This window comes from Coptis chinensis, chromosome 1, assembly GCF_015680905.1.
Source record: "Coptis chinensis isolate HL-2020 chromosome 1, ASM1568090v1, whole genome shotgun sequence".
In the NCBI taxonomy this organism is placed as follows: domain Eukaryota; kingdom Viridiplantae; phylum Streptophyta; class Magnoliopsida; order Ranunculales; family Ranunculaceae; genus Coptis; species Coptis chinensis.
The window spans coordinates 26,913,950-26,986,038 of record NC_141456.1 but is presented as its reverse complement, the minus strand read 5'-3'; the positions used below and the strand labels follow the sequence as shown (position 1 = coordinate 26,986,038).

Here is a 72,089-nt window from a genome sequence, read left to right as displayed (position 1 = left end):
GGCTCATTATGTAAGGGAGGCATGTGGATGTACATGTTCGGCGTTGGGTAGCGATTGTGGTAGCCAGGGAAACTAGGTAAGACATAGATCTGGCGTGATTTTAGGGACATGCAAAGAAAACCTTAATTAATATAATTATGGTAATATGTTTGTTAATGATGTATCTGTAGATAGATGATTATATATGGTTTTGCAGAAGGGTGGGTCAAATTAATTACTTGGGCAGAGACGACCCACTCTGTGATTGAGCAGGAAATGAGGTACGTATATAATACGTTTGTGTGGTTATTTGTTCAGTTGAACCTAAGGCGCCTCGATGGAGGAACTACCTGCCTTATTTATGATGCGTATAGTTTGTTGTGTGGTTAGTGAGAAGTTAAGGCGCCTCAGTAGAGGAACTACCTGCCTTAATTAGTATACTTAAGGTTGTTGTACTAGTTGTTGGAAGTTAAGGCGCCTCGGTGGAGGAACTAACTGCCTTATGGATGGTGTATATATATATGTATTATTATATGTTGTTTTTAGGGCTACTCACACCAGCATTGTTTATAATGCTGACCCGATTTGCATGTTTGCTTATCGGGTGTGTTCATTAAATGAACATAGTTGATAAGTCTTGACAGGTTTAGGGATGAAGAAGATTGGTTGCTGCTTGTGGTTTGCGTTAGCATTGCATCTCAGTCTGTGTTTTGTTTTCCCTTTAGGTGATATAGATTTTCAGTTGAGATAATATTATTTGCATTTTCATTTGTAAATTGTTTTATAATGAAGAGGCTTTGTTTAAGTTAAAATTTTTATTGGTTTTAATTATCCGTATATTCTAAAACTGTTTATGGGTTTTTGGGAGTAGAGAGTGCGTCACACCTCGGAGATCGAAGGGTCGGGGACAAATAATGTTTTTCCGAATTCTGTCGAAATTCGGGGCGTGACTCGCCGTCCTGTCCACCAACTCATCTACTCGCGGCATGGGATAACTGTCCTTTGGACACTCGAGGTTTACATCCGTAAAATCTACGCACATCCAAACCTTGTCATTATTCTTGGGCACTGCGACTATGTTAGACAACCAGTCTGTGAACTCCACTTCTCGGATGATTCCCGCCCCCCTTCAACCTCGCAATTTCTTTGCAGATTCCCTCGGCATATTTAGGTCTAATGTCGCGCATCCTTTGCCTCACAGGTTTAGCGTCTTCCCTCATGTGCAAATGGTGACAAGCGAACTCAGGGTCTAACCCAGTAACATCCTCAATCGTCCACACGAAAACATCTTTATTCTCTGACAAGAACTGTACCAACTTATCCTTCCATTCTTCTGGCAAACTGGATCCTATCGACATGAACTTCTCCTCTTCCCCTTTTCCAATATTTACCACTTCCACCTCATTGAGAGTATTCGGCCCCGCCGAGGACTCCGACTTCTCCTCTACCGAGGAACATTGTAATTGCTATGCCTACCTCTTTCTAGAGTTGGCAGTCTCCCCTTCCAGCCCACTGATCAACCTCTTCACTGTTCCCCAATGTCTGTTCTTGGTAGTTACCTGATCACCTTATACCTCATGCATACCGGTAGGGGTGAGAAATCGTATCACCTGGTAGTACATCGATGGGACCGCTTTCATCTCATGAATCCACCTCCTTCCTAAAATTGCGTTGTACTGCGAAGTTGAATCGACCACCATGAATCGAGTGAAAACTATCACCGGACCCATTATCACGGGCAATAAGAGCTCCCCCATGGGCTTGGTCATACTTCCATTGAATCCATACAAATTGGTTCGCAAAGGTCTCAGCTATTTGGGGTCGACCCCCATTTCTTCCAAAGCACCTCTGAATAGCAAATCCACTGCACTACCACAATCAATCAATACCTTTTTCACCATATAATTTCCCATTGCTACGGTAATGACCAGGGCATCCTCATGTGGTGAATCCACTGCACAGAGGTCCGTGCTACTAAATATGATTCTGTCTTTTTTTGTCGCAGACACCATATTTTGCCACGGTCTACTTGTTCTCTCATTGATTTGTTGGATACTCGCAGTCCGCCTTATCTTGTCTCTGTGAGCGTTGTGGCTCAGAACTTCCCCGATGTAGATCACATTAATGGTTCCCAATATCCTTCCTTGAGGTGGTACACACTCCTCATTTTGGGCGCCTCCCACAAACTCCCTCAACATCCCTTTCTCCACCATCCTCTGAATCAGCCATTTCAGTGCATAGCAGTCAGTAGCATCATGATTCCGTATCTGATGATACGCGCAGAAAGGTTTTTCTGGTAGCTCTATTGGTGTGATCCACGGTCCCTCGTACCCTAGGAAGTTCTTAATTTGGGGCAAGATCTCACTCACTGGTTTATTCAGCGGTGTATGTTCCGTCTCGCAGTATGGTTTCCTTTCCCTGTGTTCCCTTTGGGCGCCTCTGCCCGACCGCGATATCCCCTGCTTTCTTTTTCAGATGTCTCAGTCCTCCGGTGTTCCCTTTCCTTCTCCAATGACAACACTGCCTTCCCTGGTCTCCTAGACTCCTTGTGCATGGTATCTTCATACCTTATGTATTTCTCCACCCGCGGATATAGCTCGTGTAAGTTCGTGATCTCATTCTTTGCCACGGACTGGTGCACTCCTGTTCCCGGGCGCAAGCCCCTCTCAAATGCTATTACTGCCGTCCTCTCATCTAGATTTTCAACTTTCAGCGTCTCCGACTTGAGCTGACACAGAAATTCCCTAACAAACTCCGCGGATCTCTATCGCATATTGAATAAAGCCGCGATATCTACCACCCACCTCTTCTAATGTATGAAATGATCTATGAACGCCTGCTCTAACTCTTGGAAATTCTTTATGCTCCCCACTAGTAATCTGTAATACCAGTCCGACGCCCCTCCTTTCAGGCTAGCCGGGAACATCATACATCGCAGGCCGTCATACCGTGCCTCCTGCCATAAAGGCATCTATTATCGGAAATGATGGATATGGTCCGCTGGATCTCCCTTGTCATTGTATCTCTTGAACCTAGGCTGAGTGAACCGTTTTGGGACCTCCGAAGCACAACTGTCATCTGCCAGTGGGTTGCGGTTCAACCCAGCCACCACCTACTTAGCCACTCCTCCGTAGCCTTTTGCTTGCTGCCTGTTCGCCTCCCTGTCATTGTCTATCATTTCTTGGACTTGCTTTATTGTCAAGTCAGCTACTGGGTTTTCAACAAGATCTGGCTGAGCCTCCTCGTCTTCAGATCCATCGCCCTCAGATCCATCGTTCTCTTCTTCCCCAGTCTCTTCCTCCACCCTTTCGTTCTCTCTTCTCAGCTCGTCATTCTCTTCTCTTAGTCTCTCAATCTCTTCTGAGCCCAACTATCTTAACCCACTTCTCTTTACCTGGTCACTACAGTAAGCAATACCCAAAACCCAATTTCAAAAACTAACAAAAAGTCATCAAGATATTTCATGCTTCTTAAAAAAAAATCATAAATCTTCAAATAATAATGATTAGAGGCCAGTAGAATGAAACTAACCTTCCTGCCAAAGTAGCGAAATAGTTGCAGATCCTCGAATGAGTAATTTCCAATCTATGTAATTCTTGAATGGGTTAAATGAAATATCTTACCTTTTGAAATAGAGATATTATTAGGGCACATTGTTTTTTTTTCTTGGCTGTTACCTTTTAGGCGAAAGCGAATGAGGAGAGATTTGAGAGAGAGAAAGCGCCATAAAAAGAGAAGAGAAGAGAAGAGAAGACGACTAGTTTCCTGACAATAAAGTCGGTATTAATGGCCCTAAGTACCTCGCGAACAATTGAATAGTGGTGTGTAGTTGATTTCCGACTTGAATTTATACATACGTCCTTAAGGGTACTATATCATCTTAAGGGTATAAATGGTAGTAAATTTTGAAATGACAAAGTAGTCCTTTTTAAAGGCATTGAATAATTTGTTTGAATATTTTATCAAGGGTATTTAGTAGTAGAAAAAAGGCTGGTCCAATTTAAATGTCCATGTTAATTATGGTGTACTCTACTAATTGAGATTTATTTGAAATATTTAATGTAATACTATATATTTTATTTTAGTCTTACTATATTTATACCAGCAAATTCAATTTGCTGACCTTTGTTTACTTTATTTTGTAACGTGGGTGTGTTCTTAGAAACTTATATGGTAGGTAGTAGATAAATACGCTTGATTTGGATTCGCTCTTAGAATCTTACTGGTTTGAGTTTTCTAAAGTGTACGTTTTGTTTTGAGACACATGTAATATGGTTGGTTAGTTTCTTTTTAATTTAATAATGTGATTAAAGGATTGTTCCTTTTTTTGTTTTAATTTGATCTCATTTTTTATATCGTGTTTGGTAATAGGTTATTAACTTTTCGTTTCACCCCTAGTTTTTAGATAATTGAATAGGGTGGTGATTGAGATATTTATATCTTGAATAATTCCTTGTTTTAATTTATTTATAAATTTTAGGTGTGACAGTTTGGTATCATAACATAGATTAGTCTAGAATGAGAAGGTCTAGGTGATTCCTCGGATCGTGGTATATGTGTAGTAAGAGTGTTTCTTTGTAGTGTTAAGTTTTCTTGTTGTTTTCAAGTTTACTTTGTTCTCGTTTTGGATTTTGGTCTTATGCATTTCCGTATAAAGTGATGTTTCTCATTACATGGTTTTAATTTACGTATGTCTACATGTAAGATTATACGGTATTGTATATGTGTATTTCTTTTAAGGTGTGTATACTTGGGTATACACTTATATCACATTTCTGATCTTTGTTTATCATACTTTTTGTGCAAGTTGTAAATGATGTGTTTAATTAATCTTCTTGGCATGTTTTAGATTATTACATAAAGCTTAGTCGTTGAGATTATATCTGTTAATTTTAAACTCTATGAAGCATTATTGTTTGGCATAATGTTTGTTTGATTAATCTACATTCACTCCTAGAATCTCGGGACGAGATTCATTTTATAAGGCTGAGTCCAATGGTTGAGAACTCCCTATCCAGAGGATACAAAGTAGTAATTGTTCAACCAATGGTGTGAAACATTCTACTCCAATTGATTGGAGTAGTTTGATACCTTCCAAATTTGGTGGGGACACAAACAATACTACTCCACTTCAAATGGCGCCAAATGACATATCATTTGTGTTTTTCCAAACCACTCTAACTGATAGATCTCACGTAGAATGCACTCTGCATTCCTCAAAAACACTCTCTATATATACATAGTGAAATCTGGATGAGGAGTAAAAACCACCACTCCCCACTCTACTTTTAAGGGGCTATGGGGCCTTTGGACTAGGCCTAACAACCCCAATTTTTAAGCAACGTAAATAATATTATTCAAATTGAAACTAATTATTTTGAATTCTAGCATGTTACAAAAAAAAAATCTATAGTAGAACATTGATATTCTTATTGTTGTTGATTTTATGAAGTATATTATTTAAATTTGTTGTTATAACTTTTGTAGGTATTTGAGAATCATATTGGGCTTGAAAAAATTGTTAAAATGTACTCATTCATATAGGTATGGACCTTAGATGTTTTTAGACCCATTTGAAGCCCATAGGTTAAGCTAAACATACTTAAAATTTTGAAGTAAACAAACCCGCGAATTTTCTCTATAAAAATATTTTTATTTAAAAACAAAACCCTAGCCTCCAATAAAAAATAAGAATATTTTTTATTGAAAGAAAGAGAAGAGGAATAAGAAAAAGGATTGGAGAAGTTTTGATATTTTTTTACTAGCATTCAATCCAAAGAAAGTGGACTATTTTCTTTTACATATATTCACACATATTTTTGTTCTTATGATAATCAATGTTTTGTGGGTTGAGGAGGTCACAAAGTATGGTTATAGCATATGGTACGCTATGATTTTTGTGAGTAGAAATTGATATGGGTAATTGACGTTAGTTCTTGTGATATACTTGCCTGGTGGTGGATCCCTTTATGTTTGACTTTGTGGTTTATGTCATACGGCTTGTTTTCTTTATGGCTAAGGTCTAGGCATCTAGTTACTTATAATGAACTTAATGATGTTGGAATATGTTGATTTGTTTATAGATAAGAAATAACATATGATGTCCTTGCATGAACAATGTAGGAACTAGTTTTTAGGAAGTCTTGCCCATCTAATAATTATACCAGGTTAAATCATACATTAGTATAGTGCATGAGCATGTTGATAATTTTTGGCTCACTTAATAATTTTATAAGGTTAAGGATACAATGGGCTTGAGCCTCGCTTGCATATTAGTTTATAATTGATTCTATTGACTTTCTTTTGTGTAAAACTCATACCTGAGCAATGAACCATTCTATTAAATTAGATAATTACTCACGTGAGGGTGGTACATATATGGACAAAATCAATTTTAAAGTCTCATGCCATGTAAAGGTCTTTGTATTGCTTGTACTAAGCTATGTTGGTTGTGCATGCTAAGCAATATTTTTATACCCAATATTAGAATGGTATTAATTCGCTTATTTACATGCTTTCATTGGTGGTTGGAACTTAGTCAATTTAATTTGTGAGTTAGATTTTATGATTTATGTAGTAACATGATATACTATTACAATTTGTATTGTTCATATGAATCTTGATTGGTAGTATGAGCCATTAATAAACTGTATAGTGGTATTTGAAGAAGATGAATAGAGTACAATGAACTTTACTCTACAAAACTTCTCTGACGCAGTAATTTGTTTTTGCCTAGATGGAGACCTTTACCTATACGGATACTTGTCAAATTTAAACCATAGTGTCCTCACACATTGAAGTATGACATATTTGATATTCAGACAGATCCAACGGCTAGATATTTGTCGAGACTTTTATTAGCAAGATTGGTTTCTAGTTCAACTCTCTGTAGAAAACTGCAATGTGCAGTTGAACATTTATGCTCAGATGGAGATTGACTCCATACTGGATGGAGTTTAAATTTAATCGGTAGTTATATAACATATGATAGTATATCATATTAAAATTATAGACGAAACCAACGGTTGGATATCTGTCGAGGAACGCATAAACGTGATTGGTCGTAGTTTTTCTACACCAGAAACACTGCAATGCACAGTCGTTTTCTTCTGAATAGTTGGAGGTCGAGACTTTTATTAGCAAGATTGGTTTCTAGTTCAACTCTCTGTAGAAAACTGCAATGTGAAGTTGAATGTTTATGCTCAGATGGAGATTGACTCTATACTGGATGGAGTTTAAATTTAATCGATAGTTGTATAACATATGATAGTATGGCATATTAAAATTATAGACGAAACCAACGGTTGGATATCTGTCGAGGAACGCATAAATGTGATTGGTTGTAGTTTTTCTACACCAGAAACACTGCAGTGCACAGTCGTTTTCTTTTAATTAGTTGGAGGTCGATCCATTGTCGGATATATGTCAAATTTGATCTATATATTTATCACACACATTAGTTTAACATTTTAAAATTTCAGAGACATCCAACGATGGGTTATCTGTCGAGGCAGCATAGAAAATGAGCCTATTAATATTGGTTAAGTCGTGAATGGAAATGGTTAGGTGTTTAAATTGGTTATTGGCATGATGAAAGTGTATGTTATGTAGTGTTTTTAGTTTTAATATATTCTTATTGTTATTAAAATATTGGTGTGGAATGAAAGGATGTAATTTTTTTCTAATTATTGTAAATGTTCAAATGTATATAGATTTGGTTATGGCTAGTTATTGGATTTTACTGTTGTATCTCGGTGATTTAAAGTATTTGTTATAAACAGTATGTGGAACTTGATTGTGCTCTTTCAAAGTGTTGCTCCTCGATTGGGAGTGTATTTTAATTTATAAAGCATTTAATTAATGCGTTACTCATAATTGAAAATGTTTATACGAATAATTTATATAGTTGTTGTTGAGGCAAGTTAAATGTCGGCCTATTGTGTGTTGGAATGTTTCGTAAGTATTCTACTGCTTGAGAAGATGATTTTATGATGAAAGTATTATTATTATTATTATTATTATTATATATATATATTATGAGATGAGAACTAATAAATGAGAACTCTTGGGTGTTGCAATCTTGTGTAAAAGTGTTTGTGAAAATTTAATGTGTCGTCCACATATTTAGATCTCTCCACACCTCCTTGTTGAAAAGAAAAATAAAAGAAAGATTTATGACTAATGATGTTATGTGAAAAACCGTCCTAGAGAGGAACTAAAGTATTCGTCTTGCAGGCTAGTTGTATTCCTTGAGTGTACGGGAATATAGGTCTGGATTCCTAGAATGTACAGGAATGATCTGTTATTTTTTTTATGCCCAAAAAAGGCTTTGTTTATGCGTATGAAAAGCCTAGAGATGATTGTGTCTCACAAGTTACGAGTTTACAAAATGGAAATATGTTTCCTGGAGGCAATATCCCCTCTTGGGATATATGTCTTGTAATGGTACTCGGTATGAGAGAGGCACACGAGTATGTGTGATTTGGCAAACGTGTGAAGTGCAAATTGTAGAGTAGGAACTAAATGTTGGGTTGTGTCTATTAATAAATGAGTCAACGAGATAATTAATAAGCAAAGTGAAGTATGATTTTACGTATGACTGAGTTATTGCATATGAATATTTATGTATTATGATGTATATGATTTATTAGAAATGAATGTTTATGTGGTATGTGATTTGTGTGAGTATCTAGATACTCACGAGGGATGAATGTACTCCCTAGTTGTGACATTTTCTCGTTCTCGTAAGTTGATGAGTGGTTTTTAAGTAAAATATTGGCTTTATGTATGAGTGACTTGTTGGATATGATTAGTTGTGTATTATGATATGATGCATAGGATTTCTTACGAATGAATGTGAATGTGGTTAATGTGATATGATGGATATGGTGGTGTGACATGAATGTTAATATTAGCGATATATTATGCCAGATTATGTATACCCATGATGGTTGCAGTGAGAGTGAAATAGATGTATATATACTTTAAAGGATTACATACGTCTGGAAAATCTAACTTTGTTTTGCAGGATGGTAGGACTTATTAACTTTATATGCAGAGACGTTATCTTACCCTGACACGACATGATAGATTAAATGTAAGATATAATTTGTTTGTTTATTAGTTTGAAATTATGTATAGTGAGCTTGCTTAGAAGAAACTACACGCTACTTTGGAAAACAGAACTATCTTGTCTTCCAAGTTGAAATAGTTGGTGACATTATATTTATTTATTTGAAATATTTAATATAGTACTATATATTTTATTTTTAGTCTTACTCATACCATCAAATTGAATTTGCTGACCCATATTTGTTTTCTTTTGCAACGTGGGTGTGTTTTTGGAAACATAGATGTTAGAATGCAATGGATGAAGACGTTTGATTTGGATTCGCTTTTGGAGCCTTACTGGTTTAAGTTTTCTGAAGTGTACTGTATATTTTGTTTTGAAACATATGTAATAGGGTTGGTTAGTTTCATTTTAATTTAATAATGTGATTGAAGGATTGTTCCTTTTTGGTTTTAATTTGATCTTATTTTTTATATCATGTTTGGTAATAGGTTATTAGCTTTTCGTTTCACCCCTGGGTTTTTAGATGATTGGATAGGGTGGTGATTGAGATACTTATATCTTGAATAATTCCCTATTTTAAATGATTTAGAAATTCGGGGTGTGACGACACTATGTGAAATTAAATCAAATCTCTATCTATCTTTTATCTATTATAACAAAATAAAAAACGAAAACAAAGGGTGGTCAAGATTTCATAGGGATTTGAGTTACATGCGTGTGGGGATTTGTGTAGATCTCTTCTGAGCTTTAATCCATATTTAATTTCACAACGTTTCTATAAAGGTAAAGTAAAATTTAATACACGTTTTTACACATTTAAAGAGCGGTCGAAATTTCATAGGGATTTGAGTTAGATGCGCGCGGGGATTTGTGTAGATCTATTCTGAACTTTAATCTGGATTTAATTTTAAAACGTTTCCATAGAGGTAAAGTAAAATTTAATATCCATTTAATCCAGAATTAATTTTAAATCATTTCCATAGAGGTAAAGTAATTATACATTGGATGCTTTAAAACAAATTTAATACACATTTTATTCAGATTTAATTTTAAAACCGGTGGCATCCGAATTATGTCTCTTTCCAAAAATAAAAAAAACAAAAATAAAAATAAATAAACAAATAACTAATAACTTACCCAATTAAATAACTAAAACCCAAAATATTTAATACACATTTAATCCGGAATTAATTTTGACAAAAAATCTATTTAGACTCATTTAATAACTCCCTAGGGACTCCATATCTTATGTAGCATCCAAAATGCATGTCTCTTTCCAAAAATAAAAAAATAAAAATAAAAACAAATGAACAACTAATAACTTACCCAATTAAATAACTAAAATCCAAAATAGTAACAAATAAATAACAAAAAACATAATTATATTTCCACAAACAAATAAAAAAAAAAGGCCCAAAAATTCACCTTCCTCATTTTCAATCCTCTCTCTCTCACACAAAATTCCAATTTTTATCACTTTGATTTAGTTTATATTAATTTAGAATGGTTCTCTATCTATTGCCTTGAACAAATGGTTCATATGTACAGTTGTATATATAAATATAAAAACATATGATGATTTTTTTTCGCACTTGGGCACCCAATTCAATTTATTTATTTTTGTTAAGGTTTATTATTTCTTTATTTTTGTTATTTAATTTATTTGTTTGATTTGTTTATGGAAATATAGTTATTTAATTAGGTAAATTATTTATAATTAATTTGTTTCTATGTTTGCTTTTTGAATTTTGGAAAGGGAGAATAGGATTTGATGTCACAAACTTCACAACGTTAAGTTACAAAGAACTTCAGGACATTATAGTTATCCTTGGGTTGGACGAATTATCCGAAGAGGATCGTTTAACCGTAGCAAGAGCACGAAAAACTAAGCGTTTCTTATCACAACCTTTCTTCGTAGCAGAAGTTTTTACCGGTTCTCCCGAAAAATATGTTGGTCTAACATAAACAATTAGGGGGTTTCAACTGATTCTTTTCAAAGAATTAGACGGTCTTCCGGAACGGGCCTTTTATTTGGTAGGTAATATCGATGAAGTTACCGCGAAGGCTATGAACTTAGATGTGAAGAGCAAATTGAAGAAATGACTTTAAATCTATGTGTACCGACTCTTAGTCGAATTGTTTGGGATTCAGAAGTGAAAGAAATCATTTTATCAACTAATAGTGGTCAAATTAGTGTATTATCAAATCACTCACTGTTTTCTGTCATTCAAATTTCTAGATGTCATATTTTTCTTTACAGTCCATGGAATGTTACGAGATCACTTGGTATGGAACGAAGACTTGTAAACCTTATTTTTTCATGTTTTAATGAAGCCTAAATCAACACTTAACCATATAAAAGGATGACCCCAATCCAGTGCACTAAAACTGTTTTCTGCAGTGAGAAAACTATGAGGACCTAAGTTGTCGAAACCATAACTTTCTCCCCACACATCCAAATGAGTTGGGGTTTTCTGCGTTGAACAAAGGACTCACTGAACTTTCATTCAAAGTTGGATTCAATTAAAAATATAAACCGTTCAATTTTATATGTAATATCAAAGTAGGAGGCAGAAACATAAAATTTCCAGTTCATCAATTTAAATTCAACAACTACACCACACAATCAATCTGATCTTAAACATGTTCAAATAACATAAAAACAGAATTAAAAGACGATTACTCATCTTAGGAATGAAACCCAAAAGTAGTAGATAACGCTTTAATTAATACTTCCATTACTAGCTACCTATTTTGAAATCATATAACCAAGTCCTGAGTTTCCACGATTGATATTCACACACCAAAATTTAAATACTGAGTTACATACTGAGATTAGCAAGGACAACAACAATAAATTCAAGAAAGCAAGTCTCTACTGTTTTGTCCTAAAGCCAAGTCCATAAATTCAACAATATATTCTCTGGACCAACTCATGCTTCAACTAATGAAGAAGTGTCTAGTTAGCTTAATAAACTGCCACACCTATTTTACATACCTTGTCTGCCTCCTCTTCATCTCACATGCACATATACATTAGCCCACTTATGAGCTAGTTAGTCAATTAAAAAAACATATATTTTATGTGGTCCATGAAATTACATTGCCTAGAAATTCATACAAAATCAAGTAAATAATAAAATATATGTACATTGTAACCGAGACTAACTCACTTAATAGGCAAAATGTACAACATACTATACATTTTTTTAGAAATATATAGTACAACATATATATATATATATATATATATATATATTTTATATACGTTCTTTTAAAAGTAGCTACTTAAGTTAACTTTAAAATAAGTAAAACTTCACCTACAAAATGAGTTTAAACCTATTTTTTTGTGGATATGATATACTCAATATTAAGATCATCTCTACAAAATTTCAGCTTATTTGGAAATCTCTAACATTGGCAAAAAAACAATTACAAAAATTTAACATTTCTGGACCGTTAGATTTTTTTTTAAAGATAACAACAATTTTTATCTATGTTAGAGGTTTCCAAATGAGCTGAAATTTTAGGAAGATAATCATTATGGTGAGTGCTTCATAACCACAAAAAATTAGGTTTGAATTCATTTTGTAGGTAAAGTTTTATGTACGTACTTATTTTAAGTTAACTTAAGTAGCTACTTTATAGAGAATTACTATATATATATTGCACTGCAGTACATTGTACAATGATATTTCTTTCAGGTAACAACCATAGGCCAAATTGCGGTAAAAAAATGTTGACATGTCATTTTTGTTTGCTAATGTGGCGTCATATCACTGTTTGGTATGCCACAACAACTAAACACAACACATGAAAGGCATGTGACCCCATTTTTACTCTCCTTCCCCATTTTTCCCAAATTTCAGAAATGCCTCAAACTTTTGGCATCGCATTCAAGGCCGAAATAATTAAATTATTTACTGAAGAAGAAGAATATAATCATCACTTGAAAACAACAAGTTCCAAACACTTTCTCTTTCAGAAGAAGAAATTATCACTAACAACTAATGAGTTGTAGTAATTAAACCAATTCCACTCACCAAACCAAACAAATCCCAATTCCCCAAACCCAATTTCCTCTATTTTTACTACAATTTCATATTTCAAATCTTGTTATCTTCAATTACAAACTTCTCATTCTGAATTCATTCCTCTAAACATCAAATCCGCAAATCGCACTGCAGTTTCTCATCTTCAGAAACTTTCATAAATCAAGAAATTGTATAAAGAACTTTTAAATAATAATTAACACCACCAATTTGTTGACCAGATCTCATTCCAAAAAGTTTTTTTTTTTTTTTTTTTTATAACTTGAGAAATTGTTGAATTGGTTTTTGGTTTTGTAGATAAGAAGAAGTTGTGATTTTTGGTTTTGAGTGCTGGATTTGAATTTTGGTATTTAATTTTTAGTCTTTTAGGAAAAATAAAGAAAGAAAAACCAACATCACGTGCTTCTCATGTGCATTATTTGTGCCACCTAATGAAATGAACGGACATGTTGTGTATTCTGGTGGCCACATCAGCATTGACGGACCAGAATTGAGTCATAGTCTCAAAGTGCAATAAACCTAATTGTATAATGTACTGCAGTGCAAAAATAAAATAAAATCAAGTATCTAAATTGCAAAAAGATGTAAAATACGTTGTACATTATGCCCATTGAGTGGAGACTAATTTAACGTCATTACAAAATAATTTCCGACAAAATAAGTTTACACAAAATTTTCTATATTAACGCTAAAATAGCACATAGAATTACTAGAATACCCTTCCATGAAATTCCAAGTCATTACATTGGCGCCAACCCAACAACTCGATTAAATAATATCAAAACCCGCACAACACGTACGTTCACATAACTCATTAATACAAAAAAGTATATTACATTTTTAGTATCAACACTTGACCTCCAAATCAAACAAACCATGTAACTTAAGGGAACTCAATGCGACAAATCAATTTACACAGTTACTATACATAAATGTGGGGTATTACAATTTGAGAAATCATAGTTTTATCACTAAAGCTTTGAGAAAAATTATTGAATCAGGAATTCAACAATCTTGACAAACTTCACACAAAAGCGAACCTATGGAAGATCAAGGTCCGTGTTACGAGGATGTGGAAACCAACTAATATGAAAAATAATGGGGCCATCAGCATTGAATTTATACGACTCGATGCAAAAGTGATTAAAAGAAAAAGTGTTTGTAAATTGTAATTAACTTAAACAACACATCCATTATATGATTAAAAAAAAACAACAACAAAAAAGGAAATTACAAATAATTGTTTATATTTCCAATATGATAATCAGATACAGACGATTTTGTACAAGAAAGACTTTTGGTATTTCGATAGTATTGTCAAAAAAAACTTTATCATAAAATGAGGGACTTCAAACCTCATATTTCCATCGTGAGAGAAAAAAGTGATAATCGATGGTTTGTTCAATTCCCCTCCTTTTGGAGGACTTTCACAGAGGTGGTAATATTTTATTGATATCAAATCTAATGAAATACTCAACATCGAGCCTCCAAACATATATTAGTTGTCCCAAGAAATTCAATCTCTCCAAATTATTTTCTTCTTACAACAAAATTGGGTACTGGGGGCACCTACAAAACTCAGCTGGACTTTTGAGAGGGAATAACCTAGAGTTGTTCAATATAGTAGTCAGTTGGAAACTTCAACCTAGGGTACGGTGTAAAACAGGTCGGGCCGACCCTCAAACCATGAAGCCTGTATAACTTGAGGGTCAAGCTGGCCGGACCCTCTTATATAGTGAGGGGCGGGCCTATGAGGGCCAATGCTAAAATTGTGAAGCCCTAACCCTCACCTCAGCCCTCTTTTTAGATAATTAAGGTCGGGCCAGAGGGTCGGGTTTGATTAGTCTCTTAAACTCTTTATTTACAGTATACTCTTGCTAAATTGATACGTGATAAATTAATTATCACGTTTAAATAATAGGTTTTCTCAATCTTGACTTTGGCTAATGTACTTAATTAATAATTTGGCTCAAATTTGTAAGATAATAAAATTCAAAAACTTCGTTCTTAGGTTTTATGTGCCGATGTATTTCATGAATCAATAAGAAATGTATATGAGGCAAAAAATATGATGTGGTGTTGTAGATTGTAGAATATAACTTGTGTTTGATTAGTTGAAGTTGATTAAAAACTTCATTACCATATACCAATGATCATATCACATCACTCTGATTTATATATTATTCTTGCTTATACATGGAGAAGTGATCCGGGTTCATATCCCGACAATAGAACAATTTGTTATTTCGAACTAGATTTTTCATGTAACATTGTAGGAGTCTACACAAAGCACTAACTTATGTAAAACATACTTTTCATTTTTCTATTTATATAATTACATACTTTTTAACAAAATATAAATAAAATTACATAGAAAAGTTGTGATGGCCTTAATGCGGGCTTTGTGAGGGTCGGGTTGAGGACCGCCCTCATGCTTTCATATCTAGGCCCTTATCCTCCCCTCAAAACGTGAGAGCCTTAAATTTGAGGGCATTTTTAGCCCATGGGCCGGGCCGAGGGCTTGAGGGCCTTTTTTACACCCCTACTTCAACCTAGGTAAAAATGGTGCAACCTCTCCATACCTTTTCCTATCCAGAACATTCCGATGATCATACATATTGATCAACCTTTGTAAGATCTCAGCCGCAGCATGCGCATCCTTGAGATTTTTAATCTCAGTCATATTCTTGTAAGTTTGCTCATAAGCCATTTTGATCTTTGTTCTAGCCTCAAGAGGTGTCTCTCTCATCAACCAAGGTGTACTCCAGAAGTTCAACATAACAACAAGCATCATACGATTCCAATAAATTTAAAACCTTCTTCAATTGTTCATAAGGTATACAATGGTGATAATAATCCCGAATACAAAAGCAATCTATTCTTATCATTTTTCATTAGTGTTTAAATGGTCGGAGACTATCTCTAAATCCACCGCACTAAAAGCTTTGCCCTAACAAAATATCCATTGATTTATATATATTATCCAAAACTAACAACCACAACAAAAAACTAACAACTATAACAACCACAACAAAAAATTACTACGTACCTAATAACCTTAATACTTACTGCATTGGACCGTAAAATACCACCCTTCTTTGAACACCACTTTGGAAAAGTCAACCCTCTCCCTTCCTAAATCCACTCCATATCTAACTTCTTTAAAGAAAACGGAGGGAGTAACAGTGAATTCATCACGTCATTAATTTTTGTTTCCTTTATTGCCCTCACTGTATTGCTGAAATTACATATTTGTCCTCCATTATAAATGAAACAATAAAAGACAAGAAAATGGGACCCAATCATGAATGTTTTGAACACTATGTAATTTGGTTGCTTCTAACGTGGCGATATGATTGGCCTATGGGCTTAAGATTTTTTTGTTATACCTATTTAGTTTAAGAAATAGCCTTTTCTATTAAATTGTTGAGATGTTTAATTTCTTAATGCTATGCTTAATTCAACGCTCATCGAGCGTACAGAAATGCTAGTAGTTTATAGTCATGTTTTAGTTTGTTATAGAGGTTGAATGAAATGCTCATTTTTCCTCTTTTGATGAGATGAGAAAAATGAGAGTGCATTTTCTTCCTCCAAGAACACATTTTACCCAGGGCCGAATATTTCCATGGTCAGGTATACATCGAAGATATATATCGTTTATCTCAGTCAAAATATATCTATATATTCCAGATATATAACCATATATATCGAAAATATTGGTAAACCAGTCAAAACAAATCGGTCAACCAGTCAAAAAGAAAAAAAAAACATAGTCAAATGATATATATGAAATATGCCTATTTTACACGTAAATTTTCTGTGTGACGGTACATATTTAGCTGCAGTGTAGAAATCTACGGCAAAGTTTCTTCCCAAATCCCAACAGAGAATCAAACTCGATCTCTTACTTAAGTATTTAATAGGGTTGAGAAACACAGAGAGTATGCAGGTTTGGATCTTCGAATGTTAAGGTATGTATGTACCATTTTGTGCATGCATGCATAATCTGGTATGACTTTTGGAAGGTTGCAAATTACCATATACTAGCTTAATTTATTTAAAAATTGATGTTATTCAGTTTTGAAAGTTTCTTGCATCAATCAAACTTGAAATTGTTAAACAGAAGGAAAACTATACAGATATGGGGGATAGAGGAGGATCAAACAAGAGAGAAATGGAAGCCTCGAGCGAAAACTCTCTATACTTTGACTCTCGAAACAAGATGTCCCTCAACTCCAAGAATTCCATGCATGCAACTAAAAGCACGTTCAATAAAGTTTATTATTATTTTTATTTTTATTTTTTCCTAAATAATGGATGATGATTATTTTTCTTTTGATGGTTGCTTTATTTGTTCTCTTGTTTTGATTATATAAAAGGAACACGTTCAAAATTTGTTTATGCAAAGAATAGAGTATTCAAAATTAATTAAGGACAGAGTATACATATTTTTTGGTACAAAGAATCTTAGGCTATCCAAAATTATTGTTGGGAGAGCAGATCAATTTAAATTCATAATGAGTGTATTACTCCGCTCTCCAACCTCGTCTATCACGCCTTCTACCTCTCACAAAGCGTGATCAGATGGGTTTGTGATTGCTATTTCTTTAATTTGATCATGATTACAAGCACTAACTTTTCTATCATATTAAGACTGGAGTAAGATCTAACTAAGCGTTTGTTTTGTCTTTTTACTTTGTTTTTTATTGATTTCGATTGTGTAAGGTCGTATCATGTTTGGATTATAAATTGGAGGTTTTAACCATAGTTTGTGCAAGATCTTTGTGGTGATACATCTGCAGGAATCAAGAATGGTAATTGGGCAGTGTTAACAACAACACTTATTGAAATAATTAAGGTGATACATGTAGAAGATTATGGAGGAAATGAACACTATATATTCTCATCAATATAATGTGGCTTATTGAGAGCCATCTCTACAGTTGTCATTCCTCCTTCCACTCTTATATTTCCTATATCTTCAAGATGGGTTCTGATGTTAAAGGCAAATCCCACATTACCACCTCAAATTCTGATCAGATCAACAATCTCTCAACAGCTTTTGCTAGCAAAATGAGGTTACCTATCCAGGCAATCCCAACGGTCACTTTTAACAATCGCATAAAAAACAAGGTCAGGGAGTACAATCGCTTTAGCGTGGTGGGCCGATTCCTTGATGGAAAACTTAACTACAAGACTATAAAGACGGCTCTAGAAATGTTATGGAATGCAAATGCAATTCCGCATATGGAGACAATCAAGCCAGATTTATATCAAATATGGTTATCCTCTCATGACCATATGGAATCTCTACTCAAGGAGCAACCTTGGATAGTGTCAAATCATATTTTCCAAACCGTATCCTGGGAGGAATTCAATGAGTCTGGAGAAGAAGTTTTTTTTAAATTTAATGTGTGGAAACTTGCTGAATTATCCATCTATATTTCTGGACTCCCATATTGTGATGGATAATATTTTCGACTCTAGGCTATTAACTCCAACACAGATCAAGTTAATTGAACTATATAAACAACAAGGTAATGAACCTGCTTTTGTGCACATCAAGGCTGTGTTAGACGCAAGGGATCCTATACCACCTGGTTTTCTTATGCCAACCCCTTTCAAAGGGAATCAAACCTAGTGGATACAATTTTCATATGAATACCTCCTGATGTTTTGCTTCAGGTGTGATTTTTTGGGACATATCATCGCAAACTGCAATGTTGGAGCTGCAGCAATGCCGACTTTAGCATCATCTAGCAAGTCTGATGATAATGTTGAGTTATACAATCCTCGTAGTAGGGTTATACCTCAATCATTAGTACATAGGAAGGTTGACCGGTTCAATATTGATGATGAATTTGATGCCCATCCAAAACAATTTAGTGGATCAAGTCACCACACTAACATGCAATTAACTAATGCTGAATTAAGTGGTGCACGCCCAAATATTACTCCACGGCCCCTTGTTGAAACGCACTTTTTTGCACTACCACATGTTTAACAAGTATATAGAACTGAGAATTTCAGACATCCTACAATTGTGGATCTTTCATCACCTGACCAAAGTGAAGCTCATCTAAATTATGCACTCACTGAGTATGAAGCAAATGTATCTACAACACTTCCTTCACCACTGGAATCAGCTCTGTTGGATCTTTTTCCTCAACAAATTCTTTCGAGTCCTGTGGAATACTCAAACTCTTATTTGGACTTAATTATGGGTGACAACAAAGAGCAATTCTCATCTCTAGATTTTCTAATTCCACCTCCTGAGTTTGTGGAAGAAACAGTTCCTTTTCAAGTTCCCTTTCTAGCAAATGCAGAAAATCAGAGTGCACAAGATAGTCAAATTCATAAATGATTGGAAATTGGAAAGGGCATAACATGTGAAGATTATCGTGGCAAGCTGAATAAGAAAAAAGATACTGAAAATATGGAAGACTTCATGAGTCGTGAGGAGTATAGGAAGACACCAATTCAGTTTAGACCAAAATCTCAGAAAGCTGTTGTTTGTTCTTCAAGGGGTCCGAAAGTTGGAGGACGTACTATGTATAAGAAGGCGTTGGCCTTAAACAGCCCCCAGTTGATCAATGAGGATATTAGCTTGGAATTATCGAGGAGTAGGTCTCGACTCGACAATTCAGTGCTTAAAAGATCATATCAGAGTGGAGAGGCCAAATATTATCTTTCTATGTGAAACTAAGTCTGATGTACATAAGTCGTCTTGTATTTTGCTTCCTTTTGCTAGTTCCTATAAGTCTTTTGTAATAGGCTCACGAGGGTTATCAGGGGGATTATGGTGTTTGTGGCAACATGAACTTGATGTACAAATTGTATGGTCTGATAGTTAGATCATACATGCTTCAGTTAATGACATGAATGACAACTTTTGGTATTTGTCTTGTATATATGGTAACCCACATCCCCAACCCCACCGAAGTCAGTAGAACTTCCTGCAAAATATTATCCCAACAAATAACGTACCTTGGATATGCATTGGTGATTTCAATGATGTATCCAGCCAAGAGGAAAAGAGAGGAGGACCTCCGGTTCCATTGTCTCATATAAAGTATATTTCAATGAGATGATTCATCAATGTGCTCTGATGGATTTAGGTTATAGAGGAGCACCTTTCACTTGGTGTAACAGCCAAAAAGGACGCAAAAGAGTTCTCAAACGACTTGATCGAGGTTTGTGTAATTCTCAATGGCAAAGTTTATTTCCAAATGCCCATGTTATCCACTTCCCTACATTGGATTCGGATCATAAAGTACTACTATTAGACTGTGCTCCACAACCTCAAAAATTGAAAACCGTTTTGATTCGAAATTATGTGGCTCTCAGATCCCACCTGCAAAGATGTTGTAAAGGGAGCATTACAGTCAAATTTTCATGGCTCCCCTTCTTATACATTGTGTAGAACTTTGGCCACCTGTAGGAAAAATCTACAGGCATGGAACTCCAAGCATTTTGGTAACATCCATCATCAAATGTCACAACTCATAGTACAAATTCAGAAGTTACAGGAGCAACAACAGTTGGCAGCCAATAATACTCAGATGGCTGATTATTTTCTTTAACAAAAGGACATCTTACTCACAAGATATAATATATTATCAAAGAGAATCCATGTGCACTGGGCTCAAAAAGCCAGAGCAGACAACTTACTCTATAATGAGTTGAATACCAAGTATTTTCATGCAACTGTCGCGAGAAGGAAGCATAGAACATATATTAGTAGACTCTTCGATTATGAGGGAAAGGTTGTTACAATCTCAAGATGCTATCAGAGATCACATGGTAATTTATTTCCAGAATTTGTTGTCTACTTCGCAACCGACAATGGAGGCTGATATGCTAGATTTAATTCCTTCTAAGGTCACTCCTACTGAGAATGCTAGCCTCATAGCCCCAATGACTGATGGAGAGATATGGGATGCAGTGAAAAGTATTGGCTCTTTTAAATCACCAGGTTCGGATGGGTTTCAATCTATTTTTTGTAAAAAATTATGGAAAGAAGCAGGCCCAAAGGTAATTTATATGGTGAAAGAAATCTTTCTGTACGGATCATTTACAAAGCAGCTTAATCAGACATATATTATATTGATCCCAAAGATTGGCAACCCAACTGAAGCAGGACATTTTCGACCAATCAGTCTTACAAATGTCACCTACAAAGTCATCTCTAAAATTATGGTGAACAGAATGTGACCTATATTGCAAGCTCTTATTAGCCCAAATCAAAGTGCTTTTCTTTCGGGAAGATTAATACATGACAATGTCCTTCTTGCCCATGAGGCTTTTCATCATATTAGAGCCAAGTCAAATAGAAAGCATCAATATTATGCTCTAAAATTTGACATGCAAAAAGCCTATGATAGACTGGAATGGAATTTCATCAAAGAAATGTTAGTAAGATTTTGGCTTCCATGATCAATGGGTACAAAGGATGATGTTCTGTATTACCACTCCTTGTGCGGTTTTGATTAATGGTACATGTTCCGGCCCCCACAAATGTGGCCCAATAAAAGCCCTATTCAATATAAAGCCCACGCTCAAAGTCCATGCTACAAAAAAGCCCACGCTCAAAGCCTATACTCAGAGCTTTGCTACAAAAAAGCCCACGCTCAGAGCCCATGCTCAGAGCTTATCTATAAAAAAGTCCACGCTCAGAGCCCATGCTCAGAGCTTATCTACAAAAAGCCCACGCTCAAAGCCTACATCCCACGATGTTTTGTGAGTCAAACAACTTCCACCAACTTCATCCCACGAGCTGACAGATGTCCCGCCAGTTCTCCAACTTCATCCCACGAGCTGATAGATGTCCCGCCAGTTCTCCAACTTCATCCCACATAGTTGTCCGCCAGTTCTCCAACTTCATCCCACGACCTGACAGATGTCCCGCCAGTTCTCCAACTTCATCCCACGACCTGACATATGTCCCGCCAGTTCTCCAACTTCATCCCACGAGCTGATAGTTCTCCCGCCAGTTCTCCAACTTCATCCCACGAGCTGACAGTTCTCCCGCCAGTTCTCCAACTTCATTCCATGAGCTGACAAATGTCCCGCCAGTTCTCCAACTTCATTCCACGAGCTGACAGATGTCCCGCCAGTTCTCAACTTCATCCCACGGTGACAGTTCTCCCGCCCAGTTCTCCAACTTCATCCCACGGTGGCGGTTGTCCCGCCAGCTCTCCAACTTCATCCCATGATTGGACAGTTCTCCCGCCAGTTCTCCAACTTCATCCCATGATTGGAATATTGGAGAACGAGGAAGTAACTATCAACAATGCTACCTATAAAATTCAACCTTCGTCATTTTTCCAGAACTACGCAATCGAGACTTGATCCCAAGCAATATCTTTGGGTACGTAGGCAACTTCAAAACCAAAGTCCAGTCTCATCTTTCCCCAATCACCATTTCCTTCACCATATCCAAAAAATATTACTTCCAACCCTCAACTGGTGTGTTTTGGCAAATCTTGCTGAAACATATTTGGTGTCGTCTGTGCTCCTACCCTCAACCACAAAACAAAAGTTACGTCAATGGCTTCTCGAAAAACAAACAACGGTGAAAGTATCCCTTTTACTGCACAAGTTCAGCATTCACCTTCTGCTGGGAATTCACTTTCCAAGTCTGATGGTCCTCGACTATCTGCGATTGAGAGAGTGGGTATTCATGTATCCGATCCATCAACTCAGGTAGACCGTCATCTCCGACAATTGGAGAGCAAGAATAACAATCTGAAGAAACAGCTGCGACAACTTCTCGAAGATGATTCAGGGTCTACGGCAAAAAGTGTTTGGGATCGTTTGAACACTGAAGCATCACCGCGTCAAAAACTCCGAAAGTACAAACTCCGCGACTAAGAGAAATCGCGGCGAAGTTAAACTATTTAAAGGCTTTGCACAAACAAAATGTGCAACGCCGAAAGCCTACACTTTTCAGTGTAATCGTAAGCGAATCCACAAACTCCTCTGCCGACCTTGATGCCGACCACCCTGTCAGGGATCACCAACTCACAAAAGATCTCATGACGAAAACTAGTTTTACCGATTCGAACCGTACTAAGGGAGATCGGCAAAATATTCATATAGGTCGGCAAGATAGACTACTCAACCAACGAAAAACCAATGAAGTTCCTACCCCAAGCTATAGAAGGGGTAGGCAAGCCACTGCAAGTCCTCGTCGCAACAAAGCGAGATATCGCCGATCTCGACAAAGAAGACTATTCACCAAGCAGTTCCAGTTCACAACCAAGTCGCTCAAGTTGTAGTCCCAATCCAAGAGCTCATTGTCGGCTAAAGTATGTTGACAATGGTAGCCATGGAGATGGAGACTCACTTGCATCAGGTCAAGAAAATGGTTGTGACAGTCCAAAGACTCCATCCGTCCATTATTTCTCGATGTTCACCATAGGAGACGAAGGAACCGAACTCCTCTACTGGCTCGGTCACCTTCACCTACATGGACGGGTCGACGAGAACACACTCCACCTCCTCTGAATAAATCTTGGCCAAAACATCCACAGTTCGGCCGTGACCATCGTCAAGAGAATGTTCCATTTTCTGAACGACGCGTACATTTAAAATGATCTTGAAGGCGTAAATGATAAGGAGTCACGAGAAAATAAAATACGAAATCTTGCTATCGAGACTGGTATCGATTCTCCCTTCTCTCTCCGAATCCAAACAACTGTTCATCACAAGGACTTCAAGTAGCCAGAATTCGAAAAGTATGATGAGATTGATGGAGATCCTTTGATGCATCTTGTTAATTACAGAAACAAGATGATCTTATAGACTTTCGACGATGCTCTTCTTTGCAAGTTATTCCCGTCCACACTCATTGGAATTGAGTCGATGAGATGGTTTAACATGCTTCCAGAAAGATCCATCCACAATTTTACTGATCTGGCTTACAAGTTTGCCGAGCATTTTCGTCACAACTGAAAAGAACCGAAACATATTGATTCTCTATTCAGTATTAAACAACAAAAAGAAGAAAAGATCAGTAAGTTTGTTGCGAGATTTCGGAAAGCGGCTGTTGAAATCCCAGATGCATTTGATATTATTGTCATTTATGCCTTCAAGGAAGGCATTAATTATGATAGGGACGACATTTACAACTCTATTGTAAAAGACGTCCCAACAACTCGTTATGAACTTTTCTCTCGAACTCAACAGTTTATTCGAGTTGAAGATGATGCATCGGCACGAGTTCACCGAGATAGGGATCGAATAAGTAAGCCGCAGGAACAGAGTCAAAAACCGAAGTTTCAACAAACAACCGATCAAAAGTCCAAGAGTGATGGTAGGCCACAACAATGGAACGACAAAGAACAAAAGAAACTTCCAGAGTTAAAGCTTACCGCCCTCAACGAGAAGTACGCTGTTATCTATGAGAAGATTAAGGGAAAGAATATCTTATCTCCACCTTTTCCTCTCTCCGAAGATACCAAGGCTACACGTGACAAATCCCGCCGTGCAAATTTCCACGATGATTTTGGTCATGAAACTGAACAATGCCGATCTCTAAGGGGTAGAATCCAAGGTTTGATTGAGAAGGGTATGCTCCAGGATTACGTGCTGGGTAAAACGAAACAAGCTTTAGTCGTTACCGCACACAATATAATCAAAGTTGGTCATGCCAGAGTTGATTCAATGTCTAACACCCAGCGCAAGAATTTCAATCACTCCAAGATCACTGATCTCAGCCACCACTATGTTTATAGTGGATATGATTTTCTCCACGAAATGGGTACTGAAACTTATGAGGAAGGACCTCTATGTTGGACTGACAATGACCTGATAGGAGTGCACCATCCTCATTATGATGCCATTGTAATACAAGCTTTTATTGGAATTCATCGTGTGCAGAAAATTATGATCGATACAGGTAGTTCGGCAAGTGTGATCTACAAGCGTTGTTACAAAGGACTCAACCTCCCCGAGAAAATGATAGTTCCCGATCCAAATCCTATCATTGGGTTCGATGGGACAGCAGCAACATCAGTTGGTAGATGCTATCTTCCGGTGACATTAATGAACAAGGAAGTTACAATTGATTTTCTTCTCTTGGATTGTAACTCCTCCTACAATGTCATTCTGGGAAGAGATTGGATTCACTCAATGGGAGCTGTCATTTCTACTTTCCATCAGGCTATCAAGTTCTGGTGTGATGGTAGGGTATGCAAAGTTCGAAGTGATCAGATGGCAGCTTTGAAGTGCCATGAGTCTGTACTCGAAGATTATAAAGATTCGGAAGTCAAGGGTAACACCATCCTAAATGTCGATGGGATAAAGTAGCAATTACAGAATTCCATTAGCCGGGTAAACGCTATGGAGCAGCGTTTAGGTGGCCCCCCAACCATCGACAGACTCCTCGAAGTACAGATCGGCAACAAGGAAGAAGAAACCACTTTTATTTCTGCGGAAATTTCCAAGAAGGAACAGGACAATCTCATTGAGCTTTTGAAGAAAAATTGCACAAGATTTTTGCGTGGGACGGTTCGAACAAATGCAGGATTGATCCTTCACTTGCATGTCACAGTCGGATATCGATAAAACACAAAAGCCAGTGCGTCAGAAGCCTCGCCGAATGGCTCCCGATCGAAAGCTCAAAGTGAAAGAAGAGATTGACAAACTTCTAAGTGTTAATTTTATTAGGCCTGTACTATATCCAAAATGGATATCAAATGTAGTAGCAAATCCCTAAGAAAAATGGGAAACTTAGAATCGTGTTGATTTTATCGATGTCAATAAAAATGTCCTTTTCAATTATCCCTTTTGCCTCGTATTTCTGAAATGGTTGATGCCACTTCAAGGTTTAAACGAATTTCTTTTATGGATGCCTCAATGGGATTTTATCAAATTGCATTAGCCGAAGATGAACAAGAACTTACAACTTTCATAACAGACCAAGGCTTCTTTTGCTATAAGGTAATGCCTTTCGGTCTAAAAAAATGCACCGGCAACATATCAGAAATTCATTAATACATCATTTTCAGACTTCTTAGGCAAGTTTATGGAAGCTTATATTGATGATATGGTCATCAAGTCGAATGAAGAGTCATCACACCTTCATCACTTGCAAAAATATTTTGATCGGCTGATGCATATTCGAATGCGTCTAAATCCATCAAAATGCGCATTTGGATTAGTATCGGGAAAATTTCTTGGATATCTTATGACCAAACGAGGCATTGAAGCTAACCCTGATCAAATCCGTGCATTTACTGAAATGCCCTCGCCAAAAACCAAGAAGCAAATCTAGCAACTTACGGGTAGGATAGCTGTTTTGGGTAGATTTATCTCAAAATATTCAGATCGGCTCCACCCCTTTTTCCAAGCCATTAAGGGATCCCCAAAATGGACAGATGAGTGTGACGTAGCTTTTCAGAAAATGAAAGAATACCTAGTACAGCCGCCAATTCTTGCTAGTCCGACCACCGGACAAACAATTGGCATCTATTTGGCAGCATCAGAAATAGCTGTGAGTGCCGTCTTATTCATTGATGATGAAAATGAACAACCAATTTTCTTCATAAGTAAGACCCTTACAGCTCCAGAAACAAGGTATTCACAGATTGAGAAAATAGCTCTCTCACTTGTCCATAGTGCACCTAAGATTGAAGCCTTATTTTCAAGGACGATCATCAATGTCTACACTGAATACCCCTTGAGAAAAGTTCTTCGAAATGTTGATTCGAGCCGATTAGCAGAATGGGAAACATATTTGAGTGCCTACGAAATTATCTACAAAGCCCGATCATCTGAGAAAGGCCATGCAATGGCATCACTTATGGCCGATTTTCCTGTCGATGACATACCGACCATGGAAGAGCAGTTTGACGAACCTCCTCCTAATCCACAACAAGGATCGGCCGATCCATCCACAAGTGCCGACCCTACTTTATGGACTATACACACGGACGGTTCCAAGAACAAATCAGGTTCAAGCCTTGGTTGTGTTTTGATCCGACCTAATGGCGAGAAAATTGAAAAATCTGTTCGCCTCGGATTTTGCGCATCAAACAATGAAGCTGAATATGAAGCGGTTCTTTATGCAATGCGAACGGCACTTGACCTGGGGGCGACAAAATCGAAGTTATTCACGACTCAAAGCTTGTTGCGAATCAATTTGGCGGATCTTTTGTTGCTCGAAATGATAGGATGGCTACATATGTCCAAAAAATGCATGGCTATCCATTCATTTCAAATCCATTGCTGTTCACCCGCTCATGAATGATAATCGTCATCGATGCCTTAACCTATCTCTCGCAAGCAGTTGATGTTAACAATGAAAGAAAAATCTATATTGATTTCCAACCTTTTCCAAGCATAACCGCATAGAAGAACATGTTCAAAACTTATATATTGCTCATCTATGCTATTTCCGCATCGACATCTCGAAATTCAATTCGAGCAAGTGAATGTCGAACAACAAGGAAAAGAAAGAGAGAATAGCTAGCTCAATCGGCCGGCACAAGTTCAGAATCTCACTTCGAGGAAGCAAATTTCAAGAAGATTTAGCCGACCATCAAGGTTTGGCCAATCATCGTGTTGAGAGTGATTCTCCACCCACACATGATGCCGACCAAATCAATATTGATATGGAAGATGAGTCCCACGAAGCAGATAATTCTCCAGAAGTACCACATTTGGATCTCCAATCTATCGACGGTGACACTTCACCAGATGATTGGAGACCTATTTATTTAGAATTTCTGCAACATGGAACTCTACCTGAGGATTCGTCGCTTTCCTACAAAATTAAGAGAGATGCCTGGAAATTTGTCATAATTCCAAATTCTAAAGGAAATCTCCTACTTTATAGGAAAGCAAATAATTTCAGTCCTCTTTTCAGATGTCTTTCCAAAGATCAAGGTCATCTAGTTCTCAAAGAGATACACTCCGGACTTTGTGGAAACCATTCTGGGGGACGTAGTCTTGCACACAAAGCCATGACTCAAGGATACTGGTGGCCTAGCATGCAAAGACACTCAACAGAATTTGCCCAAAAATGCATACCATGTCAAAAACATGCAAATATGGGCAAACTTCCAGCAACGGAACTCCACCCAATTCTAAGCCCTTGGCCTTTTGCGAAATGGGGCTTGGATATTGTGGGACCCCTACCAAAGGCTCCTGGAAGTGTACGATTTTTATTGGTTGCGACTGATTATTTCACTAAATGGGTAGAAGCTCAACCGCTTGTCAACATCTCAAAGAACAGCGGATGTACGGCGGCGTTTCTTATGGAAAGACATCGTTTGTCTCTTTGGAATTCCATCTAACATCGTCTCTGACAACGGTAAACAATTTGATGCGGAAGAAATTCACAAATTTTGCGCCTTACTAAAAATTTAGCATAATTTCTCCGCTCCATATTATCCACAAGCAAATGAACAAGCAGAAGCAACCAATAAGACGATTCTCTCGACTTTGAAGAAGAAGCTTAATGAAGCAAAAGGAAATTGGGTTAAAGAGTTGCCAGCAGTGCTTTGGGCTTATCGCACCACTCCAAAGCATTCTACCAATCTTTCCCCTTTCAATCTAGCTTATGGCATGGATGATGTCCTCCCGACAGAATTAATTGCACCAACTACAAAGGGACGTATAAAGATAAACCGGTAACAATGATTTCGCTCTAACTTTGGTGGCGGACTCAATTGATAAAACTCGAGAAGAAGCTTTACAATGTCTAATAAAATATCGGGGCAGCCATGAAACGCCAAATATGATAAAAGCTTTGCCTCAAGAGTTTTGAACCAGAAGATTGGGTACTTAGCCGCAAAACGTAAGCTCATTGAACGGGAAGTCGTCGAGAATTGGGAAGGTCCGTTCATTATTGATAGACCAGCATCCAAAGGGTCTTATTTCCTTCGTCGAATCACCGAAGAAAAATTTGCCAAGCAATGGAATGTTTTTCATTTGAAAAAGTTTTATCGTTGAATGTTTGTTTTTCATTCATTGTAATCATTTTATAATTCAATAAAATTCGATCCATCTTTCGTTTTAACTAGAGATCAAATATCCCAAATTTTGTTATCATTACACTATGGGGGCGGCGACTCCCCAAATTTAATTATGTTATCATTACACTTGGGGGCGAGGACTCCCCAAATTTCATTATGTTATCATTACACTACGGGGGCGGCGACTCCCAAAATTTCATTATGTTATCATTACACTTTGGGGGCGACGACTCCCCAAATTTCATTATGTTATCATTACACTATGGGGGCGGCGACCCCCCAAATTTCATTATGTTATCATTACACTACGGGGGCGGCGATTCCCCAAATTTCATTATGTTATCATTAAACTATGGGGGCGGCGACACCCCAAATTTCATTACGTTATCATTACACTATGGGGGCGGCGACACCCCAAATTTCATTACGTTATCATTACACTATTGGGGCGGCGACACCCCAAATTTCATTACGTTATCATTACACACTATGGGGCAAAGCTGACACCCCAAATTGCATTACGTTATGGGGCGGCGACACCCCAAATTTCATTACGTTATCATTACACTATGGGGGCAGCGACACCCCAAATTGCATTACGTTATGGGGGCGGCGACACCCCAAATTTCATTACGTTATCATTACACTATGGGGGCGGCGACACCCCAAATTTCATTACGTTATTATTATATTATGGGGGCGGCGACACCCCAATTTCGTTATCCTTAATACTTATATCTATTTTGCCGACCTACCTCAAGGCAAGATTACACAACTATTATATATTTTGACCGACCTATTCTGATTACCAATCTAATAAAAAATAGATAAAAACCAAATATCATGAATACAGTGGGAAAAATAAACATAATCGAGAAAGAAAAAACCGTAACCTAATCTCACATCATCATAACAATAAAAATAAAACTTCACTCAAGAAGTTATGCATAATGCTATCCTCCATCGAACTGGAACACCTAATAGATCCGACGGAAATACTTCTTCCAACTTCCTATAACACATAGTATAATAATCTGACAAATGCCGCAATTTTTCCCCTTCTCGGAATCTCTTGATTTCCAAAGTCCAACACTTGCCGATGCTTCACACAACACGCCCTGATTTCTTAGTTTCAACCGCATGCTTCTCAATTATATCATCCTTCTCTTCACACCCTACTCTAAAATTTTCCACCCTCTCATGACATTCATCTAACTCCTTCTTCAAAAATGCATTCTCTTCCAATAGTACCTTGTAGTCTCCTCTAATCCCTCACCTTTCAAACTCGTTTTGCCAATTCCAATTTCTCACATTTTAAAATCGCGAACTTCATCACTCAAAACCTTCGCTCCCTTGAGAACAACAATTTCTTGATTATGTTTTCGACACTTCGGCTTTCATGATATTCATTTTATCTCATAGTCGCATTGCAAAACTACTTCATTTCTCATAAGTACTCCTCTCAAATGTTCATTCTCCTGAAAGATGAGATCTCTCTCCTTCCAAATATTTCTCAATCTCGCATATTCACTGGTTTTAATATTATAATTTTCTTTTGCTTCTAAGATTTCTTTAGCACAATCCCCAAGCTTCGACGCCTAATAGAAAAAATAATGTGTTACTCAAAAAAAAAAACAAACAAACAAACAAAAAAAAAACACACACACACACACACACACACTAAAAATTACCTCTGCAAGCTTTGAATTCAACATATTAACGGTTTTTCCAAAATCTACACTTCGTTGATAATCCAAACACAGTAACTCTGGATCTGATATGTTAGACAAAAGGATTTAAAATAATAATATATAATAATCAGTAAATACTATTTAAATAGCTATTCAACATCTAACATTCAATTGCCAAGGCTTGCACGTCTGGAGTGATGAGCATAGGTGTTGTAGAACTACCGCTCATCCCTGGATGCAACGAAGAAGGTACAGTTGAGCCAACAATGATGTCGGTACTAACAACAGTAGACACTTCTGTTGACACACCTGCATCGGTGTCAGCAGAAGTCGGCAATCCAGCATTTGTACCAACAATCGTTGACACTTCTGTTAACATACCTGCATCGGTATTAACAACAGAAGTTGGCAATCCAGCACTAGTGCAAACAACAGTTGATACTAAACTCGACACACCAGCAATGGTGCCATCGGCAGAAGTTGCTACACCAGCATTGGTGCCAACAACAGGTGTTGGAACTCCAATACTACTTCCACCAAAAGGAGTTGGCACTCCAAAATTGATCTTGACAATAGAAGTTGAACCCATTGTATCTCCACCATTGTCAACTTTTTCCATCTACATTACCAAAAGAACCATTAAACAATCAATAACGAATATTATTCTAAATCACAAAAGCAAGATCAACACTAACATCAAGTCTAGATATACTGTTAGTCATCGCTTCCCCACCGATATCATCATCATCATCAATATCAAGCACATCAGTAGTTTTATGTACAGGAAGACAAAAAACCTGTGACAATGAAACATCATTCCAAAACATATTATAGGTATTACATATATGATATTTTAAAAGAAATATTATATACGTACCAGTTCTCGACTATCAATCCCTTCCTCAATTTTACTTGAGTTATCCCCAGTTTTCTTTTCCTTCAATTCTTTTTTGGACGTACACTTCTTTTCTTCTTTCTAATATTTTCTTGTCCACTATCCTCAGAGTCATCTCCTTCTACTTCTTCGTCATCTTCACTGCTATCATCCACAGTAATATTCTTTCTCTTCTTTGAGCCCAAGAAGGTGCTAATTCCTTAGGCTCATTCAAGCCAGATCTAGTTTCTATATCATGATAATAATCTACTATATCGTCTCGGAAACGAAAGATCATAGACATCGCATTATGACTAAACAAACTAACAAATTTCTTTTTTATCATCTCGCTGCTAAACATTGATTTATTTGGAAACTTCAGAAAATCCCCTATAAAAATTAAAAAAAAAAAAAAAAAAAAAAACAAGATAATCAAAATGTGATGCTAACTATTTAAAATTATAATTATAAGAATATTAAGTTAATATCTTACGATATATTGTTAGGATAATCAATATCTTGAACCTCCAATTGCCTTTAATCTTAAAACCATACAATTTCAAAAGATTCTTGTAGTTCAAGGCATCCCATAAAACCGATAATTCTCGGTTTGTGATGGTTATGATATCCCAATGCATAACTTTTAGAAGAGGCCTTGTTTTGCCGCAGAGGCTTCAATAACTCAAACAAAAGGTCTAACGACATACTATTTTGATAAACCTTACAAATTCTCGCTACACGGGCAAATATAGCCCAATAGCCAGGAGATAATTGTAAAAGATGTACTCTCCATCGAGCTAATAACTCGGAAACTGATTTCCGAAATGGAACACTATAACCAAGCCAAAAATGTGAAAACAATAAAATTATCTCATCCTTTTCACATTTTTGGCCGATATCGCTACCAACATACTCAATAGAAACATCATCTCCAATATCATACTTTGCTCTCAAACTATCAGCATCAATTCCTTTCGCCACCCTATTCATATTAAAATCCCCCTTATCACCCCATCTCCTCTTCAAGTTATAATTCCTCTCCATTAAACAAATATTTTCAATACTGTCAAAAACTAAACAAAATAAAAATCTAACCTTTTCACAAACCTCAATTCAATTGATCAAACCCGCAAACATGTAATCACCTTGGTAAGCACTAGAGTCTCCAACGTGCAAACCTTACTGAGCAAGACAAACGAAAAGAATTATAAAATCAAAACTTTGTTTTATTTTGTTTTTTGTTTTTTTCTCTTCTCTCTCTGTATTATGACTGATGAAGAGCCGACTTGCGTTCTTTTTATATCCAAGGACTAATAAATAACGTAAACCAATAGGTTTCATGTGTTTCACAACCAATAAAATTCATTGGTTTCTTGTGTTGGGTCTTTCACAAACAATGGGTTTTTATTGCCGCTCCTGAACTGGTTGGGTTTTTCACAAACAATGGGTTTCTATTGCCGCTCCTGAACTGGTTGGGTCTTTCACAAACAACGGATTTCTATTGCCGCTCCTGAACTAAGAAAGAAATAAAGTCGCATGAGTTGCCAACCCCAAACCAGCCAATCCATTAAATTGCCGACCCCAAGCTATGCTGAATATCATTCATTTTTGGAGTTTGAAAAATGGCATGACAGTTGGGTTGGGTCCGAATCGCTATCAAAGAAAATTTAAATGGCATCGCAGTTGGGTTGGAATCAACTGCCGATCCTTTTGAATTGAAAGAATATTCTTGTTTTTAGAGATTGAGATAAATATCATTATCTTTCTTTGCCGCCCATATGCTGTGATGTTCTCTCTTTGTTTCTGTTGATCCTAATATCTAATATCTAATCCTAATATCTAATTAGCCCCTAAGCAAAAGCCCAATACCAATACTCTCAGAAAAAATTTTTGTATGGGGCGGCAAAGGTGGTACTCAGGTAGAGAATACGCTGGGCTAGGCTGTGATTGGCAACACATTCTGAGATGGAACATTATCTGTGTATGGGTGGGATTTTATATTCAGATTTTCGATGGCTATCTACACTGTTTTATTGCCGCTCGAGTAGTCAATCCAATAATGCCGCTCGCATTGTCGCATTGCTGCTGTATGCCGCTGGCTATAGTAACCTTGATTTGCCGCTGCCAATAGTAAACTCAAATTGCCGCTGCTTGATTTGTTGCTTGTTGAATTTGCCGCAAAGCATATTCTTCTAAAATAGTGGTGGCTGATGATTTGCATCAACTTAAAGTGATGAGCATATTCTTCAACATAAAGCATCCTTATCGGTTCTAGCATCCGGGGTTTAGATTTTTAGAGTCGCCATTTGGAGTTGCTAGAATAAACCATGTTTTTAGCTTTCTAAACAGTAAGCCAAGACTTTGATATTCATAAAACATAAAGTACAGATAATAAACCATCACAGCTAAACTTATATTGCAAGTCATAAGATCTCTTCATATTGTACTGAAAGCAATCTCGAGTCTGTCTTCTGGTTTTGGAAGAGGAAGCCCGTGACCAAATGATGAAGAAAAATGGCAAGTTGAATCCTAGCAAGCATGTTGCCTGCACAAAGCCTTTGTCCTGCTCCAAATGCTTGAATCCAAAGGGAAGGCGTTCAGGTGTGGATAGTGCAGGAGCAGTTCCTTCACAACACCAGGGTGCAGTTACCTTTGAAGATGAGCTCCAAAAGCTTGTGGCAATGGGTTTTGAAAAGACACAGGCAGAAGTCGCTCTCACAGCCGCTGATGGAGATTCGAATTGCCGACCCAATCTTTGCCAAAACACAAGCTCAATATAATTTGCCGATCCCTGAATTGCCGACCCAAAGTGTTAGATATAGAATATTTTTTTAGATATGCCTTTGGTTTCAAAAAAAAAAAAAATATATATATATATATTATATATATATATATATATATATATATATTTATAAAAAATATATATATATATATATATATATATATATAACTTGTAAATTTGGTTTCAAAGCTTGTGTGTCAAAGATACTGCTAATGGGACCAAGATATGGTCAGATGGTTGGATATGTTGCCGCTTGATTGAAATGCCGCTGTATTGAAATGCGTTGGATGTGTGTTTTCAGAGCAATTCAAATTTCCCACTGCTTGAATTATCAGCTTCGGATCGCATAAATGCCGCTCACATCGCAGATCCCATAAATACCGCTCGCATTGCCAATCCAATTTGGCCGATCATTCTCTATCGAAATAAACCAAATTCAAAATTTTCCGATCAATATCCCACCCAATTTGAGTAACACCTACCTAAAAACCTTTGTCACAGTTGAGTAGCCGCTGGTGATAACTTCTTCTCATTTTTCCAACTTTCGAATTAGACCGATCCTACAAGCTCTTTTAGTCCCTTGCTCCTCGTATTTCTTTAAATCTTGTAGAGCCCATTATCAAATCCCAATTCCAATTCCTCCCAGATTTACCAAAATACCATCTTTTATCGAACAAATTTGATTTTTTATACCGATTTCATGTCAAACTCTTCAAGAATTTTTCCAACCACTTTTATATTTCCCACGAATACAATCATTATTACTTCTTTGCCACACGGGCCTTGCCCATGTAACAAAGAGAGGGCGATGTTCCGGCCCACACAAATGTGGCCCAATAAAAGCCCTATTCAATATAAAGCCCACGCTCAAAGTCCATGCTACAAAAAAGCCCACGCTCAAAGCCCATACTCAGAGCTTTGCTACAAAAAAGCCCACGCTCAGAGCCCATGCTCAGAGCTTATCTATAAAAAAGCCCACGCTCAGAGCCCATGCTCAGAGCTTATCTACAAAAAGCCCACGCTCAAAGCCTACATCCCACGATGTTTTGCGAGTCAAACAACTTCCACCAACTTCATCCCACGACCTGACAGATGTCCCGCCAGTTCTCCAACTTCATCCCACGAGCTGACAGATGTCCCGCCAGTTCTCCAACTTCATCCCACGACCTGACAGATGTCCCGCCAGTTCTCCAACTTCATCCCACGAGCTGACAGATGTCCCGCCAGTTCTCTAACTTCATCCCACGAGCTGACAGTTCTCCCGCCAGTTCTCCAACTTCATCCCACGAGCTGACAGTTCTCCCACCAGTTCTCCAATTTCATTCCACGAGCTGACAAATGTCCCGCCACTTCTCCAACTTCATTCCACGAGCTGACAGATGTCCCGCCAGTTCTCCAACTTCATCCCACGAGCTGACAGTTCTCCCGCCAGTTCTCCAACTTCATCCCACGAGCTGACAGTTGTCCCGCCAGCTCTCCAACTTCATCCTATGATTGGACAGTTCTCCCGCCAGTTCTCCAACTTCATCCCACGATTGGAATATTGGAGAACGAGGAAGTAACTATCAACAATGCTACCTATAAAATCAAACCTTCGTCATTTTTCCAGAACTACGCAATCGAGACTTGATCCCAAGCAATATCTTTGGGTACGTAGGCAACTTCAAAACCGAAGTCCAATCTTATCTTTCCCCAATCACCATATCCAAAAAACATTACTTCCAACCCTCAACTGGTGTGTTTTGGCAAATCTTGCTGAAACAGTACACCTTCGGGTTTCTTCACACCCACTTGTGGCATTCGCCAGGGTGATCCTTTATCGCCCTATATTTTTATCCTTTGCGCGGAAGTGTTATCGTTGAAGTTACATCAGCTGCTGACTATAAAAAAAAGGTGAGAGGACTCAAAATCGCGGCAAATTGTGAGCCATTAAGCCACTTAATGTATGCAGATGATCTCTTAATTTTTGCAAAAGATTATCTTCAAGAGGCTCACGAGATTGATACAGCCATTCAATCATATTGCAACATCTCTAGCTAGAAGATTAATATATCAAAATCTCAACTCATACATCACAAAGCGATGCCACGAAATTTGATACCAGTTACATGGTCTGCATAATGTGCCTTGTACCACAAAGTTTCCAAATTATCTGGGAGTGCCATCCATTCTAGGAAGAGCAACTATGGATCATTTTTCTCCTTTAGTCCAACAATTTCAATCTCGACTTGTTGGGTGGAAATCATCACTGTTATCAAAGGGTGGTAGACTTACATTAATAAATGCGGTTCTAACTGCTTTACCAACTCATGTGATGTCGTGTATACATCTACCAGTGTATATTATAGAAGAATTGGATAGGTACAGAAAGTTTTTCTTCTGGAATCATGATAGGGATCACTGCAAAATGCATTATTTCTCATGGAATTTAGCATGCAGGCATGTTACCCAAGGTGGCTTGGGCATTAAGGATCTAGAAGTTCAAAATGTTGCGCTCTTAGGGAAACAAGCTCGGTCTCTTCTACAACCAAACTCTATGTGGGCCCTATGCAGACCAAATATTTTCCAAATAAAAATTTTCTCAGAGCTCGTTGAAAAGTGCATCTCTTGGGTGGAAGTCCATATATAAACTGCGGTATTTGTTGGCTCACGACATTCGCTGGCAGATTGGGGATGGATTAGAAGTACGAGCATGGGTTGATTCATGGGTACCTGATACCCCAATCCCACTAACTCTTTTACCCCAACCTCCTGGTTGCAATCTTGATCGAGTTGCTGATTTTTTTTACCCAGCTCAACGTTGTTGGAACCACGAGCTTGTTGTTAATAACTGGCCTGAAAATTATGCTCGTAGAATTCTATCTCTCCCGCTCAGTTTCCAACCACAAGAAGATACTCGTTTCTGGGCACCAGATAAGCATGGAGTTTACACTATCAAGAGCACATATATATGCCAATGTCATGCAGTCTCTTCGAATTGATGATGTTCATTATGCTCCTTTTTATAAGAGAATATGGTCTATGAAGGTATCGTATAAGCTTCGTTTCTTCATTTGGCAAGGTACTCAAAGTGTTATTCCAACTGCTGATTTTTTTGCCACGAAAACTTTTGTGGTTGATCCTATGTGCTATCTTTGTGCTCAACATGATGAGTCACTTTTCCATTTATTTGCCAACTGTACTTTTACTTGAGCGGTGTGGTATGGAGCAAATTTATCACAAGCCATCAATTCAGCTTAGAGAGTCAAGTTTAAGTCTTGGATGTTTGATATATACTAGTGTGTAAAGCCATACAAATGAGGCGGAGTATCTGCAAACGCTTTTCACTTTGATTATGTGGTTCATCTGGTTAGAGAGAAACAAATATCGTTTCCAGCCACCGGCGGGACCACCCAACCCTTCTGAACTGATCCAAAGAGCAAAAAAGTTTACAAATGAGCTCATACGGGTGCATTCAACTGCCACCACATATGCACCGGCCATATCAACTATTGCTATTTCTTGGCAATCACCCCCTTCGCCGTACCTAAAATTCAATGTGGATGGACCGTCTTATATGGTAATCCAGGTCCCTCAGGCGTAGGCGGTGTACTACGGAATATTGATGGTGCCTTTATACTAGGTTTCGCTACACCAATTTCTAGAGGATCAACTCTACTAGCTGAAACAACCGCTTTGAGAACCAGTTTAAGCTTAGCTCATAAGCTAAATATGTCAAATGTGATCTTTGAAACTGATTCACAATATCTGTATAACTGCATTGTGAGGATTTCTCACCACATACCTTGGGAGGTTCAATTAGTGATCACAAACATCAAGGAGCTACTAGCATCAAACACAAGTTTTGAACTTAGATGGAGCTATAGAGAGAGCAATTTTGTGGCTGACAAGTTTGCGAAAATTAGTTAAGATCAAGTGGCTAATAATAATTAGTGGATAAATCCTACTCCCATTAAGAAGTAAGAAGAATTGTCGACTTTTCATTTGGAATATACCTCGTTATGGTGCAACACAACACCTATCTTTGTGTCTACTTTACTGTTTAATGACAAAACTGCTCTATGTACATTTAGAGACATCAGATCATAGTTCGTGATTCCGAACGAAACTCCGGAATTCCGAATATAGAGTCGAAATATCCGAAATTCTAAAAGAATTTGAAATTCCGAATATAATAAGGTCGAAATTTAATGGATTTCGGTTTTTAAATTTATCGAAATTCCAATAATTCCAAAATCCCGAACTATGTATCAGATAAAGAAATTGCAGTTACCAAAAAAAAAAAAAAAAAATTAATTCAAATGATTGCACAGACATTGTGCAATGAATGTGATATTCATTATTGATTTGTGCACCAGAGATGACCACGAAATGGTGAATCGGTAAAGTGCTAATGCCGCAGGTTTTTGTTACATTAAAATATACTATATTTTAAGGGACTGTAACAATTATGAGTTTTCTTTACCAAATAAAAACAACAACAACAATTATGAGTTTTCGTGGACCAGTAGGGATACACATTGGCAATCCCATTAGTTTTTGATATATGGACTTTGAGGTTTTCTGGTATAGCAGCCGTATAGGGGCGTCCTCAAACTTTAGTAAACTCCAAGAGAAAAGAAAACAAACTTTGCAAAATCACTTTTGTGAACAAGGGGTGGGCAATGGGCCGGGTCGGACTAGCCCGGCCCTAAACATTTAAAGCCCTTCAGATATTAGGTCGGTCGGATTATTCTAAAGTAAAAGATAGGACCGGTCGGGCCGGATCACAAGTCTAAATCTCAAGCCTCGACCGACCCAAGTCCTCTTTAAGGGCTTTAGTGATTCGGCTTTAAGGTAGGCCTATATTTTTTTTTTTTTTACTACATCAATTTTAAAACTCATTTATATTACAAAAATGTATAATAATCTACAAACTCAAAGTCCAACCAATCTAAGTAATAATCCGTATAAGTCCAAAAATTTAAAATGCACATCCACAATCTAACTTAATCAAGACATCGGAGTTCGAATTTGTTCTTCCTCAGACTCAAACCTCACTAAAATTACATTTAACATTGAAATACATAGATAAATAATTATATTATCATTTTAAAGGAAAAGTAATAGATATAAAGAAGAAACATAATAGTTTTGGTTAAGGGTCATGGAAGTTGTTAAACTATTTATAATATCATAAATTATTTCTATAATAGATTCAAACAAATATAATATTACCTTTCTTCTAATTTAAAAGTGATTCAAGCTTTGTATATGGAAATGAAAATATTGGCTTTTGAACAGTGATGGAGAAAGGTTTGAGATTACAAAATGTCATTTTTCCGACAAAGGGTGTTTTGGTTTTATGTTACAAATGTCCGCTCAGTATTTTTCTTTAATGGTGTGGAAGGAAACCTTTAGTTTTAGACTTGGCTTTGGATGTGAATAAAAATATAATTTATAAAGAAATAAGTGAGAAAAGAAATTGAGAATAATAAGTTATGGACTTTGACTTGATGATCAAAAAGGAATAAAGTCTTATTTTTATTAGGCTAGTGCTTTCATTGTTCTTCACGGGCGCTTTAAGTCGACAAGTTTTTGTTTATATAAAACAAGTTATTGGAAAGACTTGGGTGTAAGTGATAAATTACAGCCGACAATGTTATTTTAATTGAAAATATTTAACAAAAAGAGTTGGACAATTATGGTATGTGTATTTATAGTGAAAGTATGAAACAGGGCCGGTTAGGGCTTGGTTAGGGTCGGGCCTATGTTTTAGAATCTTAGCCCTAGCCCTGCCCTATAAAGCCCTCACAACTAAAGCCCTCACAGAGTTTAGGGCCGGGTCGGTCAGGGCCGAGTTAGGGTCGTTAGGGCCAAATTCCCACCCCTATAATGTGAACAGACTCTCACTAATTAGGAGTTGCAAGTTTGCATTGCAAATCTTATGAAAAAAATTAAAGAAAACACTTGGGTAATTCAGCAATGGCAAATGGCCTTAAATAGTAGGGGAAGTGACGAATTGAAAAGAAAATAAGAATGGAAAGAAAAGGGAGAAAAAAAAAAACCAACGGCATCAGTTCAGTTGAATAACATATTAACATCCAAGTATCCAATCAATAACTAATTTGTACTTTACCAAAAAAAACTAATTTGTATGTACATTCGCGACAAATAGGTGACTTATATATACTATAAGGGGAGCCATACTATAATAAGTAGTTTCTTGATCTTACCAATCTTATTTGGACGTTTAATAGTTAGAATTTCCACTTGGTATATTTTTGAGCCCGACTGATTCATCAGATTTAAAACGCGTATACTTATTTTTGAAAGTAGTAGAGTAGGTGAGTAGCAGTTGGTTGAGTACTTGAGTTACAGAAGAACTACTAAATTGGCCTACACCAAAATACGCACTTGGTTAACGTTAAACATTGACTTCTAAAGTTCAATTAATCAAGTAATGTAAGTAATTAAAGGGGAGACACATTGTTTACAAAATTTCACCGAGTAGGAGTCAATGATTTAGTAGACACATGAGATATGGGCACGATGGATGCCTGGAGACGGGATGGGCAGGAAGCATAAGGTCAATTAAATACCTGAATCAACGTAACATTTGCTATTACTATATAGTATATACGCTTTCACATTAACTTAAGGTGGAAGGAGCCTTGGCTTTTTATGCATGGCGTGGGTCCAGATGTATGTGTAGTGGTGTTGTGTAAAGCAGTGAAAGGCAACACTCACGTTACTCTTCTTTTGTTCCTTTCTTCCTGCGCTCTCTCCTTTTCTAGTACAGTCTCTCTCTCCTCTCTCTCTCTCTCTTTACGGTTTTATTATAATCAAGTGATTCAAATCTCATCATTAGCTTTTGATTACTTACCTATTCAACTCAATATATGCTTATTATATCACCATCTGATAATGACTTGATGCCCAAACACGACAGGAACTACGGATGGCAATTGCCTTTCTTGATCAGTTTTTACTTTTTAATGCTTCTGTTACATTAATAAGCTTCTGTAAATAAAGTGGCGCACATGACTGACATGAGTACATGCATGATACAGTACATTTTTTTGTTCATCGAAAAAAAGATACAGTACATTTTTTTGTTCATCGAAAAAAAGATACAGTACATTTTTTTTTGGGTATGTATAGCCGTATAGGCCATACATGAAACACGAACTATGAAGTACTTAACATTTTAACTATCTCATTGTTCATTCCCTGTTAAAAGTGGTCTTCCAAAATTTTGCATAAATCCAAGCTTTTTCAAAGTCAGTTTTGTGGTGGCATATTAAGATTGGCAAATTTAGCCCAAGCTAAACTTCAAGCAGCTACCTTACTCATACCATTCCCAAAATTCTGCTACAATCATAGACATATAGAACCATCAATTACTAGCGATTAGTGAACAGCAGTTCCTAGACGAGTTGGGTAATAAGGAAAGGTGCACAATTGGCACAAATATCACTTGCAAAGTGAATAAACTTTGAGTCTTACCTATGCACGGACATTTAATTTACTGAACTGGTGCGTAGCCCCCAGTCTTTGGGCGCGCTGGCTTCAACACCCATATAAGTCCATAATTACAACTCTAGCTACAAGCGGGCAAGCGGCCTCAAGAGATTAATTTGGGTGGATGAGAAACGACTAGTAACCAAATTCCGTTCACATCATTTGATGGTATTCTGATTTAGGACAAGAACATGCAACTGCCTCGCCCTCAAGTACTCTTTCATCCTCGTGAGCTGTGACCTTGTCATCTCTTGAGTGTTCCAAAGCTAACTTGACTAAACTCTGAAGTGTGCTTTTTCCTTGCATTTGAAGTTACACTTTTTTTTTCTACCTTTTGAAATTAGTTCCAAAGTATCTTGTTAAACAACGTGTCAAGAAAAACAAAACGTGACATCTCAACCAACTTTGAATGTTAGAGCTTGGATTATCCTGTTAAATTGGAATAAGCATAAACTCTGTTTACAACTTGCACATTATGCTTTTCAGATTATAATCCTCCACTTAATAAGACGCATTCGAATGCACCAATGATCATAAAAAGGATTTTAGTGATCTCACATGCATTCTCACAGTCTGAGTCTCACACTCTCACCTAACAAATTGAAGGGCCGCTTTTTTAAGGATGTCAAAAAATAGTTTCACTTTGGTTCTTTAGGCACGTTGAATGTATTTTATTTTCATAAATTGATTATTGATGGATACTTGTATCTTTGCAACTTGCAATGTCAAATTCCGTTACACATAGTGAATAACGATACTTAATTTGTTTTTTTAATGTGTTTGTGGTACTATAGATTTCCAACACCACAAATTTATGTCTTTTGATACGATGCTAGCTGCATGTTTATGTAACATTCCTGTGGCATAGAATAGATAGACCCCCAAAAATCACCAAATAAGATGACCACCATTCTCCACCAACAATAACACTAATTAATTTTCAAGTAATTAGCTTAGCAATGAGATTCCCGCCAAAAGGAATCACACTACTTTAAGTAGATTTTAATATCAAACTTATAATAATCTTCCTTAGTTTTCATATTAATGATGATGATTAATACCTAATCCCAAATTAAACAAGTAAATGGTTGAGAGTTAGATGGAATTACGGAAGTGTATAAAAAAAATATAAAACACACAAAACAAAACAACTCATGCTCATCTGTCAATCTTTTTTCCTCGAAGTTCGAAACCAAAAGGTTACGAAAAGCATGTGCAAATTGGTCATTATAAAAAATTACAAAAGGAGTAATCAGTAAATTCAAACTCAATAACAAAACAAAATCATTTATGACTTTCACGTAGAAAACAGACCAAGACTGAAAACAGAATATTTCAATTGTCGGTCAAACAAATTTGTTTCTACTATTACTTAAGACATTCCCATTATTACCCTTTCCTTTACTTACAATTCCTCACTTGTCCCTTAGCGTGAAAAAAAATGCTTTTCCTGCTTTCTTCTCTGAAAGACAGTGTGAAACACTTCTCTCACTTCACACTATAAAGCTTTGTTAGAGAGAGAGAGAGAGAAAAAAGAGTAGTGAGTTGCTTTTTTTTTTTAACTTTAACTTTAAAGGTTAGCAAAGTAGAAGAAGAAAGGTGGGTAAGATTCCTTGTGTTGGGCAGAGAGGGTATGTTGTTTACATACTTTTATTATGGTTCATTTGCTTTTTCATAATAATTTACATTCTTTTCTTTTGAAATGGGATTTGAGGTGTAGTTAGTTTAACTTTCTCTTTTTTTTTTTGTGACTTTGAGCTACTGTTTTATGCTTGGTTAGTAAGTTTAAGTGAGGAAGATTGTTAAAAGGGTAGTGTGGTTTGCTTTCTTGTTTTCTGGCTTGGGCTTTTGAGGAAAAGTAAAGGAGTTTTCAGTTTGGACTTGAAAACTTGGAATTTTTTTTTTTTTCTTATCTGGGTTTTCAGCTGGAAGCTCATTGTCTGCTTGGATTTCTGGGGTTGTTTTGTTTTGGTGTGTTGGGGTGGCTGTTTTTAAGTACATTTTGTTTTTGAGAGTGATTTGTGGAGATTTGGGTGTTGTAGTGTGTAGGCATTATTTGATTTTGTTGTTGGGGTTTTAGTGAAAGAGAGGAAGAATGGCAGGAGGAGCGGCGCCAGCGCCGAAACAAGATGAGTTACATCCACATCCAGTGAAGGATCAGCTGCCCAACATTGCTTATTGCATAACTAGTCCTCCACCATGGCGTGAGTTTTAGCTCATCTCTTTCTTTCTTACTTTTAAGTCCTGTCATTTTCTGTTATTCAAGATAAAAGTGTAGCACTATTTCATTTGATGCAAAAAAGTTTTAGGGTGTTTGCACTGATTTTATTAGACAAGTTAATGAAGTCTCTGTATTTCTGGAGCAGCGGAGGCGATACTTCTAGGATTCCAGCATTATCTAGTAATGCTTGGTACTACTGTTCTCATTCCCACAGCTCTTGTTCCCCAGATGGGAGGAGGGAATGTGAGTTCTGAACTAGTAAATGGGCTATGTTATTCAGTTTGTTGCTTCATTTTTCTTCATTTTAATTAATCACATTTTCCTGTTGATAGGAGGAGAAAGCTAGGGTGATCCAGACAATATTGTTTGTTGCTGGTTTGAACACACTGGCCCAAACATTGTTTGGGACTCGGTTACCTGCAGTGGTTGGTGGATCTTTCAGTTTTGTGCCTACCACCATTTCCATAATTCTGGCTGGAAGATACAGTAATATTGTCGATCCTCATGTGGTATAATGATCTGACTTTTAGCACTCAAGTTAGTGACTGAACCGTGTACTTATGTTTTCACTTGATTGATCCTATGGGTGGACCATTTTCTGTTGTCTGTGCAGAAATTTGAAAGAATTATGCGGGGCATTCAGGGTGCCCTTATTGTTTCTTCAACTCTTCAGATCGTCTTTGGCTTCAGTGGACTTTGGCGTAATGTTACAAGGTTGGTTTAGAATGTATCTTTTGACTCATAGCATTACTGAGAGCCATTTCTTCGATGGTTTGATACCATTCAACTCCAAGTCGGAATACACACTCTATCTCATCAAGATTAATCTGTTTGGGCCTTTTGTCTGTGTGATCAAAACCTTGACTCACACCATTACTTGTTTATCTAGAACCTCTAATATTTTTTTCGTTGAGATCATCTTTTGACTTGTAATATATGTTCAGGTTTTTAAGTCCGTTATCAGCTATTCCTTTGGTTGCTCTAGCTGGATTTGGTCTCTATGAGTTTGGATTTCCTGGGGTAAATACTTCCGCAATACTTTCTTAATGGACTCTCTTTACCGGTTAATTCCTTTTTTATTTTCCCTCGTTTCCATCTTTTAAAACTTATAATCAACAAAATAGTGTATCTAACTGTTGTCTTTGAATGTTTAGGTTGCCAAATGTGTGGAAATCGGACTCACTGAGCTCATTGTGTTACTGATATTTTCGCAGGTGATACTCTATTTATGAATCTTGTATACTTAAGTCCTTGTTAAAATCAAATCATATAAATGTTAAACTAATAATCTTGAGTTCTATTTGAGTCTTGTTCTGGACTGTTTCATTTACCAATGATTCTATTTTGTTGAGCCTGATTTATACATCTGGTACTCATAACATGGTGGTATATTTTTTTCATAAAATGATCAAACACAATAGCAGTCTACTTGACCAGATTGTAGGAAAATTGTGTGGTGTATATTGTTAATTTTCACTGGTAAAAGTAGTAGTTTTTTAATGTCTTGTAATGGTTTCCTTTAACAGCTTAATAAACAATATGATGAGAATCTTCCGCCGAAGCAAAAACATGGTTGAAAACCAATGTCTTTAATGTTAAGGTTTTGACGTAAAACCTTGAATTTACATAACAAAATCATAATTTTCTCACAAAGAGAATCACACTCGTAAAAAAGAAATCATTATTCCTTAACAGAAAAATATAACTACCTCTGTAGAGCGAGGCGAACAGGGCTTATTTATAACTAGGGATTCTTGTTAACCAAGAACCCAACTAAAACAATATAACAAACACATACTAAGAGAAATGGTGGACCATGTGGTGACATAAGATATCTAGAATTGATTTAAGTATGCATTGAACAGTATTCTATCAGGTCTAAATGCTAACGGAATATTTAAACGAAAGATTTCTAATTGTTGCATGTTAAAATGACCGCCTTTTAATGCACAGTGAATGATGGTACATTCAATCATACATATGTCTCCTTTATTGTATTTTAGTCAGACTAATTGCTTTATTGTGTCAATTGTTTCTACAGTTTATACCTAATATGATACGGTCTAAGAGCCATGTCTTTGAACGGTTTGCTGTGATATTTTCTGTGGTAATTGTTTGGATTTTTGCCCATCTCCTCACTGTTGGAGGTGCCTATAAGCATTCACCACTTACCACTCAAATTAGTTGCCGTACTGATCGTGCTGGAATTGTTGGTGGTTCTCCATGGTAATTTGCTTCGGCCTCCTTGTATTTTATTGTAGTACAATTGTATTCTTACTAATTACATGGTATTGTCAACACTACAACATGTAATTTTCACTTGCCTCATTCCTTATGAGGCAAACAATGTAAAATTTGATAATCCACAATAGAAGTTTAGATCTCAATGTAAGTGTTGATGTTGTTTAAAATTTGGTTTTGATATGTTGAGTTACTGGATCCAACAAGTTCTAGTGCACTAGCACTTGATTCATTTTGTCTTCAGCTTTTAAGTGGTGGATTGTAGACGTAAGGAAGTACTTACTTTGTCTGAATATTAACTTTAGTAAGGTTTACAAATTGCTCTGAATCCTTTGGTTGATAGTTAATACTGCAAAGTTCCAAATGCTTAATTTGGTTTAAGAATCTGAGAAAATATGTTTCAAGGTTTAAAATGTTTACTAATATATGTGGCAATTATGACAGTATGTGATATCTATTAACCTAGTTTAAATCCTATTTCGTGTGTTCTTTGTGAATGGATTCCTTTTTCTTATTCATGTTGAGCCTGTGTACGACAGTGTCTGATGTACACGGATTGCCTTTTTGTAGGATGTTATTGATAATTATTATTATTGGTGAATTATGTGCAGGATAAGAGTTCCGTATCCATTTCAATGGGGAGCACCTACATTTGATGCAGGAGAAGCATTTGCCATGATGGCTGCTTCTTTTGTTGCTCTTGTAGAGGTCGGTATCCCCTCATCTCTTTTCTTTTTCTTTTTTTCTTGTTTCACCACCCATCAACTTAGCTATATGAATAAGCTCTTTATGTTCATTCCACAATCTCCATCTGAATGCCTGATCCTCCAGTTTCTGTAATAGCCAATTAATCAAAGACTGATTTTTTTCACATTATAATTAGTAGGATATGGACTCATAGGATGATTACGTTGTAGAGTGCAGAAATTATTGTGCACTTCCAGCACTATTTATATTTAAGAAAAGATATCATTTTAGTGTACATGCTTATGATTAAAATTTACAAGCACTGGTCCTGAGGAAAATAATTATATTATACAGTTGTTCATAGATCTTCAATCCTCAGTCAATTATTTCAAAGTATTAAGTGATCTGTGTCTTACCGGTGGCTAGTTCTTTAGATATGGACTAGGCGTGCATATTCCACATTTCAAACAATGGGGCTTGATTTGGACAATAATCAGTCTATCATGGAGAGGGAACATGATGATAATCTTGTAGACTAACTGAATATATCGCTAACAATGATGTATTTGTTAGAGATAGGGATGAAAAGTGGGATCTCTTGTCTAACTTTCGGATGTAGCTAGTCGAGAACTTGTAATTGGGATATTGGGATCGTTATAGGGCTTAACCTTAGAATCTTAGAATGGGTGTTAGGTCTCGGGAGGTGTCTGGATGTACCATGTTAGTGAGTTTCTCTCTCACATTTGTACCCTTTTTGCATCCTAATCAATAAATTTTACTTATCAAAAAAAATATACATTTGTACATTATTCTGCTGGTGTAGTGAACTATGAAGACTATTTCATCGTGTTAGTTACCTCATCCATCCTATTTACGTTAAATGCAGTCTACTGGTACCTACATTGCTGTGTCGAGGTATGCAAGTGCAACTCCCTTACCACCTTCAATTCTCAGTCGGGGCATTGGTTGGCAGGTAACAAACATATTATGTTGCAATGTTTTTGTTTCCAATAATATGCTTCTTTGTTTGTGTACTGAGTAGATTAAAAGTAAGAAAAAAGTACAAGTTAACTATAAAATGTAAGAAATCGTTTACCTGACTATGAAAGAATAGTATTTCATGTTGATTGGCCTCAACAAATATATGATGGATTGGTATTGAAGAGATTCTGTTTTGTTATATTTCTGTACTGAATTATTGTGCACTTTGCAGTAACATATATATCACTATATTGGAAGTGATTGCATTGTTAGTTAAGAAACCATCAATGCTGACTGTGTGGGACAATTATTTTGCTACTGTAAAAGCAAATGTGTAAGCGTACTTTAACATCCTTTTATATGTGATATTTCTGAATTCAGGGGATTGGCATTTTGCTCTCTGGACTGTTTGGAACTATAACCGGGTCTACAGTGTCTGCGTAAGACCGTTGAGACTAAACATCTAAAATTTTTAATCAGCAACCTCTAGCACTGAGTTCAAAAAAAAAAATTTCGTTGACACAAGTTTTCTCATGCTTTGTCGTATAACAGCGAGAATGCTGGTCTGTTAGCATTGACACGTGTTGGTAGCCGAAGAGTTGTGCAGATATCAGCTGGATTCATGATATTCTTTTCAATCCTTGGTAAGCTAATAAATCTTTGTACTTTGCTGCTGTCAAGTTTCATTCGTAATAGTGAACTAAACTCTCAGTGGATTTGCAGGAAAATTTGGTGCAGTTTTTGCTTCCATTCCGGCTCCTATTATTGCTGCTTTGTATTGCTTGTTTTTTGCCTACGTTGGTATGTATTTTCAAGAACTAGGTGACCTATAATGTAACTCTTGTCCTTACTTCTAAGCTTATTATTCTCTCACACAATGACAGGTTCAGCTGGTCTCAGCTTCCTTCAGTTCTGTAACCTCAACAGCTTCAGAACAAAATTCATATTAGGATTCTCTATTTTCATGGGTTTATCAGTGCCACAGTACTTCAACGAATACACTGTAGTTAAGGGTTTTGGTCCAGTTCATACTAAAGCTAGATGGGTATGCATACAAATCTTTTGCTGACTTTCTCGCTTGTTCTTCCTTTCACTAAATGTTCCTCTTGAAAATCTTGCAGTTCAACGATATGATCAATGTCCCTTTCCAGTCTGAAGCATTTGTTGCAGGCTTCTTGGCGCTGTTCCTCGACGTCACCTTGCATAGAAATGACAGTGCAACCAGGAAAGATAGAGGCGTGCATTGGTGGGACAAGTTTCGCTCCTTCAGGACTGATACAAGAAGTGAGGAATTCTACTCCCTACCTTTCAATCTCAACAAGTTCTTCCCCTCCGTGTGACATGTTATTGAAGTAAAAGCTCCAAAGCAGTGTTGCAAGCAGATCTTTCGCCTCCCCCCAATAGCTTTTTGGTGAGGGCTACGCTAAAATCTCAATTTTTTGTTGTTAGTTCAACGAAACACCTTTTCACGGTATAGATACATGAATTGTTCATTTTATGAGATAGGTTGACATGACTCTTTATTCTGCACTTGTGTACATCAGATGTTGATTGAAATCGACTTGTAGAAACAAATTCCACCTTCATATCTTGCATCAAGTGCCATGTTGAGTTTTTAACTGCTTTGCATTAGGTTGAGTTGGTTCCTATCTGGGATTGCAGTACAAGTTATTTTGACAAACAAATCGCTTGCTTGTCCACACGCCAAAAAAGAAAGAAAAAGGAACAGGTTGCATCCAGTCATTATAAGTTTGTAACTCGAACATAAAGAACGGTTTCTATCCAGGCTTTTCATTCATGTTAAAGAATGTAATACAAAATAGCAATTTCTGATTAAGGCAATCGGCGAAATTTAACGCGTTCGTGTATTGCTCACTTAGCAAGCCTTATCAAGTTCAATACGTTGGCATGATTGGCAGTTGTTGCTGACCATGGACTTTGGTCCACCTTGTAGAGATTTAGAGCACCACTAGTCCAGCTCCATATGCTTCCTCTCAAAAGGTAAAGAAGAAAAAGGAAGACTGTACAATCTGAAATTCTGAATTACAGAAAACGCATTGACCAATGGCTACATCTAGAATGGAAAAGGGGTGCACGATCAATAGGAGACCAAAGAGAAACAAAATTATCACCCCCCTTTCATGATGAGAACTCTGCCATTACCCTGACCCATATCTGCATACAGTACCACACTACAATGGACGCTTTGCTCAGAGTGGCAGCTTGATTTCCTTAAAACAAAGTTTTAATAGCGTCTGACCAAAGAAATATTAAACTTAGCCTCTGTAAAGTCAACTAGAAAAAGCGCATTCCTTACTGATTTCGTGATTTCCTGTCATTAAGATCTCGGAAAGACTAACGCGTCAAACACCCACACCAACGGCACCATGATCTGAGCAAAATTTGACATTTATATATAGAGTGAATTAGATTTCCACCCACAGCAACATGGCCAATTAGACTTCCACCCCCAGTTCTTTCAATATTAGACTTCCACCCCTAACTTCACACCAAAATACATTCCGTCTGTTTGCTGCATGTGCAAGTACACATCTACCCCTCACCAGGTAAAATGACAAATAAACCCTTTGACTCCCCCAAGACCAAAACTCATCCAATTGCCACGTGGCATCATCACACCCATCTAACTCCATCTAATCCAATGAACCTAAATTTTTTCCCTAAATGACGTCCACTACCCCTGCCCACCTAAAATTCCCAAAATAACCTCACTCAAGTTTTCTCAATGGCCACGTGTCATCATCCTAACGAAATCTATCAACGGTGGAGAACAAAACATGCACAACACGTCTCATCAGAGAACATTTTCAGTGGCACATGTTACTCTTCTTAGCTAAGCTAAGCTCAAGAAAAAAATCGTTGAATCATCCTAAGTTATCTTTTTCATTGTGAACTCCAACATGATGTAAAGCTCCATCTTGACAAACCCAACTTTATCTAGTTTACTAGACAAATCCATATGAACAAGAACTCAAAGCAAGTACACTGAAGCAAGTAAGTAGGTGGTAGCTGGTTTACTTACACGTGATCTTACAAAAACTTCAAGGTAAGTTGCTTAAATTTCGCACATTTAATCAGTTTTAACATGTTTTTAGGTGGTTTAAAGTGTGTCAAGTGAGAAATGTAAAACTTTTAGTCCAGTGTTTAACTTTCATGATAATGTTATTGTTAAAAACCTATGTTTGAGTACAATCTATTTAAGTTTTTGTCATTGTAACATGAGTTATTGTTTATATAGTTGAAAAACGTGTATAATGGTGGAATGTTTTGTTTTATAAATATGTTTGATTCATGCTTGTATTGTAATTTTGGATATTTTGTTTGTTTGGTTGTTATAATAATCAGATGGAAAGGGACTGTTTGGCTAAAAGAAACTTGATCCTTCATTATCATGGGACATTTCAAGAGGCACCTGATGGTTCACTATATTCCCAAGATAATTATCGAGGTGGTGTTATGGAGAAAATGAGGAATGTGGACGGGGATAGGATAAATTTTATGGATTTAGTAGATGATATAAAGGAGAACTATTTGTTTGATATTAGTGTAGGATTTGAAATATTGTACACTTTGAATGGTGAGAAGGTGTATGTTAAGAATGACAATGATTTGATGCAAATGTGGGCTAAAATGGAGGTAGATACAAGGGGGTGGAGTCATGTATTTGTTGAACTTGAAGGGGAACTTATAGAGCTAGTTGAAACTATGATTGTGCCAACTCCACAAGTTACAACTCCAAAGTGTAGGAAGCCTACCAAAAATGTAAAGAAAATGAGTACAAGGAGAAGAAGTATCACTAAGAATAAGTCTAGCATTAAAGATAATGATGATTTTTACTCAAAGAAGTGTATTGGTGCATTAGATGATTCTAATGGAGAGGATGACTGGAATGAGGATTTACCACCAATAGCACCTCTAAGTTCAGGTCCACAAGTTGATATATTAGCTCCACAAGCTGATATATTACCTCCACCACCACATACAACCAATGCATCTACTCCACATATTTCAGGTCCATCCTTTATTTCAGATTCCACAACACCCATTTCACATGCACCAACACCTTTTTCACCTCCACCACCACCACCACCAAGACCCATAGATGAGATTGAGGATGATGAGGGGTATAAGAGTACACATTCTTCTGAGGATGAGGAGGACCATGTCATTGCAAACAAAGTAGACTTTGTTGACTTCATTGCAGGGACTAACAGTATTATTGATATAGATGAGGGAAGTGAGCAGTCTGTGAACAAACCATTAATTTGGGAGGTGGGAATGGAGTGGCCTAACATTGATGTTTTGAGAGATGATATACAAGATTTTTGTATAGGAAATAAGTTTGCTGGTGACTTAATCAAGAATGACCCATTAAGAATTAGAGTGGTTTGTTTAGGGGAAGACAGAAATAAGGTACAATGTCCATGGGTAGCTTATTTCAGGAGAGATGAAGATGGATTCACAATGAGATGAATAATACTTGGAAAGCCAATACATACTTGTCGGTGATTGTGATATGTTGAACAGAATGGCCAATGCAAATTGGGTAGTCAGAAAAATTCAAGATCAAATGAAGGTTAGTTAATTATAAGTGTGTGGAGTTTAATTATCTCATATTTGTCTTTTTACATTGTACTAATGTAGTAACTCTTCTATTGTTTTGTCCAAGGTTCATTTCAAAACCATGACTCCTGTTTTCATAAAAGAAGAAGTCATGAGGGTTTTTCATGTCAATATAAGTTATTGGACAGCTTGGAATGCAAGATTCAAGTCTTTACAACAGATTTATGGTGATTATGAGGAAAGCTACAACATGATCCCAGTGCTATGTAACATGGTATACACTTTATAAATGTTTACACTTTGTGATTTCAACTATCCAAATTGATTGTACTGAATAATTGCATGTTTGTTGCTTGCTTGTAGATTCATGAGAGTAATGGTCTATCAACTATTGCAAAATACTCAAGAGATGTTGACACACTTCAGTTTGAAGGAGTGTGTATTTCATTTGATGCTTGTATTCAGGGTTTTTCAGTTGGTTGTAGGCCATTAGTGGGGTTGGATGGTTGTTTCCTTAAAGGGAAATATGGAGGCCAGGTGCTTATAGCATGGTTGCTTTAGATGGAAATAATGGTTTATTTCCATTGGCTATATACATTTGTAGATCTGAGTGTAAGCAGTCATGGAGTGAGTTTTTGAGTATCATGGCTGAGAAGCTAAAACTACACCCTTGGCCTGTTACCTTTATTTCCGGCAGGCAAAAGGGTTTGATTCAAGCTGTTAAGTGCATATTTCCTAGAGCACAACATAGGTTCTATTTCAAACACATGTATAAGAACTTCAAAAAGTTGTTCAAGGGTGAGTATATGGAACAACTTGTATGGCCTGCCTCAAAGGCATATAAAAAGGAAGGCTTTGAGAGGTGGATGGAAGTGATAAAAAAAGAAACATTGAAGCACATAAGTGGTTGCAAAAGGAGGAATATGAAACATGGGCTAGGTCTCATTTTGCTGAGGAACTTAAAGCTGAACAAGTAAGTAGTAATTTCTCAGAGTCTTTCAATAGTTGGATCTTGGAACTGAGAGACCTTCCAATTACCTGTTTACTTGACAAATATCACATTTTGTTGATGAGTTTAAGGTACAAGAGAAAACAGGCTTGTAAAGAATGGGATCAAAATGGATTGGTCCCTAGAGTGAATAAACATATATCCAAGATGATTGAAGTATGTCCCCACTACACATTTGAAGGTTCGGATGATCATCTTTTGTGGTGAAAAATTACCATGGTGATAGGTGGGTCATCAATATTGTGGACCACACTTGTGAATGTAGGGCATGGCGGATATTTGGGATTGTGTGTGTTCATGCGGTGAGAGTGCTCTTACCAAGGAGAGTTGAGTGGGTTGAGTACTGCAGCTTTTACTTTTGGGTCTCAGAGTACAAGCTAGCTTACACAAGTAATGTCAAACCCATGAAAGATGTCAAAGATTGGCCTAAATCTGTAAGTATGTATTTATATATGAGTTTTACATATTTGCCAAGTTTAATGTTCTTCAAACAAATTTATGTTCTTTAAAAAAATTTGTAAAGTGTTCTATTTTCTTAGGATCCAACCAAACATGTGAAACCACCTCCTTTGGTGAGGGGTATTGGAAGGCCTAGAAAGGAGAGAACGAGGGCTGAGGATGAAAATAAAAATGGGCATGTCTATAAAAAGAGGAAAATGACTTGCAGCAAATGTCAAGGAGAAGGGCATAATGCAAGGTCATGTAAGGGTCCTGCTGCATCAGAAGTATCAAGCAATGGAAGTAATGGAAGCAATGCAAAGAAAACAACATCAAGACTGAAACCTAAACCTTGGACAAGGTCTAGAATCTGGATGAGGAGAGTCCTTTGTCATGGGCGGGGGGAAAAGTAAGTTGTGATTGTCTTGGGTTAGTCATTGTTACTAAAATGATACCAAATCTAAATTGTTTTTTTGTCTTGTTTTGTAGAAAAATTGTCAGCGGAAGACTCAGAGTGGTATTAAAAAGTCAAAATACAAGGTATTAAGAAATGGCAGTGATGCTCCTGCAAGTGACCCTATAGCAGAACCACCAAGCAATGCACCAGTTAGAGTGGCACCACCAAGACATGAATACCCAAGGAAGAGCCAAAGCAATGGACATACCTTTTTCAAAGCACCATAGCACAGACATACTATGGGTGACTTGATCATGAAGCAAGGAGAGGGGCAAAGGAATAGTGTAAGTGTTTTACATGCTGCTATGGGTGACTTGATCATGAAGCAAGGAGAGGGGAAAAAGAAGAAAAAGAATAGTGCAAGTGTTTTACATGCTGATCATAAAGAAAACGAATTGCTAGTGTTGTTAGTGTTAGGGCTCCTTTCAAAGGCACCAACAGTTGTGAGTAGCTACTAGTGTTAGGGATCCTTTCAAGGCACCCACATCCAAGCCCGATGGAGAAGCTATCTGTGAAGCCCAGTACAAACCTAGACCAAAGTTCAAGGTGGTGGGTTTAGACTTGTTACTTTTGGAGTTACTTTTGGGATACTTTTGGAACAATGCAGTCAATGTATAGTTGGATGAATGATACTTTTGTAAGTTAGTATGTTTGCATTTGTTTTGGTTGTTTTTACTCATTTTGGACGAAAACATGGTGTATCTTGGGTTTTAAAACTTATTTTGGTATGTGTCAATGTATAGCTTATTTTGTTTCTGGTGATGGATTAATGGCGATCTTGGGTTTTAAAACTCTTTTAAAATTGGCAGTTATGGATTTATACTCTTAAGTTAGCAAGTTAGCATATTAAGAAAGAAAGTTGTGATATTGTGTTTGCTTATATAGGAAGAGACTCATATAGAAATGAGTACTCTATAGAAATAGAAATATTGTGATGAGTTAGTGTGATAATTTTACATCTGTTTTCTAGGGAGTTTTCTAGGCTGGCTAGTCAATGCCTCGTGAATAAACATTGTTCATCTCTGTTCTATAAAGGCATAGCCACCCCCCAAGCACAACTCACATCACCAATCACATCTTTCATCTCCTCACACAAAAATGCAAACAAAACAAACTCAACAAACAATGGTGAAAGCAGGAACAATGAATAAATTTGAGTTAGATAGCAAACAAATTGAACAATCTTTTGAGCAAATCAAGTCATTGCTCAAAGACAAGAAAGATCAGAGGGTGTTCTTGGAGATGATGGAGAACGATGGTAGGTTAAGTCTCAAAGTCAGAAGTACCCTTTGCAATTGCATGTGCTATTTCTGATTGGACTCTTATTTTTGGTCGATGTGAAGATGAATTAGGATCATATCCTCCACCTGGCTTTGCTCCAAAACCAGGGTTTGCTCCTCCACCACCAGCCAAGGGATTTGATTTGAAATTTGTATCACAACCAGAACCACCACAACCAACACCACCACCAACAAAAGCACATCCTCTTCTTCTCAGGCGATCATCAAGAGTAGGTGGTCCAGGACCATCACAATCACCTGGTCCATCACAATCACCTGCACGTCAAGCTAAAGAAATTGTCTTGGCACTAGAAGCAGCTGGAGTCTGCATGAGCAAGAAGAAGTCCAGCTACAAGAATAAGTAATCTCAAGTTTGTCCTGTTTCATGGTGTGCTCTATGGTTGAAGTTCAAGCATTCTATGTTTGAAGATTTATGTTTAGAGTCAAGTTAGGAGTTCAAGTCAGTGTCAAGTGTCCTATGGTGAGTACTCTCCTATGGTAGTTCCAATGTTTTGTCCTATTAGTTAGTTTCAAGAGTCAAGAGTACTCTAGTTTCAATGTTTAGAGTCAGTGCTAGTTTTCTCTGGTTTTTTCTCGAGTCTATTTTCTCTGCAATACTGTTTTACTCTTTTTGTTACTACTTTCCTCTGTTTTCAAACATACACTAATTGATTGAAGACTGACAAACATACTCTCCTCTGCAATACTGTTTTGCATACAGTTCAACATATTTGAGAAGACTAATTGATTGAAGAGTACTCTTGATTGAAATTGAACGAACATTTACAACATAACTAAAACTTGAGTAAAACTTCAGAGTACTCAAAACTCCAAAACTTAATTACCAAACTTCATTAACAAACTAAAACTTCATGAGTACTTCATTACCAAACTAAAACTACACTTCAACATTTAAAACTAACTCTAAAACTAAAACCTTAAACTTGGCAGGATTACAAGATGACTCTTACAAGATTATAACGAAATATCCAAAACAAAACAACAATACTGATAAAACTAAGAGTACTCTAACAAACTAGAGTACTCAACAAACTACAAACTTAACCCTTCTCTTTCCCTTTCACAGTCACATTTGCCTCGAACCCATCACACAAATTATCCATTTCTATTTCAATTGAAACTCTCCACTTCCCATTAGAACTCCCTACGAAGAGCTCCCCATCTACGGATAACAACTTACTAGGTTGTTCTTTGAGTTTGTTGCTCGATTGACTCCTTCAGAGCATCCTTCATCCATTGAAAGCCTCGGCACTTTGGGTTTGGGCAACTCAAAAACTTTTCACCAAATGAATGAGGTTGTTGTGAAGTTCTCACAACACGGCCAACATCGCATCTCTTGCAAGGAGAGCCATTCCAGGGACAATTCTAAATCCAATGATCAAGCTTTCCACATGAGAAGCAACCACGATCCTAAAATTAACAAAAGAGTACTCTTAACAAAATTTAAGTAACAAGAACTAATAAGTAACAGAGTACTCTAAGTAACAAGAAGTAATAGGTACAAAGTGGAAATACCTTCTCCAACGTTGCTTTTGACCCGACTATTTCTCCACCACCTCCCATTTTTTCAGCTTTTTCTTTCTTCCAGTTCTTCTTCCCCTTTGAGTTTCTTCTAGTTCAGAACCTTTGTTCTAAGTGAACAATGAACAATGGTCACGTTTTTAGAACCAAACGGCTATTTTTGCCACATGTCCATTGAGAAAACTTGAGTGAGATTATTTTGGAAATTTTAGGTGGAAGGGGTAGTGGACGTCATTTAGGGAAAAAATTTAGGTTCATTGGATTAGATGGAGTTAGATGGGTGTGATGATGCCACGTGGCAATTGGATGAGTTTTGGTCTTGGGGGAGTCAAAGGGTTTATTTGTCATTTTACCTGGTAAGGGGTAGATGTGTACTTGCACATGCAACAAACAGACGGAATGTATTTTGGTGTGAAGTTAGGGGTGGAAGTCTAATATTGAAAGAACTGGGGGTGGAAATCTAATTGGCAAACTTGCTGGGGGTGGAAATCTAATTCACTCTTATATATATATAAATATATATATAATAACAGTCCTTTTTCAGGCTCACTAGTTCGCGTAAGTAGCGGGTTAAAAAAAATAGTAAGTAAGAGTCTCAATTAATTATGTTTCCTTTATATACTAAATCTCTTTTCAAGAGTCCTAATTAATTATGTTTCCTGTTTCCTAATTTATACACATCCAAACAAAGAATAATAAAGATTACAGGAGAGACTTTCTTTTTCAAGAGTCTTAATTAATTATGTTTTCTGTTCCTAATCTATACATATCCAAACAAAGAATAATAAAGATTAGAGGAGACTCTATTCAAATCAGGAGAAAAAAATTGCTGATAAAAAAGCTAGAGAAACAAGCTGCAAGAAAAAAAAACTAAATAGGAACTAAAAGTCCCCAATATGTGCTGATTTCAAAAGTCTTTTTTATTTTGATTTGTGTTTTCCATAAAGTTTGGAGTGTTAAGGGAGAATGTAATGCAGGTCTAATATTAGAACGTTTGACTATGACTTCTAAGATTGACAAACCATACACTTTACGTATATATACCAACCCTAATTGTTTATCAACTCAGTCTACTTCCTCATCTAGAGAGAATGTTAAGTTATTTATTTTAGTTGTCACTATCTATATACTATCCACATATTTTAGTATTTTTCATAAGAACGTTAGTAAGTGGATCTAAAGCTTTAAACCTTACATGTATAGTTTTGGAGCTTTGAACTTCTCTTTCATATGAGCAATTCTTGATCAATAAAAAATTTCAAGTAACTATTTTCACTCACTTAATCCTCATCTACTAGCTGTATTTTATATAATGTGTTTAAGACTTATATTTCCTTTTTCTATAGTTATTAGCATGCCCCATCCATGCTAACGGATAAACTTCTTTTGACATAATAATAAAATTTCAGTGGATCCTAAAGATGTAAATATAGTTACTTATTGATGGATCTGATAACCAAGTGTTTTTTCCCCATATTCTATATTGTTTTTATTTATTTCAATATGTGGTTGTTATTTTTTAGGGTGAACTAGTATTAACCCCTAGATGAGCCAATTAGGATTCCCCCACTAGATGGGAAATTAGGGTCTCCCCTAAATACACACAAAAAAATTCGGTCAACCCACTTTGACTTTTTTTTTTTGTGTATTTAGGGGAGACCCTAATTTCCCATCTAGTGGGATCCTAATTGGCTCATCTAGTGGGGGGGTAATACTAGTTAACCCTATTTTTTATTCTTCATTTTTAATTTCCTAAGAGTATTTCTAGACCAATTTGTGCATGAGTAGACATCAATGATTCTATCCATAATATCTTTAGAAGTTGAAGTAATCCAAACTTACTTTCATGGTTGTTATTTGGTTATATTTGCATAATCTGATAAGTTCATGGTAGTTGTTTAAATTTTAAATGGGGTTCTTGGCGTTAGTAGTGTACTCAAATGGGAATTAATTACTTTGTACATGTTTAAGGTTTGTGTGTTAGTAGTTTGCATGCCGATGGTATTTTGGAGTAGATAAATTTCTCAAGAAGTGTCAGTGGCACTGCCAGAAATAGGAGATTCTTTAACAGAAGATGAGTTAGTAGACTTAAATGAGGTTTTCTTATTTTTTAAGGTATGTTTTGCTGAATAATATATATATATATATATATATATATATATATATATATAGGGGTAGGTTCCGTTTACAACACTTTTTATACAACGTTTTATACAATACCCCCCACCGGACCCTTCAAGATGTTTTAAGGGCTAATTTTTTGTAGATAAGATGTTCTCACTATGGATATAATCTCCACAAAAAATTGGGTCATTTGAACATTTCTAAGTTTGCCAAAAAAAAGTTACAAAATCGATATTTCTAAACCGTTGATAAAAATTCATAGGTTGAGAACAAATTTTCTCATGGTTAGGAGTTTTCAAATGAGCTGAATTTTTGTGGAGATGATCTCCATGGTGTGGAGATCATATCTACAAGGAATCAATGCTTAATTCATATTTTCAAAAGGTGTTGTATAAAACGTTGTATAAAAAGTGTTGTAAACGGAACCTACCCCATATATATATATATATATATATATATATATATATATATATATATATATATATATATATATATAATCATAAGTAAACCTTGCAAATCTAATACGATATAACTGAGTTAGGTTGTGTTTTGTGAAGTTGTTGGACTATATATTCAAAATTTGAAATTGTACTTCTAAATTTTTTGGTGTACATATGTCTATGTTGGAACATTTGTGTCGTTCGTTCAGACTACCATTCTTCAAATGCATACTTAAAGTAAAATGATGTAAACCTATATGATAATATAGATACTTGAGGGAAACCAAAAGGTTCCATGATCATGTCGTACCATAATAGTTGAGTAATATGCTCATATGGATTTGTTTTCTTAAAATTGAAGTTCAGGCATACAACATAATTCATATTTGATATTTCTTAAATTTTGTGAGAGTCAGTTTCCCCAATTTTTCGGTTCACAAATTAATGTTTAATGTATTTTAAAGTTAAAGCGGTCAAGATCTTGCGTTTTTAAATTGATTGGATCACGTTTGATTGATTTTCTAACCTGATTGTTTTGTATGTTCTTAGATTCAGGTGTGTTATTAATCTAATATAATGCTGATTTTCTTTCACATGCGTTGCTTTACTATATTTTTGTTAGCCTTAAGCTATTTCATTGGTACTTTCGTCCCACTTACAAATACAAAAGGAAGGATTTCTTAGTACTTGGCTTCTTTTGCAACAAATCGAAGATGAAGAATCTAAAAAAGTATCACATTTTGGGTATGGATTTGAAGGTCTTGGTTCTCTAAGTCATGGCTTAGTCCTGAAGGTTGGACGACTCATTAATGCTTATCTAGCGAAAATTGCGCCTGATCCATATCTAGATCTACGGAAATTCATTGCTATCATTGAAATCTTGTTTGACTATACCCGAGTTATTAATGATGGACTTTACAGAGCAACTGATATATATTTAAAGGAAACTTATCCAACTTTTTATTTTTGTTAGTGTTGCAGTCTGAATTCATTTATAATATAGAGTGATGCTGTGATTCAGTGTTAATTCGACTCTTTTTTATGATTTAATTACTTCACTTTAATTTGTGATGGGGTTCTAATTGATAAATTTTTTTCGTAGAACAAAATTGAAATTTTTATCACAGGTTTGTTTTGAAATTTTCTTGTTTTTAAGAGTGATTTTTTTTTTTTTTTTAATTGCAATTGCACCATTAGTAAATTAAGTATTTATTTGCCTTCTATCACGAACCACATTCCACATTTGTCTCTGATGGTTTTCAAATATTAAACCATGAAGAGGAGTACCTGAGTTTTTTTGGAAAAATGGTCATTGAATCAATAAACATATCAGTGCTCATGCTCTTTACGTGCTAACATGAATTAGCAAACGATGAACATTCTTATTATCTGTTTTAAGGATTGTACATAACGATAAATAGAAGTTGGTATTACACACCAACTTTGATAATTATCAGAAAATCAGAAACTAGACACAAATGCATTGAACCAACCACAAAGAATAATTAACGGGAAATAGGATACTAATGAGAAATCGTAAGTTGGATGCAACAACATTAAACTAACCTCAAAGAATAATTAAAGAGAAATCGGAAAATGGATACAACACTGTATTGAACTAACTTAGAATAATTAATGGAAAATAGGAAAATGGATGCAACACTGCATTGAACAAACCTCAAAGAAAAATTAATGGGTAACCGGAAAATGGACGTGAGTACATCGAACTAATCTCAAAGAATAATTAACGGAAATCAGAGACTGGATGCAACACTGCAATGAACTAACCTCAAAGAATAATTAAAGGGTAACTGAAAATAGGAGACTGGATGTAAATGCATCGAACTAATATCAAAGAGTTATTAATGCAAAATTGGAAAATTAGATGCAAATGCATTGAACCAGCCAACGTCAAAGAATATTAATGGGAAATCGAAAACTTGATGCAAATGCATTAAAGAAACCTCAAAGAATAGTTAACGGGAAATCGAAAATTAGATGCAACATTGCATTGAACTAACCTAAAAGAATAATTAACGGGAAATCGAAAATTTGATGCAAATGCATCGAACTAACCTCAAAGAATAATTAGTGGAAAATTGGAAACTGGATGCAACTGTATTGAACTAACGCCAAAGAAAAGTTAACAAGAAATAAAAAACTGGATAAAAATACATTGAACTAACCTCAAAGAATAATTAACGGGAAATCAAAAACTAGATGCAACTGCATAAACTAACCTCAAAGAAATAATTAACGGGAAATAAAAAAATTGGATGCAAATGCATCAAACTATCCTCAAAGAATAATTGATGTGAAATTGGAAACTGGATCCAAATGAATTTAACTAACCTTAAAGAATAATTAACGGGAAATTAGAAGCTGGATGCAACTGCACTCAACCAAAGAATAATTAACATGACATCGAAAGCTGGATGCAAATCCAGCTAACTAACCTCAAAGAATAATTAATGGGAAATCGAAAATCGGATGCAAATGCATCGACTAACCTCAAAGAATAATTAATGGAAAATAAGAAACTTGATACAAATGCATTGAGCTAATCTCAAAAAATAATTAATGGGATGAAAATTGAAAACTGGATGCAAAAATAATGAACTAACCTCAAAGAATAATTAATGGTAAATCGGAAACTGGATACAACACTACAATGAACTTACCTCATAGAATAATTAACGGGAAATCGAAAACTGAATGTAACACTGCAATGAACTAACCTCAAAGAATAATTAACGGGAAACCAGGAACTTGATACAAGTGCATTGAACTAATTAACCTCAAAGAATAATTGACAGACAATCGAAAACTGGATGCAAATGCATTCAATAAATCTCAAAGAATAATTAATGAGAACTTGGAAACTGGATACAAATGCATCAAACTAACCTCAAAGAATAATTAACGGGTAATCGGAAATAACATGAAATTGCATCAAACTAATCTCAAAGAAAAATTAATATAAAATCGAAAAAGTGGATGCAACTGCATCAAACTAACCTCAAAGAATAATTAATGGAAAATTGAAAAGTGGATGCAATTGCAATGAACTAATTTTAAAGAATAATTAACAAGAAATCAGAAACCGGATGCAAATAAATGGAACTAACCTCAAGGAATAATTAATGACAAATCGGAAATAGGATGCCAATGCATGGAACTAATATCAAAGAATCATTCAGGTGTAATCGAAAACTGGATGCGAATGCATCAAACTAACGTCGAAGAATAATTAACTGAAAATCGAAAACTAGATGCAAATACATTAAACTAGCCTAAAAAATAATTAACGGGAAATCGGAAACTGGATGCAAATGCATTGAACTAATTAAACTCAAATGATAAGTAACTTGAAATAGGAAACTGGATGCAAATGCATTGATCTAACCTCATAGAGTTATTAACGTGCAATCCAAAACTAAGTGCAAATTCATGGAACTAACCTCAAAGAATAATTAACAAAAATTGAAAAATGGAAAATCAGAAACTGGATGTAATTGCATTAAACTAACATCAAAGATGAATTAACAGAAAATCAAAAAACTGGATACAAATGCAATGAACTGATCTCAAAAAATATTTAACGGGAAATCAGAAATTAAATGTTAATGCATTAAACTAACCTCAAAACATTGTTGTTTTATGTGTAGTGGAAATGTCTCAACAAGTATATGATTGGGAATGACTTGCTATTCAAGTATATTCAATATGAATTTCGCTTCATTGGGCATTCTCACAAATTTTTTATCAAACTTCTATTATTAAACAACAAAAATAACTCTCGAAGGATTTTTATAAAAGTGCATTATTATTATTATTATTTTCTGGAGTGCGATTTTGATGTTGCAAGAAATTTGGATGAGTGACCAATGTAATATTCATATCTCATAAATAGATCTATCTACATAATTCAAATATTTTTTAGAATAATTTAATATAACGACACCCGTTCGTAGAACAATTTATAGGGGTCGCGCGAACGCATATCCCCTTCATTGGGCATTCTCACAAAATTTTTATCAAACTTCTATTATTAAACAACAAAAATAACTCTCAAAAGGTTTTTATAAAAGTGTATTATTATTATTATTTTCTGGAGTGCGATTTTGATGTTGCAAGAAATTTGGACGAGTGACTAATGTAATATTCATATCTCATAAATAGATCTATCTACATAGTTCAAATATTTTTTAGAATAATTTAATAAACAATTTATAAGGGTCGCGCGAACGCATATCCCCTTCCAAAAATTATGACGTATACTCTCCCGAGGGTGCCATTAGGCAGGCCTCTTCGAAAGTGCAATGGTGATTACCAGCCTAGGCCATGGACATTCTTGATCATCCATTGACCCCGTCCAGGTAAGTAAGTTAAAAAGAGATTGTATCTTCTGTTTTTATAGGCTTCTACTACAATTGCTTAGTACTCATGTTTCCGATGTGGGATTCTGACTATTTTTAGGGTCTGTTTGATTGCAACAAATTTTGTGTTACTTAGGCCATCATATTAGGATAGTGGTCTTCGCAGTGGTGTCATGGAAGGATCCCATGTCGTTTCCTATGCATGACCTGGGATCCAAACTATTTGTTCAATTACCAAATATTAGATTTGATTAGTAACTTGCCAAGGGTTCTCATGTTATTGGTTAGATCATTATGTTAGATGTGAGACTTCTTAAAACAATTAATATTCATAACTTGGTAAACATCAATTACGATGGACCACGCGTATGAAATTCTAAGTTAAATTTGAACGACACGATCAGTTAGTTGCTAAACAATCCATCACTTGATTTGATGTGCACATTTTCAAGTTATTCAAATGTCAAAACAGTTACAAATTATCCTAGAGTTGAGCTGATCCTATTACTATGACATAGAGTTCCTTGAAGCCCATAAGGCCCAAAGAAATTCTAAAGCGTAACAAACTTGATGCTGGTTTAAGCATCTCCAGTGGGCAGTGACTAGTTTACATTTTAAAGTTGATCATTGATTCACTTTGAAAAATGTACTGTTAAGACTTAAGACAACCAAAATGTATTGTTAAGACAACCCGATTTCATGGTTATTGGTTTTATAGCCACCGTTAAGTTGATCTTATAACACTTGACTTCTTGGTAATCATGATACTAGTATTTACAAAGATTTTGTTGCCTCACAAAATTTCTCCGTCGTATAATTTGAAATGTTTGAATAGTTTCTTAGTTTTCTCAGAGTAGATCTCTAAGTTTTTCCTATTTGGATGTCTTCAGATTAAAATCTCTCTTTTATTGCAAAAGACGTTCAAACGAGTGCTAGATCCCTCATGTAAACGTACTTGACAGAACTATATATATTACAACAACGAGATTATTGTTCTTAATGCCTTCACAAACTCAAAATCGAAAAAACCAAAACATATTTGCTGCATACACATTATGTTCTATGTGTAAACCCCACCAGTGATGTGATAAGATGATAAGCAGATTAGCTAAGCAAGGGTGAAACCCACACAACTTGTTGTGTCTCTATCTACGACTAATCTAGTTCACAATCTTATAATGAATGGTCTACGCCACACAAGGAGGAGCACCTGCATGAGCAATAATTCAGACTCTGTGGTAGGCCAATCTTACCGTTAGAACTTAGTTGGAAGAATCTTAAGAGAGAAAAATGAGTTGAGATATGAACGCTGAAATATCTTCATCCATCCAACAATTACCAAGTTATACTAATAATATCTATCACATAATTTGCATGGGGCCTTCTTGTTAAGTGCAGGTTTTATACTTTTATGTGCATGCTTGTTTCTCAAGCTGATCGCCTGATGAACATTTACGGATATCATTTTGCAATCACCTTCACGGGGAAAATGAATTTAAGTGGTTTCGAAATGAATTTCTAATCATAAAGAAAAAAAAATTGTAGTTTTGCAGTCTATGGTTCGCTACTATTAAAACCAAAACGTATTCAAAACCCGCCAGACACGCAGATCTAGTAACGAATAACACAAATAGAAGAACGACTTTTGATGAAAGTGACATATCGCAAGCCATAATACATCAATCTTTGTCGTAAGAACCAGGCAATGTGTATTGGTGATAATCTCTTTTGTCTTAGTAATGGCCTAATAATGGGGTTTTGGGGGGGGGGGTTTGGCGCCGGGAGGTGGGGTCTAATTACTGACTGGGATTGCACTGAAGTGACTAATTAAGAGACGAAGACAACGTAGCAAGTGCCATAGGCTACAAAAGAGTAAAGCTCTATATTACACTAGCTACATCGCTCTGAGCTCCTGCTATGTGAATATGATGTGATACACTTGTTAGGAATATACAACTTAATTGTACTTACTCTTTACCAATTACCAAACTATACAAACCTTTTTCTCTTGAAGTCATTTCAGACTTCTTAATTAAATCCGAGCCTAATGTAGATACACTATGCCCTTAAGACAGATTTTCCCTCACTTGAAGGTTGATGGGAAACTATCTCCCAAGATAGAGCGGATTTCCTTCTATGAAAGCCAAGACTTCAATTCTATAGACTCGCCGAACACAACATAGTATTTGACTAAGAACGTAGAGGAGAAGAGAAAGATCGAACTCTGTGTGATCCGGTGTATTTTTTCTCTCCAAATTCATCCACTATTTATAGGTGAGTGGTGCCTTTTCAAAACAACACGGTGACTCTTGGGAAAAGTAAAGCAACTCTTTGAAAAGTCACATGTTTGAAAGGACACACTATTTCTAAGATATAAGATCTTGCTTCGAACCCGGTGCCTATTTCGAAGGTTGCACCACCGGCAAGATGATGCATTGTTTCAAACCAGGTGCACATTTCGAAAGGTCGCGACCTTTTCGGCATAATGCAATCGTTTCAAACAAATGCATCATTTTGAAAAGGTTTTTCTCACATTACGCATCTTTGTTTCAAGAAAACCCATTTCATCTTAATTGGGGTAACTTGGGAGACAAACTACTCATTCATATTTAAATGGATTTGAGCAAATCATTTTTCTAACAATCCCCACATGAATGAAAATTTGGCTTCTTCTATCATAAACATCGGATTTGTTCTTTTACAAATGAAAAGATACCGCGTCGTCAAGTAGCATGGGAGGCCTTGAACTTGCCTTAGTGAAAGACGATCGGATTTAATGGACGATCGGTAGACTTCAATTAATGTCCTTGAACCGTCACCGTTTGTATAAACCTAGACAATCATCTTCACGCAAAGCATCGCCTCGAATCTTTGTTGGTTCTCACGCGTTTGTGTTCATTTTGGCCTTGAACACTTCTTGGTTTTTGATAGTGCTTTTGAGACATTTGTCTTTAAAATTCTCATGAAGCGGCCCCACTTTCGCGACTAACATAGGTGATTTCTATAAAGAGTATCCCGCAATATTCCACTTGGATAACATAACTTTCCAAGATATAGTAAATAATTAAAAGCTTGACTTATCCCGGTTCTCGTGGCGGATATATGCACCGCCTTATATAGGAATAGGTTAGAGTATAATATTACTCTCCGCTGCTAACCGAGTCACAAACATAATTCGGTTGGCCCATTGAACCTAGATCTTGGGATCTCGGTCAACTAGGTTGGTTTTTCCATTATGATGACTCTTGGTTGATTATCTCAAAGGCTTTAAGCCCATTCCCTTGATAATCTTTCTACTTGCTCTCTTGTTAAACCTTTTGTAAAAGCGGATCCCAATGTTATCTTTGACCTTACATAGTCGATTGAGATAACTCCATTTGAGAGCAATTGTCTAACGGTATTATGTCTAGGACGTATATGTCGAGACTTCCCGTTATACATGCTACTCTGTGCTCTACCAATAGCAGATTGGCTGTCACAATGTATACACACTGCTGGCACAGGTTTAGCCCAGTTTGGAATATCCTCTAAGAAATTTCAAGCCACTTTGCTTTTTTTCTCCACCTTGTCAATGCTATGAATTCTGATTCCATAGTGGACCTTGTATGCACGTTTGCTTTGAGGATTTCCAAGAAATTTATGCATCTCTCCTAGAGTAAAACACCACATTTGATGTCTTTTGAGTAATACTTCAACAAATTTCCAATTTTGAATTAATTAATTCAAGGAGATTCATAATCCCCCATATTTTCCCAATTTCTCATGACAAAGTCAATAAATTGGAAAACCATTTAGATATATGTTTAGCAAGTGAGGTGTCTTGTTAAAGAATGTCACATATCATTCATATAGTGTCGAAACACTTCTAAGACCTCAATTTTGCTTACAAGTATGCTTACAGAACAATATCTTAAACAATCTTCTTTATTGGCACTCTTTGGCGCAATAGTAAAACGCATACATCTTACAAATAATACAATATTTTTAGAACCCTTTTAGCACTAGCCATTCCTAACATCTGGAATGAAGCAAGGATTCTCGGAATCTTGGATCATAATTCCCTCCAAGTGTGGCATTACCACCACCTTGTTTGCTTTCAAGAAGTCCATTCCAAGAATAACTTGAAAATGGTCTAAGTGAGCTACCATCAGGTCCACCTTTCCTCGCCGGTTATTGCATCTTAATGTCAACTTCCAAAGCGAAGTCCTTTCACCGGTTGGCTTCTTGGTTCAAGCCTCTCATAGAGCCTGTACATTCTGCGAGTTTCAATCCAATAGCCTCGGATACATACTTCGAGATTAACGTATGAGTTGAACCAGTATCCACCATTGCTAGTAGACACCCGTAGTTGTTGAGTTCCACTTCTACGAACATAAGGTCATCATCGGGGACCAAAATGTTCATACCATTCAACGAACTAGTAGGTCTAACAAATGAAATAGGAACAACATGAATAGGAGAACCTGGTGGTGTTGTCATTTCTATTCTAAAATAGAAACACACCTTCGTTATTTCCTTAAACCAAAAAAGAAAAGAAAACAAAAACAAATTCTGTTCGGTAAAGAAGAAGAAGAAAAAAAAATCTGTCTTAAGTTGTTAGGAATATACAACTTAATTGTACTTACTCTTTACCAATTACCAAACTATACAAACCTTTTGTCTTGTAAGTGTCTTGTACTTCTTAATTAAATCCGAGCCTAGTGTAGATACACTATGTCCTTAAGACAGATTTTCCCCCTCACGGTGCTTGAAGGTTGATGGGAAACTATCTCCCAAGATAGAACGGATTTCCTTCTATAGAAAGCTAGCACTTCAATTCTATAGACTCAGCGAACACAACATAGTATTTGACTAAGAACAGAGGGAGAAGAGAAAGATCAGAACTCTGTGTGATCTGGTGTATTTTTCTCTCCAAATTCATCCACTATTTATAGGTGAGTGGTGCCTTTTCGAAACAACACAGTGACTCTTGGGAAAAAGTAAGCAACTCTTTGAAAAGTCACATGTTTCAAAAGGACACACCATTTCGGCATATAGCACTGTTTCGAACCAGTGCCTATTTCGAAAGGTTGCACCTTTTCGGCATGATGCACTGTTTCAAACCAGTGCACATTTCGAAAGGTCGCACCTTTTCGGCATAATGCACTGTTTTAAACAAATGCATCATTTTGAAAAGGTTTTTCTCACATTACGTACTATTTCAAGAAAAAACCCATTTCATCTTAAGTGGGGTAACTTGGGAGACAAACTACTCATTCATATTTAAATGGATTTGAGCAAATCATTTTTCTAACAACACTCTCCCAGGGCAATCCTGATCTTCTCTATATCATTCCAATTTGGATGTCTTTTTGCAGCCATAATGTAACTCTTAATCAGGGCTCAGTGACACATCTAAAGCAAACAAATGAAACCACAAATACTTTGATAAGCCTCCTCATTACTAAGGCATAATGCTCTAGGACACAAAATATCATTATTTAAAAGTACTACACAGATTCTTTTGCTGGAAATTATTCAACTAGTGATTTTTATTTATTTTGCAATCCAAACAGAGTACTAGAGTGTACTGTTGCGCACTATATATATTGAGCTTGATTCTTTGTGCAATCACTATACAAGAGTATGCACTTTCTGTTCACTGTTAAACTAAAACGAACCATTTTTAAGCAATGTTTGAGCAGGGGAATCATTCTCTTGAAACCATACTGGTAAGTGTTGGGAGATTTCACTAGAAAGTCACACCTCAATCTAATTACTTTCTATCCCAAATAATTTCAACTTGGAGCTCACACTAAGAAAATCACTCACCCAAGACTTTGGTAGTTATCACAACAAACTCAACATAGCAAAACCACTAATATATCATCACAATTCACAATAAATATGGAAGTAAATAATACAAAGAGACACAAAGATTTAAGGTGGTTCGGTAAATGTTACCTACATCTACACAAGAGTCGAGTTTCTTTTATAGTAAAGATTGGAGAGTTTACAAGAGGTAACAAGAATCAAGAACAAGAGGCCTCACTCAAACCCTAGCTCAATAGAGCTCCCACAATACCCAAGAAATGAATCTCTCAAAAGTTGTCTCAAAACCCTATTCTATTTCCTTTATATAGGTACACATAGAAAAATGTGAGAAAATGGGCTTTGGGCCGAAATATAAAAAATCAGTGAAAATTTCGGAAGGTATGAGCGCGGGGTGCGCCCCGGATAAGGCGTGGTCGAGCGCAAGTCGCGCCCAACTTCCAGTAACTTTCACAAGGCCAGAGCGCGGGTCACGCCTTCTCCAAGGCCAACTCGAGCGCAGGTCACGCCCCCTTCTTCAAACAGAAAAAATCGTGAATGCCGCATCGGACACCGGAGCAAAGCTCGACGGTTCCACAAACCCAACAATCTCCCACTTGAAACCTTCGAGATTCTACATGCACATCACATCTTAATTGTATCAACTCAATCCAAATCCAATTTACTAATGAAACACTCGGCTCATCCATCATGGTCTCCAAGCAAGAAGACCCGACGAAGTTGAACACTTCAACTTCATCTTCACAACACCCCTACCATGACATAGACATGTCTCAGTGGTACTCCATGAATAACACAATATCCGTTTCACCGCTTCCCAATGATGTTTGCCAAGGTTAGCCATAAACCTCCAAGCAACTCTCACTGCATGGGATATATCCGGTGCGTGCAGACCATGTACCATCGCCTAGGGGCACGTTGGAAACCATGCAAGCTCTTTCTCAACTTGCACACTATATTCTCTCTATCCTTCCGTAGGAAACCCAACAGTTATCGCGTATAAATCTCCTCAACATGGTCACAATGGAGGTGAGCAGTTTTCACATCTAACTGCTTAAGATTTAAACCTTCCGCTACAATAATACTAAACACTGACTGAAAAGTATTTGGAGAGAATATCATTGCCATATATCTCTTGGAACCATCATGTTCCTTCTTGACTCGATACACCCATTTGCTATGTAAAGTCATGTCCTTGGGTACTTTGGCCAACTCCCAAGTGACACTAAAGACGAGGGACTTCGTCTCATCATGCATAACAAGCTCCCACTCGCTAGCATCACCAACCTCTAATGCCGCATCATAGCAATGGCGTTCGCTCATCATCATGTAAAATAAATAGGGTGGAGGAGGATACTTCATGCTCTCGATGCAGTTTTCTGGATAACCTCCTTAGTGCACGAGGTAGAGATGGACTTGGTGGCGTAGTCTCTTCACCCGAGTCACTACTATCATCATCTGACTGTGGAACTTCCACAACACCACGACTCACATCAGAGCCTTCCATCTCAACATACTTTCGGTCGACTATCGTCAGCTTCCGGCTTCACAGTCACAGTCTTTTTCTCGTCCTTGTACAAAACCATCTCACTGAACAAGGCATCTTTGCTTCGAATAATTTTCCGGTTTTGGTCATCCCAAAAACGATAACCAAGATCATCATCGCCATATCCAATGAAGGTACACTTGACATTAAGCTTACTCCTAGCTTGGTCACTAGTGTGCACATAGGACTCACACCCAAACACTCTCAAATGGGAAAGGTTCACATCCTTCCCACTCCACACTTCCTCTGGAATCCTGAAATCCAAAGGTACTGACGGTCCTCGGTTGATAAGGTAAGCTGCTATGCTAACACTCTTTGCCCAGAATTGTTCAGGCAAGCCTGCTAGTGTATGCATACACCTAGCCCTATCTGTCAGTGTTCTAATCATCCGCTTTGCGACCCCATTCTCCTG

General features: G+C 36.5%; 3 protein-coding genes, 1 long non-coding RNA gene and 1 other non-coding gene across 6 annotated transcripts; 3 read left to right on the top strand and 2 right to left on the bottom strand.

Annotated features, from left to right (window-relative positions):
• Positions 1–1,790: 1,790 nt before the first annotated feature.
• Positions 1,791–2,192, bottom strand: LOC147523215 (uncharacterized). The gene has a single exon (XM_086569895.1). The coding sequence runs from the start codon at positions 2,190–2,192 to the stop codon at positions 1,791–1,793; it is 402 nt and encodes a 133-aa protein (XP_086426021.1).
• A 41,221-nt stretch (positions 2,193–43,413) lies between these two features.
• LOC147523214 (nucleobase-ascorbate transporter 6-like) lies at positions 43,414–49,653 on the top strand. 2 transcript variants are annotated; one of them, XM_086597873.1, is made up of 15 exons: positions 43,414–43,568; positions 44,018–44,141; positions 44,304–44,401; positions 44,491–44,667; positions 44,772–44,872; positions 45,103–45,178; positions 45,313–45,372; positions 46,200–46,384; positions 47,011–47,107; positions 47,973–48,059; positions 48,449–48,507; positions 48,620–48,711; positions 48,791–48,868; positions 48,952–49,112; positions 49,189–49,653. In XM_086597873.1, exons 2-15 carry the CDS (start codon positions 44,033–44,035, stop codon positions 49,405–49,407), a joined length of 1,599 nt encoding a protein of 532 aa, XP_086453999.1. In that variant the 5' UTR covers positions 43,414–43,568; positions 44,018–44,032; the 3' UTR covers positions 49,408–49,653. The 2 variants fall into 2 exon arrangements, with proteins under 2 accessions (XP_086453999.1, XP_086453997.1); XM_086597871.1 differs by lacking the exon at positions 43,414–43,568 and having other exon boundaries at positions 43,701–44,141.
• Positions 49,654–52,594: 2,941 nt separating this feature from the next.
• Positions 52,595–53,177, top strand: LOC147523213 (uncharacterized). Its single transcript, XR_015196107.1, has 3 exons — positions 52,595–52,664; positions 52,758–52,925; positions 53,015–53,177. It is a non-coding gene; the product is annotated as an uncharacterized LOC147523213 (long non-coding RNA).
• A 22-nt stretch (positions 53,178–53,199) lies between these two features.
• LOC147523212 (uncharacterized) lies at positions 53,200–54,782 on the top strand. Its single transcript, XM_086569881.1, has 5 exons — positions 53,200–53,624; positions 53,732–53,863; positions 53,926–54,094; positions 54,200–54,385; positions 54,588–54,782. Exons 1-5 carry the CDS (start codon positions 53,200–53,202, stop codon positions 54,780–54,782), a joined length of 1,107 nt encoding a protein of 368 aa, XP_086426007.1.
• Positions 54,783–64,173: 9,391 nt separating this feature from the next.
• LOC147523211 (U1 spliceosomal RNA) lies at positions 64,174–64,328 on the bottom strand. Its single transcript, XR_015206609.1, has one exon. It is a non-coding gene; the product is annotated as a U1 spliceosomal RNA (small nuclear RNA).
• Positions 64,329–72,089: the final 7,761 nt, after the last annotated feature.

Excerpts from the sequence above, each read along its gene's own strand:
- LOC147523215 (XM_086569895.1), bottom strand. The coding sequence starts at position 2,192 with ATGGTGGAGAAAGGGATGTTGAGGGAGTTTGTGGGAGGCGCCCAAAAT.
- LOC147523214 (XM_086597873.1), top strand. The coding sequence starts at position 44,033 with ATGGCAGGAGGAGCGGCGCCAGCGCCGAAACAAGATGAGTTACATCCA. Across the intron at positions 44,142-44,303 it reads AACTAGTCCTCCACCATGGC|CGGAGGCGATACTTCTAGGA; the intron begins GTGAGTTTTAGC and ends TTTCTGGAGCAG. Across the intron at positions 48,869-48,951 it reads CTTGTTTTTTGCCTACGTTG|GTTCAGCTGGTCTCAGCTTC; the intron begins GTATGTATTTTC and ends ACACAATGACAG.
- LOC147523212 (XM_086569881.1), top strand. The coding sequence starts at position 53,200 with ATGGTTGCTTTAGATGGAAATAATGGTTTATTTCCATTGGCTATATAC. Across the intron at positions 53,864-53,925 it reads TCGGATGATCATCTTTTGTG|GGCATGGCGGATATTTGGGA; the intron begins GTGAAAAATTAC and ends TTGTGAATGTAG. Across the intron at positions 54,386-54,587 it reads AGGGTCCTGCTGCATCAGAA|AAAAATTGTCAGCGGAAGAC; the intron begins GTATCAAGCAAT and ends CTTGTTTTGTAG.